Source organism: Cibotium barometz, chromosome 29 (genome assembly GCF_041138505.1).
Source record: "Cibotium barometz isolate CiBa-2024 chromosome 29, ASM4113850v1, whole genome shotgun sequence".
NCBI lineage: Eukaryota > Viridiplantae > Streptophyta > Polypodiopsida > Cyatheales > Cibotiaceae > Cibotium > Cibotium barometz.
Window position 1 is genome coordinate 19730987 of NC_141074.1, and position 72089 is coordinate 19803075.

General features: G+C 43.1%; 1 protein-coding gene across 4 annotated transcripts; it reads right to left on the bottom strand.

Moving 5' to 3' along the window:
* Positions 1-6350: 6350 nt before the first annotated feature.
* Positions 6351-54025, bottom strand: LOC147621944 (uncharacterized). Of its 4 annotated transcripts, none has more exons than XM_086822958.1 (18): positions 53543-54025; positions 53192-53434; positions 52923-53013; positions 52728-52846; positions 10902-10987; positions 10594-10709; positions 10421-10501; positions 10124-10225; positions 9895-10000; positions 9663-9775; positions 9276-9434; positions 9041-9094; positions 8753-8855; positions 8425-8496; positions 7657-8318; positions 7349-7461; positions 7004-7244; positions 6351-6776 (listed from the first exon to the last, which is right to left on the bottom strand). In XM_086822958.1, exons 2-18 carry the CDS (start codon positions 53380-53382, stop codon positions 6672-6674), a joined length of 2514 nt encoding a protein of 837 aa, XP_086679084.1. In that variant the 5' UTR covers positions 53383-53434; positions 53543-54025; the 3' UTR covers positions 6351-6671. The 4 variants fall into 4 exon arrangements, with proteins under 4 accessions (XP_086679084.1, XP_086679083.1, XP_086679086.1 ...); XM_086822957.1 differs by having other exon boundaries at positions 53982-54018; XM_086822960.1 differs by having other exon boundaries at positions 53828-54016.
* Between the last annotated feature and the right edge of the window lie 18064 nt (positions 54026-72089).

A 72089-nucleotide genomic window follows, 5' to 3' on the forward strand; every position in this document is an offset into this window, starting at 1 on the left:
TTTCTAACCACGGGAATCCCTCTTTCATCCCTATGCCTAACCCATAGCTCACATAATAGTTGAACCCTATGATCTCTAATACCACAATAATCACATGTTTGCACCCCTGGTGGGCCCTCTTGACTGCCCTTGTGGTCTTGACCATTATTTGGAACCTCCGAGGTGGTCGATCAAAATTTCTACCGTGATGATCAAGCATGACCTGATTTTCTGCCAAAAATCTAATTTTCTCTCACTAAGGTTGTATCTGAGCTGGAATCCTTCCTCTAAAGCTAGGATTATACCAACATCCCACTGTTTTATGACCTAGCTTTTGGCATGTCACAAAACTTCTCCTTCACATCTGATGCACTAAAGCCCAACGTCTTCAAACTCTGTTTTATTTGCTTTTCCAAAGCAGTTCCCTCCACTTTTGTGGGGGACCTCTTCCTCTTGGTCTTTTTACACTTCCTGGGAGAATGCTGCTTTTTCTTCTTATTTCCCTCATCAGATTTATTCGAACTAGAATCGGTATTTGCTTCTTCCAAACCTAAAATTTCACCCTCTAAATCCTCGTTTGAATCAGACTTTGAATCTGAATCTGAGTGATACTTCTTCTTCTTTTATTTTGACTTTCTTATTCCCAACCTCTTCTCTACTCTGGTGGCTGCCCTAACTAATTCATCTAGACCACCAACAATATCCACATTCGCTACAGCCCCTTTGATTTCCTTTCTCAACCCTTTGAGAAAATACGTGGCTAACATCTCAACTAAAGGTCTCTCAGTTGCATCCAATCTCCTAATAAATAGGCTCCTAAACTTTTGAGCTTAATCTTCCACCAACATACTTTTATGCTTCATCGTTTTCAATTTCCTAAGGATATTAGTAGAGCAAGTTTCTCCTTCCTAAACCTTCCCAAAAGAGCTTTCTTCAACACATCATAAGTGTTGAAATGGGCTAACTCATATTGGCTAAACCAATTTATCGCCCCTCCTTCTATAGTAGCAGTAAACTTTTGTTTCTTCACCTCATCCCCATACAAGGAATCAAAGCCACTCTCTTGCTATCGTGTCTCAAATTGGGCTACGTGGCAATCGCGATCTTCTTTGGACTTTCCCAAAAATTTGGAGGCTCTAACCTTGGGGTTTAGTGGTGGAGGTGCAGGTTGTGCCATAACTAGTTGAGGTGGTAACCTACCCCTTGGATTTCTCGGATTAGGCCTTGATGGAAGTAGATTAAAATTTAATTGTCTTCTTGAAACCTGCCCCAAAGATGGGTAATGCAGCCCCGCCTAACCATCTCTGAATTTTAATACGATTTACCTCTTTTGAAGACGGGGTCTTCTGGGTGATACCAGCGGATCTAGAGACAGTGCGGCACGTGGATTATCCAAAATCCAAATTTCTTGATCTGCGCCTTCGTGAATGACCCCTTGAGGACGACGCCCTTCCACACCAACCCGATCCCGATAAACGTCTTCTTCCCACTCATCATCTCCTTGTGAAGACCCTAACCCTGAATTGGACAAACCTACAACCCCAGCATGCCTTCTTGATCTAGTGACATATAGGTGAGACATACGACGAGGGTAACGCCCAGATAATCACCCAACAATTATAAAACCCACACTCAATCACAAAACTCAGAGCCATACTTCTCAAACACCCAATCCTAAGAACATTGCTACAATAATCAGATCCCTAAGTCACGAACGAGTAGGATCACCATTGTGTACTCTGGTAAAAGCCTAGAACATTAAACCTAATAAGAACAAAATTTTCATAGAAACAATCTCTACTTAAATCATCAAACCCTAACCTGGATTATCCAACACTACACCTTGATCATCCAGGCATAACACAGAGGCATAACACAGAAGACATCACAAACACTCTGAAATCAACAGAATACAGAGAATACGCAAGATGATTGCAAAAGATTAGTTCTCTTCTCAGGATTCACATGCCCTTCATACATCTAGGTTGCATGTCAAACCGCTAGTAACTAAGTACTAGGGTTGGTTCAATACCAACGCTACGCTCCTATAAACAACGGAGGGAGGAGAGCTTTGGATCACCACCTAGCCATAGAGGGAATGGGGATAAGGTTCCCCGCTGCCGAGTATACATGGTGGCCTGCCTGCCCACACATACCTGGTCACCCCACGATACTATGCCCGGGTGCCCTCTCCCCTGAACCCCAGCTCACTCTCTCACCACCCACACTTTGATGGGCGGTCTAAAGTCGGTTGAGCTCCTCGTAGCTGCTATGAGCTATGTAACAAAAGGAGGAACCAATTTAAAGGCCTGTCAACAATCAGGGACTCATGATCAAATGATCATGAATAGAAGATGCATTTGCTCATATGCTCGTATCACAGCAAGACCTCATAAACATTGGATAATGGAGAGGGGTGTGTGTGTGTGTGTGTGTGTGTGTGTGTGTGTGTGTGTGTGTGTGTGTATAGAGGTGGAGCCCTTTTATACACTGCCTTTCTCCATTTCACTCTTACTCCATGCTACATGCCAAAAATAGATTCAGTTTAATTTCTACATAGACACACACAAAGATGTGCCACTGCCATACGCTTGATTGATTGATTGAGAGAGAGAGAGAGAGAGAGAGAGAGAGAGAGAGAGAGAGAGAGAGAGAGAGAGAGAGAGAGAGAGAGAGAGAGAACCACAATTGTTAACATTACTGTGGGCATGTCGATTACACCTTTTTGGCTACATCTTTTTATACTTGGGATGGCAATGCACTTCATGTAACAATTTTGGGATATCATCAAGCTTACGAGTTGTGTAAGCTACCAGTTGATACGGAATTACCAAACTTGTGATGTGTGTAATGTCAATAGCCCAAAAAAATAGCTCATTTTAGTTTTTGAGCCCCTAGACATTACTTGGGAGATGTTCCTAGGTGTGACATATAGCCAAAAAAAAAGAGAAGAATTGGTCAGAAAAACCAATTTCTTGAAATAATTAACCTAGGCAAATACCCCTTTCATGTGCATGCATTTTCTAGAATGCATGGATAGAAAGTGCATTTAACAATGCAAAATCCCACTCTCTAAGGTAGATTCAGCTATACGGAAAGGAGCCATACTGCCCTAGCAATCAAAGAATTGAGCTAAACCTCATCACATGACAAAAGAAGAGCCAAATTAAGAGGCTTCCTAGGAAAGAGGCCAATCAAAGAGGCCAATCATCAAAAAGGCCAAATTAAGAGCCTTCCTAGGAAAGAGGCCAATCATCAAAAAGACTCTTCTAGTTGATGATGGAAGAAAGTACCCCTCTCTCCTTATGTTTATACCCACTCATTATATTCCTACCTTTGTGTAAAACTATAGGCTTTAAGCTAACATTGTAGCCTATGAGGTACGTGTGATAGACCACTCTAGAAAATGACTGAAGAGTGTAGGTCCAGTGTATGTATGATCGTAGTAGCTCATCACTTGAGGGGGAGTGTTGAAATCATAAGTGATGTAGAGAAAGGAGGAGTGATATGTCACCCTCAAACATTTGTAGGAGTTCCGTAAGTCATAGATTGTGGTTCAAAGGGTTAAAGGAATCCCAAATGATGAAGAATAGTGGAATGGATAGCCCATGTGGAGGCCAAAAGTAGGTGCCTAGAAGAAGTGGAAAATATGCCAATTACTTCAAGGGAGATGGTGCTCAAATATAGAAAATATTAGGGGATGCTTAACCAAGCTTATGGGCTATGTCTAGTGGCAAATGGAGTTCTTTTTAGTCATTGGTATAAATCTCTTTCTTACTTTCTAGCATGCTAAGATATTGATTCTAATCCATTTTTACACACCCTAATCAGCTCTAGATGGAAATCTCAAGTTTGACCACCAAGATCATAAGAGCACAGTAATATATGCGTTAAAATTTTTTAATGGGAATATAGAGTAAGAAAGAAATTGTTCTATCTTGAGATAATATTGCAAATCCATCGACAGCTACTCTCAACTAGCATAATATCCGCCCACTTAGTCTAGAAGCTCCTCTTGAGATAACCCCCAAATGCCCTCGATCGATGATCAAGAAGTTCATAGGGGCAACAATCCTCTCCACCTCCTAACACCACTAACCCATCTAATCTTTTAGTACATAATCTCCTCTTGAGAAAACCCCAAAGGCCCTTGAATAAACAAGATCTATCATCAGGAATGTCATAAATGGTGGGTACCCAAGAGCCTACTCAAAGTGTATGGGTATTAGTATAAAGAAAATGGTAACCTATGGATACCCAACAGAGTTATTGAAGTTGTACCCATCACTAAGAGAAGAAATAGGACACCAACATGTCAATGATTTGGCCTCAACCAAAGACGTGGTGGGTAAAGGAGGAACGCTAGAGGCATAGGGTACTACGAAGTGCTAGTGGATCAAGGAGGAAGTGCTACATGCATAGGGTTATTTACGAAGTGCTAGTGTATCTAGGAGGAAGTGCTTCAGGCACAAGGTTATTACATGCTAGTAGGGTGGGTCAAGGAGAAAGTGCTGCAAGCATAAGGTTATTACAAAGGCAACACGCTACTATGGCCCTCTAAGGCCTTGGTTTGCAATCCTCTAACACCGTCCAAAAGGAAACCCCATGGGTAATGCTAACACATGGTAGACACACCAAACCATTTCTTAGGGCACAAGGGTATTTTGAGGAAATTAACCAATTATGAGGGCACACTTGTATTTTGACGGCAACAACCAATTATGGGTACCCAAGTTAGCCACCTCAACCCCCTCTACCTCTCAAACTGCTAGCTCCCACAAAGCAATAAAAGAGGCCAAAAACTCCCTTTAGACCACCACCACCACCACCAAAACCTTTTCCAAAGGCAAAGAGAAGCTTGAAAACACCCATGTTTAGATTCAAGTCTTTTTGTGTAGGATTGTGGGCTTTTTTCCCTTACCTAAAAGTTGGTTTAGCCCAATTTTTTGTAATTTTTATATTTATTGGGCTTGAAGGGGGATGAATAATGATTCTAATTTTAATTAATGATTGTTTCTAGTAATAAAGAGAGACTACTGGAGGCTATAGTAGTAGATCTATGTAGAATTGGAGCACATAGACTTGGGAGTGTTGGTAGAGGCTGGTTCGAACAATAATGTCTGAAATTTTTTCTTTGTGGTCTTATGATTCTTTCTTTTTGGGCTTATGTGACTTCTTCCACTTCCAATTGTGTGTTATAAGAAGTGGTGTTGGTTAGTCAACAAAAAACCAATAATGAATATTGTTATGCCTTGAGTCCTCTAGCTAAAGAGTTGCTACATAATTTGGAGTAGCAAGGCATACAACTGCACTATGAAATTACAAAGGTAAGACATGAAAAAACATTACGATCTACTCATCTTAGTGTTGTAACTAATTAAGCATTTTTTGATGTTTTTTTATAGTTTAGCATGCTTCTACTCTACCAATTGTTCAATGCATGAACAAATTATGAAAAAAAATATGAAATGTATGAATGAAAATTAAAAAATTCACTCTAATTCGACCTAATGGAGCTTAATGTTCGTGTTTTTGGAGTGTATTACGCTCCTAATCACCATTGCTAAGCTGATTCACAATATGAAATGCATGAACCAAAATTGACAATTTTACTCTAATTCGATCTAAAGGAGCTTAATGCTCGTGTTTTCGGAATGGATTTCACTCCTAATTACAATTGCTAAGTAATTCTTGGATCAAAGAAATAAAATCTAATCTGCTTGGGCTCCAATTTTATGCAAATCACCAAAAAAACAAGATTTTACCCTATCACTAGATGAACATAGATTGCTCTAATGTAAAAGAAAATTCAAATAAAAATCACACAAACATGACTCCAAAATTATATGTTTTTTGGAGTGTGACCTCCTAATCAACATCAAGCAATACTGGGTGATCCCAATAACTTGGAATGAATGAAAAAACCGTACTAAGCCCTAAGCCAATCATCGCCAGCAGCGCCAAATATGTTCAAGTCAAGAGCTTACCTTAGCCTTGCCAAAGTTGGGTCTTGCCTTCGAGCTGCAAATGCAACTTCCCATTGATTGCAAACCAATTTTTGTTTGTCTTAAATATTCAAGGATTTAGTGACGCTTTCTAAAAAAGGAAAACTTTCCTACATAGAAGGCATGCAAGTGGTGAATTTTACACTCATTTTATTTGTTCCAAGCAACTATATATTATTGGAAGACAAAAACACCAAAGTAGTCTCTTAAACGGTACCAAGAGGTGCAAGACAGTAAGGTTTCATATGCTACATTTTACACTTCTAGCATGAGTGTGACTTATCGGAGAGGCCCTGCTGGTGGGTACATATCAGCCAGAATAAGGCCAAGTAACAACTCCTACATGCAAAGACCAAGTAACAAGAATAACGGCAACAAAAAAGACTTGAATTATCAGCAAAGCTATCAAAAATATACTACAGATATAGTGTGTGTTTTGCACAACTCTCCAAAGTGGAATGCCCACCATGATAAGAATTTGGAAGAAGGTGCTTTACCCTATAGTCCCTAACCAGCAGACCAACTGCTTTTCACAAGTATATAAAGATAGAGGATGTTAACAAACCCCATTCACACGAGCAGCTCCACAATGCAATGTGCAACTCAAACAATATCTCAACCTGAAGGAACCTTCAAGGGCAATAGAGAGTGGGCAGTATGTCTGTCATGATGTTTGCCTTGCTCAGATCAAGAGCTTAATGCTGAGGAAGGCTCTACCTGTACAAGAGCATTGATCTTTTCTTGTTGTGACAAGTCTGAGACCATTGATGGTTGCTGTAACAAGCTCTCCATCTGTCCATATAAAAAAACTGATCAGTACCTTCATAAAGTTGAAATACATCCAGCCTTACGAATTGATAGAATAATTGCACTTATTCAACAACAGACAGAAAAACACTGCAAGTTTTGCAAAGAAGATGTGAGGCATTCTAGTAAGTACTCTTGATAATGCTTATTAAGAAAGATCATGAGTAGAACCACTCAAATCATTGAGAAAAAGTGACCACAACCCACAGTACCTTTTGGATGAGATCTTGTTGTTGCCGTGATACTTGCTGCTCCTGTAGCACTAATGCTTCAAGCGAAGACATCTGCTGCTCCAGCTCCTGCACAGCCTCAACTACTATCTGCACTTTGACCTGCTCAAGGTGCATAGACTTGTATTTTTCCAAAAGCATGTTCTCCTGGCTTTCATTCACAACAGGATCCTTGGAAGCCTCAATCTTACCAGGTGAAACACCTTGTTCTTCAAGCCAAGGCCTGCAGAAACATCTATCTTTAGTAGGAGCGTAACAATCTCACTTGCACCAACGCAACTGGAAAGTTTTTGTATATTGCAAGAAAAAGTTGGAAGACTTTCTTACTTTATCACTAAGAAGAAGGAAAGAAATGCTGATCCACTAATGCCACTCGAAGACATCAACAGCTTGCCAAGTTCATACGAAGCCTGAGCTGAGCTACTTAATCCTGACAGAACCTGTGAATGACATTCAACACACCATGATTCATAGACGAGCACATGCACATACTCCCGCAAATTGCAATCAGCTGCATGTGCACATATTCACCTAGCCATGCAAGCACATGAAAGACCCACCTAGACATGCAAACGCAAGAATGACAAACTTTGAACATAGAAGAACCAAAGACTAGACTAAGGGGATACTCATACCAGCCATCCTGTGGCCAAGATAAAAGCACTCCTTGCAGCTGCAGGCAACGTTGCTCCAATTGATGAGCTCAGATCAGCATCAGTCCTCTTGGAGCTACTTGGCTTCTGACTCTTCTCCTGCTCTCCAACTGATGGATCGACTTTTGAAGCAGGTCGCGACCTTGCTGCAAAATCTACTTTTCGGTCAACGACATTATCTGGTCTCACATTTAGCACACTGTGGACTGCATGGCTTAATTTCTTCGTCACTGCTGAAGTGGAGGGTAGAATGTGTGAAGAAGATGGCAATGCAAGGTCCACATGCGGGTGCCCACCATCACCAGCCAAATGTTTGCGTCCTATCCTTACCACATTCTGTAAAACACTGTTCTGCTTGTCTAATGTTGCCGTGACAGAGACTGGGACAGAAACCGATGGCAAAGTGGCCACCTTTGCCCTCTTGTCCTTTAGCTGTTGTCTTGATAGGCCAGATATATTACGACTTGTACTTACTACATTCTGGGCAGCAGTTCTCAGCTTCTGAGCCACAACCTCAAAATCTGGTAGAACTTGTAGCACAGGATCTGGTAGCTCCTCTGGAAATAACTTGGGCATAACAAAAGATCCATTGATATACCGATGCTGTAGTGCCACGGAAGCAGACGGGCGGCTATTCCCCAGACCTGCAAGGTTGGCAACTGGATCAAAAACCGGTATAAATTTCTTCAATATCTCTTGCTAAGAGTGCACACACTTCCAGCATCTTGTAGCGTTATACAGCTAACCTACTTGGCCATATGAGATGATCCCTGTCATGCCGAGGCTGCAATAAGGCTGTTGCAAGTTCCCAACCTGCACCATCTGGTTTGCGAAGAGACTAGATAAGTCAACAAGGCAGAAAGCTCATTCAAGAACAATCATGTATAGTAGCTTTTAGGATGCATAGTAGTAAGTTGTTTGGGAACAATTACGGTGAGAATCTCTCCCAGAGAACACATCTTAGCTATTGAGTATTACTGTTAAGACTCTTATTATCTTCTTTGTCCTATCTTACTTAAAGATTCCATCTCTAACGTAAACGTAAATGATAAGGAAACAAAGAAATCTCAAATCTTACTGTCTGCATCCAAAAATGTGAATTCCTCCTTGCTATAGTGACAGTTAGCACGCCATGTGTTTAGGTTATACCCATTGCGCTTGAGTTCGGCATTGAAAGCTTGCTATTAATGCAAAATCAGGCATAAATCAGTTGTACTGAATGGCCTTTCACAAAGGCCATTCAGTACAAATCAGTTGTACTGAATGGCCTTTCACAAAGGCTCTGTATCCTAGTATAAATTTACACGCGACAAAATGCAAATCTGAATCGAGAATGGTGATCGCAGACTCAGAGTTTGTATCATACCAGTCCGGTGTCATGCCGTAAAGGCTTCATACTTAGCTGCATCAATATGAGCCCCTGCAAAAAGAACCAAGTATCCTAGCAAGGAATCATATGCAGAGTAGAGTCTGATTAAAAATAAAATTGCTGTTAACTTACAGAGGAATAAAGATCAAATCGGTATTCAAATGCCAAAATAATGGAGAAACAGGAGAACACAGTGGACCCAGTCTGGAGTATTCAAATGGTGTAAACTCACAGCAGAATAAAGATCAAATCGGTCTGGAGTATTCAAATGCCAAAACACTGGAGAAACAAGGGAACACAGTGGATCCGGTGGTAAGTGGGGAGTGCTCGTTGGCATGACATAATGCTCCGGTGCAGCATATGTAGGATCAATCATGGTTTCATTCGGAACCTATCAACACATTTAAACATGACAGATAAGTAAACACATCATCACAACAATATCTCTAGGACTGGTTACAAAACTCACCTGCCATTCAGCATGGCTGCCAATGGATGTAATCATACCTGTCCAAGTCCCTGCCCATCTTCCCATGGACGGATAAGGTTTTGTAACCAGCCTAACCATCTAACCATATCAAAATCCTCTAAAACCCATTTCCTTTAGAGATTCACTCACATAATTGTAGCCCGAGCGAAGGTCCACACAAGCACCAAAATCGATGAACTTGAACTTGCCACTATCTTGGTCCAATATGAGATTCAGAGGTTTAACATCCCGGTGCACAACTCCTACATGTTGGATCTGTGGGCAATGATCAGTTCAGGTGGACCCAGAAAAGTAGCTTCTTAAGTGAAAAATCTATTTAATTCAGGTATTTACAAGAAAATCAACACTAGAGTATCTTCACCACTTCTATGAAGATCTTGCAGGTTACTCAATATCTGCTTGAAAACCATCCGTATCACGGCTGCATTCCATCTGAAGACTTCCTCTTTTGAAGAGGCTGGCATGTTCTGCAGACACCAATAATGTTGACAGATGTCAAAAAACTGGCTAGATGTGAACCAAGGTAAAGGGCCACTCTGTCACCAACATGCAGAAATTGAAAACAAGCTTCAGTACGCCAAGACACTTACTTTACCAAGGACCATGACACCTATGTTTTCTGGGAAATTTCTCTGCTTGAGATAATAGTCAAGACTGCGGTCGCCTTGAAAATTCCAAACCAGCCACATGCCCTGTAGGCAGCATTTATGAAGCTATACTATGAGTGGATTTCTAACAGACAGGGTGGATTTAAAATTTGCTTTCGTAAGCGTGCTCTAACCATCTCCTAAAGACTGAAGACTTCACCCATACATGAACCTCAGTAGCCTGATGATGGGTTCCATACCTGGAAGAACTACACTGGACAAAAAGGAAAAAGGATTTACCTCAGAAAGCTTCCCATGTGCATGGGATGACTTGACTTTCATAGTACCCAAGAACTCAGCACAAGCTAAAGGTGCCGTCCTCTGTTAAAATCGAAGTACCACTCGAAAGAATTGTTCCATATAATCATAAGCATCAAAATGCTTCATGAAAACGAGGCATTAGGGAATATTACTTGTAAACGATAGTTCATATGAATCTCCGAGTCATGAACTTCTCTCGCTCCTTTGACTTGTGTCTTGGCTTTCTTAAGCACGACGTGTAACTGTTCTGACTTTGCTCCCTTTCTACCTGCTCGGTAATAAAAGCTCAAGGAATTATTGCTACCCAGCTAGGCATAATCCTAGGTATCTTCCTAAATAGGCTGGATATAGAACACATCCAAATGCGGTGGGCAAGATTGCCTGCCCATACCTTATGAAAGGCCTGGATGAGTGTATCCAGAATTATATACATTGAAAATTTAACGATACCATTCCTTACCTCGCCCAAAGAAACCTTCATACACTACACCAAAGGATCCTTCACCAAGTTGCCTACCAATCTCAACGTCATCTGGGGAAAAAGATCTGCCATACATGCATTCTTTTAATTAGCATAATAATCAGTATCGCAATACATGTTTAATAGGACTTTTATTCAAATGCAGGTATACGGCAATTCCAAAGTTCAGTATGGATCAATATGCCACGTCATCATGCCCAATCTTGAGAGGCGTTTCAAGAACATTTTATACATGAATGAAATGATTGAATCACATTTTTTATACAAACAGAAATACGGAGGGAGAGGGAGGACAAGCCAAAAAAAGCCCCTGGCGCCTTCAAAAATGAGAAAACAAATGCAAAAAACCTGCAAATGACTTTGACATGCACAATCAGAACGGCCATGGCATGAAACCTGAAATCCCATTGAGCATAGGCAAGTAAAACCATGATTTACAAACCACTGCAGAGTTTCACACAAAATAGACAAATAGTTAATGACAGTAGGCAACAAACAAACCAGAACTCAAAATTCCAGAATAGGAAACCCTAAACCCTATGAAAACCAAATTGTATAAACTGTGACGCATTTTTTATAAAAAGAAGAGGGGGGGGAGGGGCATCTTCTCATTGAATGAAACATTTCATTCGCGTTTCATTTCATTTCAAATGCAATGAGATGCATCTCAATGCAACACTGGTATGATTCATGCACTTACGCATTAGCTATAGTAAGTATTATATGCTACAGTTGAAAGGTTAATAGCTATAGATGTGTGAATAATTAGCTTTCAATCTGCATGAGTTTCAATGTAACGTGGGCCTATTCTTAGAGTTGATAGAGCATGGACACCAACTTGGCATGCAAATGCCATACAACTCCTAGATTGGTTTGTCTCCTTGTTGATCTGATTTCATGTGCATTTACCCAGTTTGAAGTCTGCTCATTCCGCGTGCGCGGGCACACATGCAACTCTCTCTCTCTCTCATATTACACCCCCATTATGGTACTGGTTGGAGCTAGACAGATCGGCATTGCATTCTTGTATACCCTACGCATATAGGTTGCATACTGAGCCTCTAGCAGTAGTGCTCCATCCATCACACCCCCACTAGCTTAGTACTTTCATAGTTTATTTCATGTTCATTTTGTCCTTTTTTTTCTGGACATCCAGAAGACATTGATAGTTGTACATTGATTTGTCTCACAGGTCGAGTTCGGCCTCTAGTAGACGTTAATACAGCTTTCTTTCTTTCTTTCTTTCTTTCTTTCTCTCTCTCTCTCTCTCTCCATAGGTCATTTTGGCCTTTTGAAGACCTTAATACAACTTTCTTTCTTGCTCCATGCCCCGCTTCAGCCATCCTCTTCAACACTACCAATGTCACCACCCAGGGCCCTATTAAAGCTGCATAACAGTTGGGGTAAGGACCATGAAGACCTTCATGCAAAACACTTCGCAATGTACATAACATCCTAGCCCACATTCTCGCATAACTTTTTAATAGAGCCTTGTATGAAGGTTTCCCCCCTTCTTGAACCACCAACACTGTGAGGACCTCTTAGTCTATTAGTATCTCAGGAGACATGATTAGAGACAATATACTACAGAAAGTAAAGAAACTTAGAGCGGAAAGCTGCGTTGTTTGCATTGAAACCATAGTACACACGAGTGTATTCCCATACATTTATTTATCCTAGCCCTTTAGCACATTTACCACTACCAAATGTTCATGAGTTCTACCAAAACCCCCATGTAGTGATAATGTGGTTCTTATTATTCCGGATTTGCATAGACCTTTTGTGGTTGAGTATGATGCATGTGGAGATTGTTTGGGGGCTATTTTGAACCAAGAGGGACATGCAATGGCTTTTGAAAGCCGCCTGCGGAATTGTATTTGCAGGTTTATGAGAAAGAGTTGTTAGCCGTTATTCATGCCCTTCAAACATGGAAGCTGTAACACGTGGAAGCTCTGGGAGTCTTCTTTCAGCCCTAAACACTACTAGAAACATGCTGATGCAAAACGCAGACATGAAGAGAGAGTAGAGAGAGAGAGAGATATGCTGGAAATTCAGTATATTCATATAGTACAAAAAGGTACTCCTAATCTACATCCATAGGCTGCCTTCATAAAAGGTGGGAAAACACCCAAAATCTGTTCTAATGCTAGACCCAGTCCCTAGAGGAATGAATGATTACAATGATGAGCATGTGCTCCTTTTATAGCCCTTTGGACTCCTTGGAGTGCTGGCCGACCAGCAGTTGGCTAGCCGACTGGTTATATACGTCATAAAAGCTGCGCCATCTGGACATAATCCCTTATAATAAACCGCCTTGTCCTCTGGTTCAGCCAGCGTTATCCTCTGATGCGGCCAACAGTCCCCACTTGCAGCTGACAGCTTTCTCTTCATGTCCTCCATGCCTTGTCCCCACTTGCAGCTGACAGCTTTCTCTTCATGTCCTCCATGCCTCTGCTGCACTCTGTGCTCCATAATCCTGGTTCTATCTGGTTCTTATACTCTTTTCCTGGCTGCCTCTTCTGGTCTGAGAATGTCCATGGCATTTTCATGCACATGACATCCCCCTCTGCTAAACTTGATGACTGATTCCAACTTTTTCCTTGGATGACTGTCATCATCCCACTCTATTCCCGGAGTCCCTCTGTCATCCATCCAACTCTGGCAACCCTTTTTTCTGAAAACCCGGCCCGGTCTCCAAAACCACTCTAACTATGAATAATATTCATGCATCTGTTCCCTCCAGTCCCCAAATCCATTCTTGCCCTGACTCTGAACACTGTCTTGGTCTTCATTCCTGAGAAATGAGTCTCGCACTCTCACATCACCCCTTGGAGGATAATCCTCCCTTGGGACCGTTGCCCGAGAACCTATCTGGCTCACAGGACTGCCATCCCCTCTGGCTTTGTGGAACACCACCAACAAACCTCCTGGGAGCTCTTCCCGATTCTGTGTTCCTTGCCTTGGGCTTCGTATCCGTGTACTTTCCTATACCTTGGACCTGTACACCATCGTATGGGACTGATTCAGTGTTTAGCTTTGCTGAGCCTGATGCTCTGATACCAATGTAACATGCGGAAGCTCTGGGAGTCTTCTTTCAGCCCTAAACACTATTGGAAACATGCTGATGCAAAACGCAGACATGAAGAGAGAGTAGAGAGAGAGAGATATGCTGGAAATTCAGTATATTCATATAGTACAAAAAGGTACTCCTAATCTACAGCCATAGGCTGCCTTCATAAAAGGTGGGAAAACACCCAAAATCTCTCCTAATGCTGGACCCATTCCCTAGAGGAATGAATGATTACAATGATGAGCATGTGCCTCCTTTTATAGCCCCTTGGACTCCCTGGAGTGCTGGCCGACCAGTCGTTATATACATCATAAAAGCTACATCTTCAGCCGCCTTGTCCTCTGGTCCAGCCGACGTCATCCTTTGATGCAGCCGCCAGTCCCCACTTGCAGCTGACAGCTTCCTCTTCATGTCCTCCATGCCTTGCTCCAAGTCCACACTGGCCTCTACTGCACTCTGTGCTCCATAATCCTGGTTCTATCTGGTTCTTATACTCTTTTCCTGGCTGCCTCTTCTGGATGAGCTTCTGAGAATGTCCATGGCATTTTCATGCACATGACAGAAGCTTTTTTTTTTTTTTTGGAAAAACGATCCTTCTATTAGTTAATGAGAAAGCGCCATAAGGCTACAAAGCTCACCTCACAAGGAGGGATAAAAACACACAGTGAACACCTGAGCTCCACCCCCGTGGTGGCTGGCCGCTCTCTGGGGGGGGCTACCTAGTAGTACATGTGGGAGGTGAGAAGAGCCAAACTGGAGGCCTATAGTGCCAAGTGACATCCTCGCCCCTCGCGATGAGGAAAGGGCCAGGCTGCCAAGTGCGGAGGAAAGCCTTGCGGCGACCTCTCATGCGATCCGAGTCGCCCTGTGAAGTTTCCCCCAGTGTCCTCTCAAGGTGTGAATGATGTCCACCCAGAGGGCCTGTATGACCTCCGCCGGTGGAGTCGCCTGGCGGTCAATGGCCTCCCTGCATCGGGCTCTCCATATGTGCCAAGCTGTCATGCTGCTGATCATCTCCCATGCTGTCATGCTGCTGATCATCTCCCATCTGTGCCCGTCCCCCTCCTGGGAGACTGCCGAAGAGAAGTCTGGCGTCGGAACCACCGCCATCGCCCTGTCAGAGACCTGGATGGTCGCACTGCCAGGGACGTCCTCATATCCAAGGGCCGGGCCGCTGTCCGTGGCCCAAGCCACCGCACCCCACGTCACCATCATCTCACCTGGCGAGCCTGCAAAAACCATCCTGACGGCGCGCTGCCAGACCTGCTGTGCCTGTGGGCAATCCCATAAGCAATGCCGCTGCGACTCCTCTGCATGGCCGCACGGAGGGCAGGACGCTCGGTGTCTGCCAAAAGCTAGCCAGGCCCCCACAGCCAGTCCTCTATGCGCTGTAAGCCAGAGAAAAAGCGTCACCTTCCGGGGCCGGAAGTTGGCCCAAAGGCGCTGCCAGAAGTCCCTAAGAAAGGCAGGGGAGAGCCCCTGTCGACGCCAATGCTCGGCCGCCGCCGGGGTGCCCGCTATCCTGTGCCTCTGAATCCGCCGCCCCAGCCTCGCTGTGTACTGAAAAAAGGGGATGCCTGGGCTGGTAGGGGCCGAGTAGGGATCTCGCCAAAACCACTCACCTGGATCCCACTGAAGGCGAATAAGAGGCCTGCTGTCCCAACCCATAATCTCCAAGAACAGTCCTCCCCTATCGAGGCCGGTGAGGGGTCTACATGCCACTGTCTCTGATGAAAGCCGACCACCCGCACCCTCTGAAAAATACAACCCTGGAGCTCATCCAAATCTAGTCGTGTCCTCTGAAGCTGGCCACCCTCTCCCACTTCGAAAGTGAGTGGGGCGACTCTCTCTGCTGTGCCGCAGACCGCTAGAAGGATCTCATGCCGAGTAAAAACGCCCATCCACTGTGGAGGTGGAGGGTCCTGTACTAGGGTCCGCCACTCCCGGGGGATGGCCGCCTCAATGTCCTGTCTCATCAACTCTCTGCCCCTCATCCCGCTGAGTCTCCTCTCCTGAGCCTCTAGAGGCAACTGCTGAAAACATATCCAATCGTCTAGGGACTGGGCTGGGCCGGAGCTCAACGGGCCCCACGACACGTGAGACCGCGATCCAACCATATGACCACTGGGAAGTCGGATCAAGGGGTTCCAGATCAATGGCTGCCTCAGGCGCTCCTCATCGGTGCCCGGGGGAGTCTGGAAGAGTGACGGCCTCAGATGCGCCCAGGCCCTCAGAAGGCTAGCTGCAAAACGCTCCTCCAAGCCAAGGCCCACTCCTCTGGATCGCTGCTCTGAAAAGTTCCACCTGATGCTGGGGGTCGAGGGGCCGCTAAGAGAAGGAGTGCGGCTGAGAATCCTGGAAACAAGAAACTCCTTCCACGGCTCAGCGCCTGGTAAGAGGCCACGAACCACCAACTTGCCAAGCAAAGCTCGGCTTTGGCAAATAGGATCAACAATGCCCAGGCTGCCTCTCTCCCTCGGCTGAGTGATCACAGCCCATGCCACCTTGGCCCTGGCGGGCCGCCCGTCGCCACCGGACCAAAGAAAGTTCCTGATGAGCCTCTGCACCTAGCCAATGCATGCCCGAGAGAAGGCCCAGCAAGAAGTGATGTACCACATGGTAGCAAGCAGAACCTGATTGGCCACAACCACTCGGCCAGCAAGAGATAAACGAGCGGTACTCCAATACAAAAGCTTCTTCCGAATGCTCAGAAGAAGGGGGGCTATCTGCTGCTCCGGAGATATGTCAATGCCCACATAGCATCCCAAATAGCGCACTGTAGTGTCGGGGGGCAGCCACTGAAAACCATCAACTGGCCTCCAAGTCGGGGGGGGCACAGAACTGACCCACAACCCACACGACTTGTGCCAGTTGATCAAAGCGCCCGAAGCGTTGCAAAACCTGTCCATGGCTGAGGCGAAGCGGCGGAGGTTCTCCTCTCCTCCCTGAAGATAGACAGCAGTGTCATCCGCAAACTCCGAGTCTAGGAGCTCCTCCGAGGTGCGGATGGGGAGCTGGAGGCCCCGCAAACCTGTATCCTGTGCCGTCAAAAAAGTGCTCATGGCCTCCGCCACAAAAAGAAAAAGAAAGGGCGCCAAGGGGCACCCCTGCCGCACCGAGCGCGAGAGCTGGAACCTCTCTCCGCGCACGCCCTATATCAGCACCCACCTGGCTATGAGCCGATGTGTAGAGTGCAGAGACCCCACGGATCCACTGAGGGGGGAAGCCCATCCTCTCCATAGTGCCTTCCAAGAAGGCCCAGTCCACCCGATCATAAGCCTTCTTGAAGTCGAGAAGAAGCACTGCCAGATCCTCCTGCCGAAATCTAGCCAAAGCCGTAGCCTCCCAGAAAGAGAAGATGTTATCCAGGATGCTCCTATCCTAGATGAAGCCTGTCTGCGTGGAGTGGATGATGTCCGGAAGGTGAGGCTGAAGCCACCTGCTGATCGCCTTAGCTAGGACCTTGTAGGCCGTGCCTAGCAAGGTGATCGGTCTCCACTGTCTAATCTCCAGTCTGTCTCCTCCCTCTTTGGGGATCAAGTGAATCAACCCCTCTGCCATGCTGTCCGGCATGTCTCCCGACTGCATAATCTCCTGGAATGCCAATCTGAAACCCCTATGTAAGAGACCCCAGTACCTCTGGAAGAAAGCCACTGAGAGACCGTCCTCTCCTGGGCATTTGCCCCGAGGAAGTGCCTGAAGAGCCTCCTCCAGTTCCGTATCCGAGAAGGGGGAGAGAAGGGAGTGCTGCAAATGGGCCGGCACAACCGGTCTCGTGAAGCTCCAGACTGCCTCTCGAGCCTCTCTCACCTTGTCATCTGCTGGCTCAGCAGAGAGTAGATCCCTGTAAAAATCTGTGGCTATCGCCCGAACCCTGGGGGGATCCACCACAACCTGGCCATCAGCCTGCCGAAGGCGCCTGAGACCCTCTCGTCTGAAGCGGGGCCCTGTCGCCTCAAAGAAATCTCGAGTCACTCCAGCCTGTGTCCAAAAAGAAGCCCGAGCATGGAATCGGAACTCCACCCTCCTCTCCTCGATGGATCTGATCTCTGTGCGAGCTGACTCCATCTGCTCTGAGATCCAAGGGCTCGTAGGATCCCTCTCCTGGAGTCTCTGAAGGGACGCTAGACTCCTCCGCAGGCTCCTCTCGTGCTCTCTGAAGGCCTCCAGACGGTCCAGGGCAGCCTGTCTGAGCATCCTACTGATCTCCTGCAAGCCCCTGGCAAGATCGTTGGCTGCCGATCCTCTCCTGAACTGCAGCTCCTGCCAGACCTACTCAACTCTGGTCGCAATCTCGGGCTCCTCTATGAGACAATCTGGAATCCGGACGCTCTGGCCTCGCTCTCCTCTCGTAGGGTCCTCGATTTGGAGAAGCACCGGAAAGTGGTCTGAAAACGAGGAGCCTGCAAGTATGCCCACCGTGCCACCTCTATCACAAGCCCACTCACCAATGTAAAACCTGTCGATGCGGGAAAGGTTAACTCTTGTGGCCCGTCTATCCGAGCGCGAGAAAGATAAACTCCCCTGCAACCTGCCAAACTCCGAGAGAGTCCACGGATCCTGGCCTCTCACCTGCAGCACTAGTTCCTCCCAGGCAGCGAGCTCCGGCCCATGAATGGTCTCCTGGCTGCCCCCCATCCTGTCCTCTGCATCCTCCAGCATGTTGCAATCCCCCCCTAGGCACCAATGGTCTGCCATGGGAAGGGACTGCCTAATGGTGCTCCAGAACTCGGCTCTCCCGGTCGCCCCATTAGGGGCGTAGAAGTTGAGGAAGCCAATGTGGTCTTCCCCAACCCGAAGGATGATCCACTGCGCTCGACCCTGGACCAGAGTGCCAAAATCCACAACCTCGGATAGAAGCTGCTCACTGACTGAGATGCATACTCCACCCTGGTTCCCCTGGGAGCCATATGCCGGTGACCAAAAAGTGTGACTCCTGCCTGGCAAGATCTTCCCGCAGGTGCGGCTACGCATGGCAGAAAGGTGGTGTTCTTGGATGAAAAGGATATCTATGGGTCCTCCAACGAGAGCCCTCTGGATCTCCTGGCGAAGTCTGCCCCGACCAATGTAGCAGCGATGTCCACCGAGACCCTGGATGTTCCATGAGAGGATCCTCATGGATGAGCTATGGCAAGTGAAGCAGCCGCCACTGGCTCACCCCTCTCAGCCGGCCCGGATGATCTGCCCTCCACTCTGTGAGTCTTGGGCGCCGGCTTGGAGGGAGAATAGTCACTGTCTGTCCGGGTGCGGAGTCTCTCCAAAAAAAGGGTGACCTGTCTTTGTGTCCAGCCCCACTCCGCCTTCGCCCTGTCCAGGGCATAGGCGTGAGACCAGTCCTCTGCATATATGTATCTAAAGGTAGGCTGCACCCTCAGGGCGGCATGGAGGAGAATCAGTAGCACCGCCTCAACTGAGGTGTGGACCGGATCCGCCCGCCAATCTCCTATACCAAACAAGCTCATGCGGGCTGAGTGTAATCGGGTCTGCAATAGGTCCGTGAGCCCCAAGTCACTGAAGTGGTGAGAAAACTCCGGTATCTGATCACGCAAAACTTCCTCTACAGAGTTGCAATCCCATGTTGTGTCTGGGGCAACACTGAGAGGAAAGGAGAAGGCCACCATGCTGCTCACCACTGAAGGAGAACGAGAGGGATGGCACACCACGCAAACTCGCAAGGGCGTGACCAGTGTCTCGAACGGGCCAGCATCCAGCTGGAGGCACCTGAAAAAACCGTAATCCACTTGGAGCCCCATCACTCGCGGGGGCCCCCCAGGGGAGGCCGGAGAGAACTCTGTGGCAAGCGAAGCTAGGATCGCCATCTCCACTGGCCCCCCGGAGTGGCGGTGGAACAGCCGCTGGACTGAACTTTGGCCTACCCAGCTGCGCTACCCGGGGGCAGTGGGTGGTCTGGCGAAGTATCCTGGAGAGGCCGAGGGAGGGATGGGGGCTCGCGGAGAGGAGGGGGGAGAGCGAGGAGAGGATGGAGAGGCATCTGCCAGAGGATAGGTGTCAGGGGGGGCCGCCGGGGGAGGCGGGAGGGGGGGGGGGGCTAGGGGGGGGAGAGGGGAGGGTGGAAGGAGTGCTCTCCGGGTGAGGGGAAGAGGAGCCGGGGGTCGCACAGTGCGGCCCGGGATCCTCAGGAATCTGCTCCATGGAGGGGGCGGGGCTCTCTCCGCATCGGACGGCTACCCACTATCTTGCAGACCAAGGAGGAGGCCTCAAGAGCGGATACTGTGGAAACAAACAGCTGATGATCTGCAGCTGTGAACTCCAGACGGAGACCGGAATCGGCAGGGGTAGTCGGAGCGGCTTCCATGGAGTCCTCCAGAGGGAAAAGGCCAGAAACTGGGGTCACCAACGGGAGGGACACAGCCCTACGAGGAAACGGAGGGGCGGAAGGTTAGAGGATAGCGGGGGCGCGGCGGGGGGGGGGGGGGGGGGGGGGGGGGGAGGGGGGAGCTGAGGCGGGGGATAGCGGTGGGGGGAGGGGCGAGACGGAAGGGGAGGAGAGGGAGAAGGCGGGGGGGGAGAGCCGCACAGCGCAGGAGAAGGCGGCGGGGAGGGAAGAGATGGCGGGGGAGAGAAGCGAGGCGGAGGGGAAGGCGTGGGGGGTAGAGAAGGCGGGGGAAGAGATGGCGGGGGGAGGAAGAGATGGCGGGGGAAGGAAGCGAAGGCGTGGGGGGAAGGAAGAGAAGGCGAGGGGGGAAGAGATGGCGGGGGAAGGAGGCGAGGAAGGAGGCGGGGGGGGGGGGGGGGGGGGAGAAATGGCGGGGGAGGAAACGAGGAAGGAGGCGGAGGAGGAGAAGGCGGGGGGGGAGAGAAGGCGGGGGAGGGTGCGAGGAAGGAGGCGGGGGAAGATGCGAGGAAGAAAGCGGAGCGATGGCGGGGGAGGATGCGAGGCAGAAGGCAGGGGAGAGAAGGCGAGGAAGGGTGCGAGGAAGGAGGCGGGGGAGAGGACGGAGGCGGGGGACACGCGGGGGGGAGAGGGGGGCGCGACGACGAGAAGCAGCGGGAGGGGGAGAGGCGGAGCTCGCAGGCGCAGTCTCTTCGGTCTACTTGCAGCAACATGACAGAAGCATTATCTTTTGGGGGACTAAATTTATGGTAAAAATAGATCACTAGAGTTTACGGTACTTTCTTACACAGCCTGAACTCTCGGAAAAGCATCTAAGGTGGGCAAACTTCTTGTCCATGTTCCATTTTCAGATTTTGCATACCCTGGGCAAGAAGAATTTGGTGGCGTATGTTTTTTCACGCAGGCCTCAAGTGCATGCCGTAACTACCGCCTATCATCAGGACTTATTAGAGATGCGAGATATGTATACTTTGGACACAGATTTTCAGCTTATTTGGGCTGATTTGAATAATGGTACTGCTGTCCCATCTTATTCGATTAAAGATGGGCTTCTAATGATGCAGAATCGTATTTGTGTAGTGCGTGAATTACGCCAAAAAGTTATGAAAGAGTGTCATGCTCTGCCATATGCTCGTCATCGTGGTATTCTGGCTACTTCTTTTGGCCACCTCTACGCAGGGATATTGAAGCGTATGTGCGAGAGTGCATAGTATGTCAGAAAGTCAAGTTTGAGAGACACAAGACACCTAGTTTACTTCAACCCTTACCCATTCCCCACGAACAATGGGAAAGCATTGCTATGGATTTCATTATGGATTTGCCAAAATCGGCACATGAAAATGATGTATTATAGATCGTTTTAGCAAATAGGCACACTTTATTCCTGTGAGGAAAACAATCAAGCCAGAGCATATGGCAAAGTTGTTCTTAGCTCAGATTTTCAAACATCATGGCATGCCCAAGTCTATTGTGGGGGATAGAGATCCTCGGACTACCAATTTTGGCAGGCATTGTTTGATAATATGGGCACAAAGCTGAGCTTTTCATTAGCCTATCATCCTCAAAAGAATGGTTAGAGTGAAATTGCAAATTCAGTTATACTTGACTTGCTCAAGTGTTATGTATCGGAGCAGAAGTTAGATTGGGAAAAGTATTTGCCATTGGTTGAGTTTACATACAATAACACGGTGCATTCTTCAACAAATAAGGCTCCGTTTGAGATAGTCTATGGCAAGGTGGTGCTTCCACCTATCTTATGAACAAAAGATGAAATCTTTGCAGTAGACATAGTTCATAACATTCGCGCTTGCTTCATGAAGCAAATGTTTGTAACATACACGTTTGAAACTCGTCTTTCATACTTGCTTTTTTTTTTATATACTTTTCTAAAGTTTTACATTTTTTGAAAGTTGCTACATTTTTTTAATCCAAAATCGGTCCACGCAATGAGCATTTATGTAACTTGTAAGTTGTAACTTTGTAAATTTTTATAATGGAACTTGGAGAGCTTGAGTTGACAATGTATATTTGTATCTACTTGTCTAAATCTCGTCCTTTCTATGAGGTATTATATTTGTCACGTATGTTACTCGGCCCAGGACTGAAACATACTCGAAACATTCTTGCATACCCGAATGCGTATGCGTTTGCTAAACGTATGTTACGTGTAACATACCCATCTTCACTAATAAAGAAATGTCCATGTAATAGATAAATTTATGAGTTTTTATGGTATAAAAATCAATGATTTTATTAAATGAGTCATTTCTACTTAGAATCTTCAAATTCTGAGCCCAAATTTGGAATCTGCGCGCAATTTTACCCTAATATAGGATTTTACAGCATTCAAAACGGACACCGGATCAAGCTTATACGCAAATTTCAGTCATTTTTAGTTAAAAAGCGACGACCTTTAAACCTTAATAAATGCACGACCGGGCGTCTGATTGACGAACGGTCTGCACCCCAATGACCAAGAGAACATCCCAGACCAAAAAAAAAAAATCACCCCCCGGGACGATCTAGCACGCAAATCAAGGCTGGCCGCCCCAAATTTAGGGATCCCGTCCCAAAATTTGGACCGTACACACTTACCAGGGTGCCAGTACGATGGCCGCACAAGAACCAAAGGACGGCTGCCCACTGTGTGGTCCACACGTACCGCTACGTGGACACCCATGCTGCCCTTGACCAGATAAGGTACATGCGTACCACTCCTTTCCCTGTTTAACCGACACTACCTTTCCCCTAAGCCATGCAGGCCACTGATCTACAGCCTTTGCTGGTACACCGTCCTTGCTTTGCGCAGCGTCCGTACCCGTACCCGTATCCCACAGTTATATAAACCCCCGGGGTGCTCCATGAGCAACACGCATTTCTGCATAGCCTATGCTCTGTTGTGCCGCCGTCCGTACCGCCGTCTGTCCCTATGCAGTGTACTTGCTGTAGTACAGCTGTCCCTTGCAGCCACCCCTCTCCACACCCCCTCATTTGCCACTTTTCAGATAAGGCAATTTTCCTCCATCCCCCTCTTGCTAGGAGGCAGTGACCTTAACTCTTTCCCCCTCCCCCCCCCCCCCCCCCCCCATTCATATCCACCATATAAGTGCTAAGCACTATGAAGTATTCGCCCTTCTGAACTGCTCATATGCTACCATAGGCTTTCAAGATGCACATGAACACATTAACCCACTAGTGTCTCAACTCAAACAACTAACAAAAAAGACACTAAGCCTACTACCTATAGCATAAGAGTAAAAGTAGGTCTTCAAAAATCATAATGTTTTGAATCCGAACATCCCAATTTACTATACTACCATGTGCAATCTGCAACATATCAACTAGCTCCTCCAGACCATGCATCAAATTCTCCTTGTCCAGCAACTTTAAATCAAATTCTCGACACACAGGTTTCATAAACACAGCCTGTAAATTTGAGTAAGCACTAGAAATCCAAGGAATTCCCTTGATACCCTTCAATTTTGTAAGGTAATTGACATCTGAAGAAAGACTGTGTAGTAAAGAGGTAAAAAACAAGGAATCTCACAATGGCAAAGACTTATACATGAAAGCAGATTACAATTTTATGGGGCAAAAGTTCACAGCCCACCAAGAAACCCAGTCCTTCAATTCATCATACGACAATTTTCCTGCAAGTTCCAATGCTCTCTGCCAAGCTTCTGCCCCTTCCAACAACTGTTTCCATAAAGAATTTATCTTAGTAGGCTCTAACGTTAAACACCCTGATCCTGATTTTCCAGTGAACTGTCGCATCTGATAAGACAAACGTTCATGAGAAAAGAGATATAGAGATAAAGACTTCCTTGAAACAGAGCCATTTCTCCAACTTTACAAGCAAAATCCCAGTCGATTAGCATCAAAAACCTGTCACAACAAGCAGTATATTTCCCATCTCACATCCCTATAGACAATGTGCCTGTGATGTGCTTCTTTCAATGTATCAATAATTCCAGTTAAATTTATGCTAGCTTCTGTTGACACTGATTTCTTAAACCTTTTTTCGACTGGAGAGAGCAAGAGTAGCTTTAAGTCCTTGGCAACTCCCTTGAATATAGGAACACCCTGCACTCCTCCTGGCAATTTTAGAATCTCCATCTCATTATGGACAAAAAACCCCTTTTTGTACAATTTCGCAGCCACACTGTCACCAAGATGACTAGCCTTATAGACACTGCTTGTTGCTCTAGAACCCAAGAATTCAACAAACTCAATTGTAGAACCATTGACACTGTACTTCTTTGACAGGTCACAATACAGGTGAGCTGGATCAGCCAAGAAGATGGCAGCTAAAGACCTTTTAGTTGCATCAATTTATGGGGTTTGAGCATAGAGATAAGGACCCCGAGGATCCGCATCAATTTATGGGGTTTGAGCATAGAGATAAGGACCCCGAGGATCCGCATCATCTTCTGAACCTGGCTTCTCAACTGTGTACCACTGAACACATCGCAAATTCGTAACACAAACTACTATTTTTGACCTTGAAGGCCCTGCACTATTCAAAATGGTAGTTGCTCGTCTGATCGCATGCCCAACATGGGCCTTACAATTGTACTTATCATTTGGAACTTCTTACCAAGATCTGGCAAAGAAAACAAGCTCAAAATTGCTGTAACATTTGACGGAAGACGTTCTTTACCTTTGACATAAATGGTGTAATCCAACTGCTTTTGCTCACATAATTCTTCCCTTTCATGTCCTGTAAACGACATCTTCTGTAAACACATATCCCAGTTGACTTTCTCCAGCATTTTGTTGAAATCCTCTTCAAGGATTCAATACTTCGAATCCTTGGATAGTTGCTCCCACATATTGCACCTACCCCAAATGCGGTTTGCTATAGCCTCGTCCACAGGCTGGGGGACACAATTGTCCTTTACATTTGCCTTCTCCTTGACGTCAGATCCAAGTTCAGCCGGTGTCTGACTCAAATAGGTACTCTTTCCAGCATCCTTGAGCATCTTAAACATTGATGCTCTTAGATCTTCCATAGTCTGATGCAAGATAGTTACCTGCTCCCCCACCGTTTTGCGCACTGATTCATCCATCGATTTGCGCACTGATTGGCCCATTGCTTCAACTATCGATTCATGCATCTTCCTTTCCAAATTTTTTTCTATTTTGTCAGTGATCTCCTTCAACATTTCCTCGTTCACGACAGAAACAAACGGCTGTATGGCTTAAGAACAGACCGAAATTTCATAATCACTACACATGCGTACCTATCTATGGCTTATAAACTAGACAGAAATTTCATGATATACATGTTCAGGTAACATAGGGAATGTTACCTTCTAAGTGTTGACGTTTCTTCCTCCTGCGTTTGTAACGCGCACTCCTCTCTTGACGCTCCTCCATCACTGGGGCTTTGCCCTTCCTCTTCTCTCGATCTTCCATCACTGGGGCTTTGCCCTTCCTCTTCTCTTTGCAATTCCTCTTCTCCCTCGATATAGACATCATAGAGTGAATGAGACTAGGCACCCTAGAGAGGGAGAGTGAATTGAGACTAGGCACACTAGAGAGAGGGCGTTTGAAAGGCAAGTTCGCATGTTGGACTGGCGGAAAGGAGTTGGAGATGTATATGCGTTCCCAGTCACGCGGTCTCATGGGGATGTATATGCATCGAGTAGGGGAAGGACTTGTCCGATTTTTTATAATGTGTGAGAGAGAGAGAAGGAGACGGACCTCCCTCTCTTCCTTTCTGAGCTCTCTCCCTCTCTCAGAGAGGGAGAGAGGGAGAGGGACCTCCTGAAGCACTTTTTGTGCTTTCTGACGTACGCCACATTTGGCATCCATGTCAACAAAGTCATTACAAAGCACGATGTGTTCTTTCACGAGCTCCTGACCCACATTATCATCATCAACTCTTTTGCGAGTGACATGATTTGGCTGGAGCTAAAGAAAAAAGTTGACTATTGGTAGAGGATATGTGTACATCCAAGTTATAAGGCACAACCAAGTATATGGGCACATCCAAATGACTATCGTGTGTGCCCAATGGCTTGGATATGCCTAGTGGCCTGGATCCCAATGTATTAAGTTTGAAATAACATTTCTTGTTTGTCAAATTTACAACCTTCTTATCACATTGGCCATTGGGCATACATCCAAGCCATCAAGCACACCCAAGACAGCGGGTACATCCAAGTTAGTTGGTACATCCAAGCCACTTGATGCATGTGGGTTATGCTCAACAAGGTCAGTGCCAAGAAGCCCTAGCCACTATAGCAGATGCAAAGCACAAGGACATCATGTTAAGATGCAATCAATGACTGCCTACTGTTAAGGAGAGGTTGAGATAGAAACATAAACTCAAGTCATAGTAACATGGGATGCCATTTTTTGGCTTTTCCGTCCCCACTACTCCCATCCCATCCCTCTTTTCTACACTAAAATCCCCTCTGAGCCCTATCCCCCGTCCCTCCTATTGGGGATGCGTGCCTATTTACTATGACTCAGGTTGCCATGTGAGGGCAACGCTCTAGATGCAATCACCCACACTCGCATATGGAAGACATGTGACACTAAACAAGATGTTGATATAGGCAGATAAATTCACAGTGTTATTTTCAATGAGAGACTATTGAAAAAGACTTCATGCTTTGGACCACCTTAGTTCATGTGTATGAAGACTCTCCACAACGTCATGATGTCTAGGAATGCACTGAATGGAGGATTTGCTAAATAGGGGTAGGGCTAGGAAGCTTTGAGCTCTCTTCAATGGATGCATACATGGACATTGCTCTAGATGCAATTTGCAAATGCTTGCATCTTGAAGGCATGCCGTACTAAGTCCAGGGACATAAGGGCGGCAGTCGGCTTCTCCAATCACACCTAGCGATGCAAGCATTTGCAAATTGCATCTAGAGCAATGTCCATGTATGCATCCATTGAAGAGAGCTCAAAGCTTCCTAGCCCTACCCCTATTTAGCAAATCCTCCATTCAGTGCATTCCTAGAGATGACGTCCATGGAGAGTCTTACCACTTTTGGCATACACATGAACTAAGGTGGTCCAAAGCATGAAGTCTTTTTCAATAGTCTCTCACTGAAAATAACACTCTGAATTTATCTGCCCATATCAGCACCTTGTTTAGTGTCACATGTCTTCCATATGCGAGTGTGGGTGATTGCATCTAGAGCGGTGCCCTCACATGGCAACCTGAGTCATAGTAAATAGGCACGCATCCCCAATAGGAGGGACATGGAGATAGGGCTCAGAGGGGATTTTAGTGTAGAAAAGAGGGATGGGATGGGAGTAGTGGGGACGGAAAAGCCAAAAAATGGCATCCCATGTTACTATGACTCGAGTTTATGTTTCTACCTCAACCTCTCCTTAACAGTAGGCAGTCATTGATTGCATCTTAACATGATACCCTTGTGCTTTGCATCTGCTACAGTGGCTAGGGCTTCTTGGCACTGACCTTGTTGAGCATAACCCACATGCATCAAGTGGCTTGGATGTACCAACTAACTTGGATGTACCCACTGTCTTGGGTGTGCTTGATGGCTTGGATGTATGCCCAATGGCCAATGTGATGAGAAGGTTGTAAATTTGACAAACAAGAAATGTTATTTCAAACTTAATACATTGGGATCCAGGCCACTAGGCATATCCAAGCCATTGGACACACACGATAGTCATTTGGATGTGCCCATATACTTGGTTGTGCCTTATAACTTGGATGTACACATATCCTCTACCAATAGTCAACTTTTTTCTTTAGCTCCAGCCAAATCATGTCACTCGCAAAAGAGTTGATGATGATAATGTGGGTCAGGAGCTCGTGAAAGAACACATCGTGCTTTGTAATGACTTTGTTGACATGGATGCCAAATGTGGTGTACATCAGAAAGCACAAAAAGTGCTTCAAGAGGTCCCTCTGAGAGGGAGAGAGCTCAGAAAGGAAGAGAGGGAGGTCCGTCTCCTTCTCTCTCTCTCACACATTATAAAAAATCGGACAAGTCCTTCCCCTACTCGATGCATATACATCCCCATGAGACCGCGTGACTGGGAACGCATATACATCTCCAACTCCTTTCCGCCAGTCCAACATGCGAACTTGCCTTTCAAACGCCCTCTCTCTAGTGTGCCTAGTCTCAATTCACTCTCCCTCTCTAGGGTGCCTAGTCTCATTCACTCTATGATGTCTATATCGAGGGAGAAGAGGAATTGCAAAGAGAAGAGGAAGGGCAAAGCCCCAGTGATGGAAGATCGAGAGAAGAGGAAGGGCAAAGCCCCAGTGATGGAGGAGCGTCAAGAGAGGAGTGCGCGTTACAAACGCAGGAGGAAGAAACGTCAACACTTAGAAGGTAACATTCCCTATGTTACCTGAACATGTATATCATGAAATTTCTGTCTAGTTTATAAGCCATAGATAGGTACGCATGTGTAGTGATTATGAAATTTCGGTCTGTTCTTAAGCCATACAGCCGTTTGTTTCTGTCGTGAACGAGGAAATGTTGAAGGAGATCACTGACAAAATAGAAAAAAATTTGGAAAGGAAGATGCATGAATCGATAGTTGAAGCAATGGGCCAATCAGTGCGCAAATCGATGGATGAATCAGTGCGCAAAACGGTGGGGGAGCAGGTAACTATCTTGCATCAGACTATGGAAGATCTAAGAGCATCAATGTTTAAGATGCTCAAGGATGCTGGAAAGAGTACCTATTTGAGTCAGACACCGGCTGAACTTGGATCTGACGTCAAGGAGTAGGCAAATGTAAAGGACAACTGGACGAGGCTACAGCAAACCGCATTTGGAGTAGGTGCAATATGTGGGAGCAACTATGCAAGGATTCGAAGTATCGAATCCTTGAAGAGGATTTCAACAAAATGCTGGAGAAAGTCAACTGGGATATGTGTTTATAGAAGATGTCCTTTACAGGGCATGAAAGGGAAGAATTATCTAAGCAAAAGCAGTTGGATTACACCGTTTATGTCAAAGGTAAAGAACGTCTTCCGTCAAATGTTACAGCAGTTTTGAGCTTGTTTTCTTTGCCAGATCCTGGTAAGAAGTCCAAACAAGGTAATAAGTACAATTGTAAGGCCCATGTTGGGCATGCGATCAGACGAGCAACTACCATTTTGAATAGTGCAGGACCTTCAAGGTCAAAAATAGTAGTTGGTGTTACAAATTTGCGATGTGTTCAGTGGTACACAGTTGGGAAGCCAGGTTCAGAAGATGATGCGGATCCTCGGGGTCCTTATCTCTATGCTCAAACCCCATAAATTGATGCAACTAAAAGGTCTTTAGCTGCCATCTTCTTGGCTGATCCAGCTCACCTGTATTGTGACCTGTCAAAGGAGTACAATGTCAATGGTTCTACAGTTGAGTTTGTTGAATTCTTGGGTTCTGGAGCAACAAGCAGTGTCTATAAGGCTAGTCATCTTGGTGACAGTGTGGCTGCGAAATTGTGCAAAAAGGGGTTTTTTTCCCATAATGAGATGGAGATTCTAAAATTGCTAGGAGGAGTGCAGGGTGTTCCTATATTCAAGGGAGTTGCTAAGGACTTAAAGCTACTCTTGCTCTCTCCAGTCGGAAAAAGGTTGAAGAAATCAATGCCAACAGAAGCTAGCATAAATTTAACTGGAACTATTGATACATTGAAAGAAGCACATCACAGGCACATTGTCCATAGGGATGTGAGAATGGGAAATATACTGCTTGTTGACAAGTCTTTTATGCTAATCGACTGGGGTTTTGCTTGTAAAGTTGGAGAAATGCCTCAGTTTCAAGGAAGTCTTTTGACAGCATCATCAAGAGTGTTAGAATACCATGGCTACCCTATAGAGTACATGCCATAGGATGATTTGATTTCTTTTGTAAAATCTCTATATCTCTTTTCTCATGAACGTTTGTCTTATCAGATGCGACAGTTCACTGGAAAATCAGGATCAGGGTGTTTAACGTTAGAGCCTACTAAGATAAATTCTTTATGGAAATAATTGTTGGAAGGGGCAGAAGCTTGGCAGAGAGCATTGGAACTTGCAGGAAAATTGTCGTATGATGAATTGAAGGACTGGGTTTCTTGGTGGGCTGTGAACTTTTGCCCCATAAAATTGTAATCTGCTTTCATGTATAAGTCTTTGCCATTGTGAGATTTCTTGTTTTTTACCTCTTTACTACACAGTCTTTCTTCAGATGTCAATTACCTTACAAAATTGAAGGGTATCAAGGGAATTCCTTGGATTTCTAGTGCTTACTCAAATTTACAGGTTGTGTTTATGAAACCTGTGTGTCGAGAATTTGATTTAAAGCTGCTGGACAAGGAGAATTTGATGCATGGTCTAGAGGAGCTAGTTGATATGTTGCAGATTGCACATGGTAGTATAGTAAATTGGGATCTTTGGATTCAAAACATTATGATTTTTGAAGACTTGCTTTAACTCTCATGCTATAGGTAGTAGGCTTAGTGTCTTTTTTATTGGTTGTTTGAGTTGAGACACTGGTGGGTTAATGTGTTCATCTCCATCTTGAAAGCCTATGGTAGCATATGAGCAGTTCAGAAGGGCGAATACTTCATAGTACTTGGCACTTATATGGTGGATATAAATGTGGTGTGAAGAGACTAACAGCAGCCCTTCTCCCCTTCAACAAAACGTTTTCATGTTAAGGACATCTCACAATCCCCCCTCCCCCTCCCCAATTTGCGTGGACTTTAGTAAGAGGTTTTAGCCTTAAGAGAGGGTTCATGCGCTATGGTCTTTTGCTCATATGGTGAGCAAACGATCTCAGAATTGAGATCTAACTAGAGCGTTTCGACCGCGACAGCGAGCCCTACAAGACGACGTCCAAGATGGCCCCTTCCCGAAAACGTCACAATATTGCCTCAGGAGGAGCGCGCAACAACAAGATTAGAGGAGATGCTCCGATGCGGCTCCAACCCTCCCTTTACAAGCTCCTCAAGAAAATGGTGGCCAGGTTAGCTTGGTCATCTTTTAAAGAAGAGTTTTTTTTAAATATTAGTGTTAATAAATGTGTATCTTTTCCTTTTAAAATAATGACATAAAATTGTATGAAGTTACGAATTAAGTGATAATGTATTCAATGAATTGCATTGAAATTGTTATCTTAAAGAGTGCAAGTTTTTCCTTTTAAAATAATGACATAAAATTGTATGAAGTTACGAATTAAGTGATAATGTATTCAATGAATTGCATTGAAATTGTTATCTTAAAGAGTGCAAGTTTTTCCTAGCTTCGACGCTAACTCCGTTCCGTGCTTATGTAGCCGAGTAGCGTTGTTAGCAAAGCCCAGGAAGGGTCCAAGGTATCCCTCATACCATTGGGAGAATAAGGTTCGCCGATTAAGGCGAGAGATTATGATGCTGTCTAGTTCTGAGGGCCAAGTCTCGTGCGGTGAATAAGCCCACCCTAGTGCGTAGACATCCCTCTGAGAGACGGGAGGATCGAGCGACGGAGCATGAGAGGGCGACAGGCCGGCTTGAGTCCTCGCCAGCGCGGTCGACGATGAGGTGTATGGTCCCGTAGGGTTTTGCGCAACATGTAGAGGCTGAAAGGCCGAATTCTAGATCATCGGCACTATAAAGGAAAAGAATAAGAGAGCCGGTTTGACTTGTATGGAATTGATTCATGTATAAACTTTTATATATATCTTGTCTTTGGCATTATTGTATTGTGGAAAAAGACTGTTTTAACAAACCTTGTGAAAAGGGTCTTAATTAAGGAACATGTTTATTTATGTCAAACAGTATGGTAGGATTAATTAGAAAACAAATTGACGCGTGAGTAGGGTGGAAAGTGGGAGGATGGAATGCCCTGACGGCACCATTCTACGGACAGGTGGACCCGATTAGTCGGGTAGCTTTCCAACAGATTAAGTGAAAGCCCTACGCTAGATAAATAGGTTCTTGGACAACTCTATTCTAAAAGACTAGGCCAGCACATGTGCCTTGCATGGATGAGGAAAAAAGCGTTGCCTCTAGAAATCAAGTCTAGTAGTTGCTCAATTTATGATCAATTACCCTACGGGTGATTTGATTTTTAGAAGATCACGCGGATAGGACTAGGTCTTACCTATGAATCGTATCCTTGAATCTCTACATGGTCAAGGTGTCAATAAATAGGAAATTTTTTCCAAGTTAAGACTTAGTGGACTATCTTAAGTGTTTTCCCTATTTTAGAAAGGGGGAACCTTACAATTGGTATCAGAGCCGATCTTAGCTCCTAGGATTTGCCATTTAAGGACTGTTTTGCAATGTATATTTTACCTAACATAATGCTAATTAATAAAAACATCCTACTAAAAAAAACAAGTTGAATTGATGTTTGAATGATTGTAGGACGAGGAAGATGCCTACTCGAAGTTTCTAGTTTTCCAATGCATCTTCGAGACTGCTAGTCACTCCTCAAATTTCGAGTTCCGTGACACCATGGTACAGATACTAGAGAAGATGTCTCTCCCTCATTTCTCTCGTATTGAAAGAGAATGGGGTAGAGATTTCTGGAGTGGTGGGCCGAGATATTTCTTCATCCGAGCACATCGAATTGGAAACCTTACCACCGACCTAAAGCGGATTCGTTGGATTGAAAAGTTGAAGATGATTCGTTTATTTTGGTTCGTCGGTACCCCTAGGGCCGACACCTCTGTGACTATAGATGGGATTCGCATACCTCAGGATCGCTGGGTGTATGACCAAGTGACACTTACAGGTCTTACCTGCTGACAGAGTAGCTGTGTTGGGATCTACCCCAATCTAGAGTCTACCACCCTTACCATCAGTTTTTAGAGTCTTAGAAACTACAGCGGAACCCCTTGGGATGGATTGGTTAATTGCAAACAAAGCTAGCATTCATTGTAACCAAGAAAGTATCACTTTTGATAAATGTGTATCTTTTCCTTTTAAAATAATGACATAAAATTGTATGAAGTTACGAATTAAGTGATGATGTATTCAATGAATTGCATTGAAATTGTTATCTTAAAGAGTGCAAGTTTTTCCTGGCTTCGACGCTAACTCCGTTCCGTGCTTGTGTAGCCGTGCGGTGTCGTTAGCAAAGCCCGAGAATGGTCCAAGATATTCCTCATACCATTAGGAGAATAAGGTTCGTCGATTGATGCGAGAGATTATAATGCTGTGCCCATGCTAGTGCGGTGAATAAGCCCACCCTAGTGGTGTAGACATCCCTCTAAGAGGGGCGGGAGAATCGAGCGACGGAGCTTAAGAGGGCGACAGGCCGGCTTGAGACGATGAGGTGTATCGTCCCGTAGGGTTTTGCCCAGCATGTAGAGGCTGGAAGGCCGAATTCTAGATCATCGGCAGTATAAAGGAAAAGAATAAGAGAGCCGGTTTGGCTTGTATGGAATTAATTCATGTATAAACTTTTTATATATATCTTGTCTTTGGCATTATTGTATTGTGGAAAAAGACTGTTTTAACAAACCTTGTGAAAAGGATCTTAATTGAGGAACATGTTTATTTATGTCAAACAGTGTGTTAGGATTAATTGAAAAAGAAATTGACGCGTGAGTAGGGTGGAAAGTGGGAGGATGGAATGCCCCCACGGCACCATCCTACAAACGGGTGGACTCGATTAGTCAGGTAGCTTTCCAACAAATTAAGTGAAAGCCCTACGCTAGATAAATAGGTTCTTGGGCAACTCTATTCTAGAAGACTAGGCCAGCGGTTGTGCCTTGCATGGATGAGGAAAAAAGCGTTGCCTCTAGAAATCAAGTCTAGTAGTTGCCCAATTTATGATCAACTACCCTATGGCTGATTTGATTTTTAGAAGATCACGCTCCCCCTGCGGGATAGGACTAGGTCTTACCTATGAATCGTATCCTTGAATCTCTACATGGTCAAGGTGTCGATAAACAGAAAATTTTCTCCAAGTTAAGACTTAGTGGACTATCTTAAGTGTTTCCCCTATTTTAGAAGGGGGGAACCTTATATTATGAACTATGGCAGCAGATGAGCATGTCCGTGATTTGGATACTACGTTTGCACAGGTTTGGATAGCCATAGAAAGATCTCAAGCTAAGCAGAAAAAGGCAGCTGACAAACACAGGCGAGCGGTGGTTTTCAAGGAAGGTGATTGGGTATTACTTAAGTTTGAGAAAGCACGTCTTCAAAAGCAACCAGGTAAAGAAGGTCGGTCTTTCAAACAGGTATTACGGGCCATTCCGAATCTTGCTTAAAATAAATGAAGTGGCATATAGATTGGTATTGCCCGATCATCACTCGAAAATACACAATGCCTTTCATGTCAATTTCGTGAGGCCTTATGTGGGAACACCTCCTATGGAACCAATTTTGAAAGATCCACCAAACGTGGATGAAATTGAGGAGGTATTAGATAGTTTTTCATAAAGAGCACAAGCATGCAAGTGGCAAGCTAGTGAACACATATCTTGTGAAGTTTAAAAACTTATTCGGCTATGGATACAAAATGGATGGACGAGGATTACTTTGCAGATTATCCGGAGCTTCTGAAGGCCTACTTGGAAGCTTTTCAATTGCGGTCAACTGCTTGGGGGGGAATGTCACAAAATTCCTTACCGCTTCTATTTTTCTACTGTTCATGTGTGGCATGTGAAGCCTGACATGACATACATGCATGGTTGGTGTAGCCTGACATGGTGTGTCTGTGTGGCATATGGAGCCTGACATAACCGTACATGTATGGCAAGTGTAGCCTAACATGATAGTACATGTATGGCTGGTGTAGCCTGACATGATAGTACATGTGTGGCTTGTGGGGCCTAACATGGTGTACGTGTATGGCTCATGGAGCCTGACATGATGAAATTCTCTGGGACTAGCTATCTTGGAGATCTTTTGCATTTATGTTCTGGAAAGGTTCAGAAGGATCATAAGGCCTGGACATTTTATCGGATACAACTGAGCAGATGGGTGTTTCTTCCAGTCTAGCTGCACTCATGTGTGTGCATGACTTTGATTTTATCTTTGGATGACTTGTATTGTTTGCCTGGACAATGCTTGAGATTTCTACCTGTGTTATCCATGGGGCGGGGGATGCCGGGCACCCTGTGGACGTGTATGTGCACACTTGTTTGGGACTGACAGGTAGTCTACATGGGTGAGTGTACCCAAAAATCCAATTTACAACTTTATGGTTTCATATGATGTCACCAGCTTGGACATTTCCCAGTATGAAAGGGGTCTGGTGGACTCCAGGATGTCTAAATATTTGGAAAGTACAAGCTTTGGGAATGGGGGATTATCCTAGAATACAAAGGACTACACTCCTAAATTTAGGAGAGTTGCTATTTTTCGCCCAACTCCAATGGAAGTTCTGTTCGCGTCATTACATCTGGAATTGAGCAGATACCAAGAGTCGGCAACTCCGATAAAAATTCTGTTCACGTCATTACATCTGGAATTGAGCAGATACCAAGAGTTGGCAAAGTGCCTATGACAGAATGTCTACTAGTTGGGATATTTTTAAAGGTAAGGTTTATGGAAAGACCCATCTCTTAGATTGTTACATGTGGCAAGAAAGTGGACCAAAGTGAGACAAGTGGCCTGACACTGGTTAGAAAGTGGATCAAAGTGAGACAAGTGGCCTCACACTTGTCACTTCAACTTTTGTGTGGCTCTCCACTTGTCATCATAGCCTTCTCTTTCCATTTTCACTCATGGGAGCCCCAAATCTATAAATTGGAGCCCTCTCTCTTCGTTAAAAGAGGCTCTCTTGCTACACACTATCCTCTACCACCGTTACAAGCTTCCCTAATGATGGCTACTCTCTTTCTCTCTCTCTTAAAGGCTGCCCACGAAGAATACCGGCTGTTGGGGACTGTTTTGGAGGCTTCCATCACGAAGAAATACTGAAGGCAAGGGTATTTAATCATTTATTATGATTTCTAGCTATTGTACTTGTTGTACCAGCCCTTGTATCTGCTGTACCAACCATTGTACTTGCTGTACCAATCCTTGTACTTGTTGTACCTACTATACCAACCATTGTATCGGTTGTACCAGCCATTATACTTGTTGTACCAACTTTTGTACTTGATGTACCAACCATTGTACCAACTGTACCAGCCACTGTACCTATTAGACCAACCATTGTACTTGTTGTGCTGGCTGAATGGAGAGTTGTACTTGCTGTACCAGCTCTATTGCATGAAGACCCGTGGTTTTTGGGGAAGAATCAGTACCCACACGGAGGTATATGGATTATATTGTTGGCTCGGCATTTCTACAGCCTATTTTCCGGCTTGGTAGCCTCGTGACTAGATACTATATCGAGGAGTACCTTCATTGGTTTCCCTTCAACCAAACCATTCATTACAGCTGTCTAAACCGACCAGCTCAAAAAGGACAAGGGAGACGATCAGCCACAGTGTACTGCTGTACGGATACTGAGCAGATGCTGAACAGCCAGCAAACCACTGTCAGGCCAGCGCTGAAGAGAATAGAAACCAGCAGTAGTCGGCTATGTATGACCAGAGAGAAGGGCCACCAACTGTATCTGCTGGCGCCTGCTGTACGGCCAGCGCAAGGGAAAGAGTATCACCCAACTGATGTACGGCCAGCGCTATAAGAGAGAGAAGAAAAATTGCTGACGACCACACAAAGAGGGCGCCTGCTGATGATCCAAATAGAAGCCCCACTCAGCTTTTTATAAAGTCGACCAGTCTATTTTTTGATGTGCTTTTCTCTTTTTGCTAAAAGTAGTTGAACTTGCCCAAAATATCAGCTTTTGTGCTTTTCCCAAGCTTGTAGCCCAAGTTTTCCCTAGGCACTCCTTTTGTCCACCTATCCATGCCCAAAATAGTAATATGTCCAGCCCTTCATAAAGATATGTGAACACACTCACTTATTAAGCATTATAAGTCACTTTGATGAATAAAATCCCATGTTGCTCATTCTCTGTAGCCATCTTTCAGACCAAACTTTGCCAGTAAATGCCCCAGCTTTCTTCTATGGAAAATTCCCGTTCCCACCTTGGTTCTGCTCAGTGTGTGAAACACTAATCAAGACTCGTGAAGGGACGAAATAGTGGCATCCCCTCCGTCTTATAAAAGAGTTGACCGCAACTGTATAAGCCTGATACCACTCAAATATCCTTCAAGTATAGCAGATGCACTGCCAATCAGAAATAATTCATAATTCCAAGCATTAAAGCCATAAATTGAGATCCACGATCCAAAGTCAGATACAAGCACAAGAGCCAACCGTATCAAGAAAGAAAATTTATCCATATCCCAAGTCAACAACTCTGATAATAACCAGACAAAGGCACAGGAGCCAACTATGTCCCAAATATCCATAATTCCACAAGTAGCTTTGAGTACCTACAAAAAGAAAAAAATAAGCAGAATACATAGCCACGAAATATCTTGCCATACCACTGGATTGCATAAGAGCAACACTCCTATGATCATTACGGATGCTCAAGCCAAACATGCTTCACATGTCCATATTCACCAAGGCAACGACCCTTCCATGAAACCATAGATGCTCGCCAAGGTTTCCCCTTTCCTTGAGACTTCACTCACTAGGGTCACCAACCCTTCCATGAGTTCCGATACTCACCAGGGTCACCAACCCTTTCATGAGTCGAGATACTAACTCACTAGAGTCACCACCTCTTGCATGAGTTCACAAGGTCACCAACCCAAAGTTACTCATTGAGTCACTAGGGTCACCAACCCTTCCATGAGTTCAAGAAATACTCACTGGACAGAGTCACCAACCCTTCCACGAGTTCATGAAATACTCATTGGACAGAGTCACCAAGTCTTCCATGATCCCATGAGATACAGATAGTGAGAAATCAGAGTCACCAACTCCTCTCACTAAACAGAGTCACCAATTCTTCTCACTGGACAGAGTCACCAACTCTTCCATGAGTTCAAATACTCACTCACTAGAGTCACCAACTCTTTCATGAGTGCATCCATCCACAGTTGGTGTAGACACAATCCCCTACCAACGAGATGTTAGAAGACATGACCCTTAGTGTAGACATAAGTCCCCTGCCAACAAGGCATCATGTCCACTCTACAACATGCACTTCGTGTCGGTACTCAAAGCATACACTTTGGAGGAGGGGTGGCCTCAAGTTCACTCTACCATATACACTCCGTGTTGGTACTCTGATCTCACGGAGAGGTGAGCTCAAGTTCACTCTACCACATGCACTCTGTGGTGGTATTCTGATCACAGACATGGAAGGAGAGGTGAGCTCAAGTGTAGAACATAAGATGAGAATGAGTCACACGCATAAATATCCTGGTGCTCCATAAACATTTCTGCTGCATATAGTTTTACACGCATTTCGGCCACCAATAGTTTTATAGGCATTTCGAACCCCAATAGGAATCCATAGAAAAATCCTCGATCCATAAGATATCCAGAAATCCACTGCATCCCAAATAAAAGGGAGCCAAAAACATACTCCATCCCAGTAAAGAGAGATCCATAGAGTTGTATATAAAGACCAAGAATCACCGAGCCAATAATAACCGTATAGATGCGCTAAACCATCATATATGTATAAATCCTTGAGTAAAGATATGCCAAAAACTTAATCCATAGTCGTTGAACATATCCGTATGAAAAACCATATAAACCAAGCTTTTCAACCATAAATATTGTTTACCTGAAACAATTCAAGGCAAACAACACACAATTCTCCTTGTATGGGCATACAAGGGTTAAGTATCCAAAAACACTTACAATAATTTGCAAAAAGCATCAACTTTGCAAAACTTGAAGTATACTTAGCTTTTCTTTGCCAGGATCAACATGAAGCCAAAAGAAATATCTCCTCAACATACACATAAGATATCTTGAGATATAGCTCCATATAGCTTGCTTGTAAGCTCGATTTTTAATCCACAATAATCTATATGGAAAGAGTGTTGTACACGGGCATATAAAACCAACTCCAGAATAAAATATGTGAATCCATAAATCCTTAAACCAAGCTATCTACTGCTCATGCTCTTGACACATGACTTCTTTTATAAGCTCAATGGCAAAACTGTTGATTGTCCCCACTTCTAATCTTTTCTCTTTTTGATTGTTGGAAGAAAGCCTCTTGCTTCCGAGAAAGCCTATGCTCTGAAACCACTGTAACCGATACGTGGAGACCCGGACCAATAGACAGACTCTTCAAATACCATACAGAGTTTAGAAACACAATGGAAGAACCATAAATAATATACAAACACAGCACTGAGCCGAAACAGTTGGCCCCCCTAGGAACTTCTTTATTCAGATAGAAGCTTTTTACAAGAAACCAAGGTGCGGGTGCACACAACACCGGATTTTCCACAAAGCAACAGCAAGGCTCATGACCATGTCTCTTTCTAGATGCAAAGGCAAAACAACCCTGGAAACTCTCCCCAAAACAGTTCCATGTTGCTCATGCTCTGTAGCCATCTTTCAAGCCAAACTTTGCCAGTAAATGCCCTAGCTTTCTTCTCTGGAAAATCGTCGTTCACACCTTGGTTCTGCTCAGTGTGTGAAACACTAGTCAAGACTCATGAAGGGACCAAATGGTGACACTGACCAAGGATCTAACCATGTACAAGCATTCAACAACCTTTTTGTACCATATTAAATACAGAAAACCCTGACACCATGTCTCTCTCTCTTCTCCTCTCTCCTCTGTCGTCTTAATTAGGTTTAATCAACATGTTCTTCTTAATCAAGCTTAGGGCTATGGATCAATACAGCAAGCTTAGGGCTATGGATCAAGCTTAATCAAGCTTAGGGCTATGGATCAATACAGCAACGCGTCCGCACATACAACATTGGTATCAGAGCATTCAGGCTCGGCCACTAATGTTATGTGAGTGAACTTTCTTGAGAATTTAATTATATTTATTCAATAAAAATTATAGTTAGAGATAAAGGAATATGAATATCTCTAAACAATTAGAAAAATATAAGAAAATAAATTTGTGATAAAAATAGCATCTTTATGATAGAGATCCCCAAAAGTAGGTCGGCTTTTGCATGCAACCGAATTTAGCAAAACGGCCCGCGTTAAGTTGTAGACCACACCTATTCACCTCTTCTCTTTTCTCCTTTGATGAGAAAATGTATTGATTGTATCAAATTACTTCATATCTTAATAAATCATTGAAATACTCATATGTGAGATTGCGGGTCTTACATGTGGGGGGACAGATTGGACCCAATGCTTTTGTCTTGTGTTCATATATATTTTTCCATTTAAGTTTTCCGTTCAATTCTTCTTCTAAGATTGATGTATTAACTTGTAGTTAACTTATTTAAGTAATTTGTAAAATATTGAAAGCTTGTACTTGGAAAAAAGCTCCTGTAATAACTAAGCAAGTCCCAAGGAGGATCATCGAGTCATTCATCATTACAATAGAAGAAGTCAGCATTAGTCATCCACAAAAGGGACCAGAGGTCACCCTTTAGGGCTGACCAAGAGCCTAACCATGTACAAGCATTCAGTAACCTTTTTGTACCATATTAAATGTAGAAAACCCTGACACCAACTATCTCTCTCTTCTTCTCTCCCCTCTGTCTTAATCATGTTTAATTAGCATCTTGTTCTTAATCAAGCTTAGGATTGTGGATCGATACAGCAAGGCTACCACGCATGCCGCACTTCTTTGAACCCTAAACACCTTTCTTGGAACATGCTTGATGCAAAACGTAAGTAGAAGATGGAGAGAAGAGCTCTAGAGAGATAGTTGAGTTTCAATATATTCAATATAATGAAAGCATAAGTTGAGAGAAAAAACAATAGCAAGCGGAGGACCGCCTAGCTCCCCGAACCCTGACCTGCGCCCCTCCGCCTCTGTGGCTGCTTCGCCCCCTCCTTCCTCCGCCTCCCTTCCTTCCTCCATCGCTGTGCCCCTCCGCCTCTGTGCCTGCTTCGCCCCCATCCACACTCCGCCTCTCCCATCCTTCCTCCATCGCCATTCGCCCCTGCCTCTGCTGCCTTTCTTCGCCTCATCCTTCCCCACTGTTCGCCCCTGCCTCTGCCCGCCCTTCTTCGCCCTCCAGTTTGCGATGTTTCACCTCCCCTCCTCTCCCCGCCTCCCCTCCTTCCTCCGCCTCTTCCCTCTGCGCAGCCCTGTTGTGCTACCCTTCCCCCGCCCTTCTTCGCCTTTGCGTCCAACCATCTCCCCCTTGCTTCCCTTTCTTTTTTTGCTTTTCCCTCCCTTCCTTTCCTCCGCCTCCTTGCTTACCTCTTCCCCTTGGTTCAAATTGCTCCTCATCCGGGTTCAAGTCGGCCTTTTTCTTCGATTAGCATCATGGCTAATCATTCTCCCTCGGCCGAGCGAACCATTGTTTTTTCCGAAGCAGAGCTTGCGGTCCTCTATGCCGAAATAGAGAAAGACTCCAAAATGACCCTCATTGCCAGAATCTTTGGATCTCACCCGTCCCGTCTCCAGGCTCGGGATTGGGTCCTGGCGGCTCTGCCCTCCGACCTCGCTCCACACTTTCGAGATGTCAGGTTGCTTGGAAGAGGTTTCTTCCAAGTGGATTTTGATTATGAGGACGCTGCCTCAGAGGTTTTGAAGGGCAGCCCTTTGCCATTGGGCCCGAGGAAGATATTCTTTCTTCCCTACTCCAGCTGTTTTGACCCTGTTGAGGAAGACCAGAACCGTTTCCCGATTACTCTCAGATTCCCAGGTCTTCCTCGCGCATATTGGCCTATGTTAGAGGCCATCGGGTCTGCCTTTGGGCTGGTTCTTCAAGTGCCCCCACTTCACACCTTGCCGACATCTTCTGCCCAGGTGGTCACTGCCTCGGCGGATGCTATCCCCAGGGTCATGGTTCTTGCCCATGACATTGAGCTCTTTGAGGACTATGTTTTGCTTCTGGGCCCTTGTGGCACTTTGAAGCAACGTATGGAGATTGCAGGTAAACCCGATCAGTGCCGGGTTTGTCACCAACAGGGTCACTTTGCTCGAGATCGCAGGAGGCCTCGTAAGCGTGCTTCTCAGTCCCCACCTCCCTTGGTTCCTTCCCGTCCTTCAGTCCGCCAGGTGTGGCGAGCTCTCTCACGCCCGCCCCCCTGGTGCGATTGATGGGAAGGCCTCCTTGGATCATGTACAGATAGATGATATTTCTGGTCAGAGGGATGTGTCAGCTGATGCATCTTTGCAGACAGATGATATCTCAGATATCAGGATGATTTTATTGAGTCCTCTCTACTCGGAGGGGACGATATGCAGGATGTTCAGCACAGTGGGGATCATGTATTGCAGGATTTTCAGCATGATGTCATTGCCCTTGATGCCCTGTAGGGCGAACAGGTTTCTCGTACATATGCAGGTACTGTGCAGGGCCTCGGACAAGGACATGTCAATGGACTTTGCCCCATGGATTTTCCCGTCCTCCAGCATTATGAGAGGCGTCCTCAAGCTGCCCATCGTCTTCTTAGATCGGGGGTCAAACCCTCTTCTCTTCCATGAGAATCGTCTCATGGAATGTTCAGGGCCTTGGAGGGCTTCCCACCCGTGGTAGGAAGCACCTTCTGAAGGACCAGCTTCACCCTGCTGTTACAGGAGGGTCTATGGATGTGCTTTTGTTGCAGGAACACAAATTGGATAGATCTCAGTGTGGCAAAACTGGTAAGATGCTTTCTGGCCACACCTTCTGGTCCTCCGCAGTTGGGACTAGAGGGGGTGTTTGTATTTCAGTGGCAGCATCTATTATACCTCATGTTATTGGGCACGGTGTTATCATCCCTGCTAGAGCGCAGTGTATCTTATCATGCATGAGGGTCAAAAATTGGGAATCTTGAATATCTATGCACCTAACGTGAGAGGTGAAAGGGTGGCCTTTTGGGACACCATTACAAATGTCATTCCCTAGGTTGATCATTGGATAGTGGGAGGAGATTTTAATATGGTTGAGCAACCTTCTGACAAGAAGGGTGGACGCGAAAGGGGTTTACACCCTTTGGAGTGAACCTCATGGGAGATGTTCACGCTTTCCTTTTTGGGCAAGGATTGCTGGACTGAGGATGATTTCCAAAGAAGGCCAAATTCCTTATCTTTCTCTTGGCATAACCGCAGCAGCGGGGATCAGAACATCTTTGCACGTCTGGACAGGTTTTATGTGGATGATTGGTCCTTGGACAGAGGAGGCGCCATTGCTATTATGCCTAGCACCACCAAATCCGATCATTGCCCTGTCGTTTTGTGTCTCAGGGAGCCTGGGGCTCGCTCGGCCTCTCCCCGTGTCCGTATCCCTGAATCTCTTTATCTTGATGCTGACATTTCCCTTAAGATCAGAGAGAGATGGAGATCTTGTGACAGTCCTGATCCTCGTCATAATATTGCGCTAGCTCTTGAGAGGACCAGCCATCATTATCATAGCACTACCTTGTCTAAGAAGGAGGAGGCTCTGGACAAGGAGAGAGCTATTAGGCATTGGATTGCTACTCTTCAGAGGGAACATGAAAAGCATCTTCTTTATGGGAAGCTGTCGAGTGGGCAAAGTCTAGTCAGCAGCCTCTTGCCATTCTTTTGCTTGATTTTGAAAAAGCTTATGACAGGGTGGATTGGGATTTTTTGGAGGGCACTATGGCACACATGGGGTTTTCCCAAAATTGGATCAGAGGGGTGTCTTCGGTGAGCGTTTTCAGATTTCCCGTTCAGTGAGGTAGGGCTGTCCCCTCGCCCCTTTACTGTACCTCATTGTAGCTGAGGCTCTGAGCAGGTTTCTTCGGGCTGCCCCTGTGTTGTGGGTCTCAGGCTGCCTTTATGCACGGAGGAAGAGTTTTTGGACTCTGAGTTAGCAAATAATACGGCGTTGTTTCTTGAGGCTTCACATGCTTGTTTATGTTCTTTCCGGGCAGCCTTGGAGGCCTTTTGTTTGGCAGCAGGAGCTACTATCAGTTGGCATCAGTCAGTTGGTTTTTGGATCAGTGATTCTCCTCTTGCAGATTGGGGTACAGATGTTGGTTTTACTTGGATTGAGAGAGGATGCTCTGCCACATACCTTGGTTGTCAGGTGGGTGTCGACATCTCCCCTGCACAACACTTTGCCCCAGTGCTCTTAAGCATTAAAAGCAAACTTCATCACTGGATTAGGAGGAAGCTCAACTTGGCCTCTAGAGCTTTGGTGGTTAGCAAGTTTTGCTAGCCACAACTTGGTTTATCGCTTCATGCTGGATTTTTCATAAGGGCTGCATTGGCCAGCTTCGTCGCCTTATTCGAAACTTTCTTTGGTCAGGGCTTGATGGAAATGCACACACCAGGGCTAGAGTTGCTTGGGAAACCATTATCAGGCCTAAGCAGGAAGGGGGATTGAATATCATTGACCCTGAGGTGCAATGTAAGGCTTTGCTTTGTAAGCTGGTTGTTAGGGGCTTTCTTCCAGGCACTGAGCCGTGGAAGGACTTTCTCATGCAGCAGATCGCGAAGTGTGTCCCTGTTCGCGGAGGTGACTGGATTCTCATCTCACGCTTTATTTTTTCGGATGCAGTACACTACTCCCCTTCGTCCCCCCTGGTTAGATCCCTCCTACGGGCCTGGGACTGCCTGAGGAGTTTTTTGGTACACATCCCCCCCCATTCAGCAGAGGAAGTTAACTGGCAACCCATTGTGTGGAATGATTTGATCTTAGATGTGCATGGTAGGCCTCTTGGGGCAGCTATGCATATTCTTTGGGCTAGTTGGGAGACCCTATGCCCCACAGTGCTGGCTTGGAAGAGGTTTCAGAGCCTCACCGAGGTACAGAGATTGGATTTCACACAGCATTTGAGAGGCTCTAGCCGGAGGATTGCACAGATTGATGCAGCCATTCCCAACCACTAGATTACTGGATCTTTCTTGGAAGGCCGTCATCATTCTTGGTTTGGGGTTTTTTCTGGGACAGTGTTCCTCTTCACGTTATGGGTCTTCCCTTGCCTAGGGAGGATGATGTACCGGTCTTTTTTTCTGTACAGGATGGATGGCAGCTAGGATGGATGGCAGCTGGAGAGATGTGACGTGCAGGACCTTATTGAGGGCCCCCCGATTCGTCCAGTCAGAGTTGTTGGCAAGTTTGGGAAGCACGTCTTTGTTGACCCCCCCTCCCCCCCCCCCCCCCCCCCCCCCGGGGATGATCACAGAGAGTGTTAGCCTTTGGTTGTATGGTGGCTACCCTATCAGAAGACATTTGCATCGGGACCCCGGTGAGTGGGAGTGGAAGGATGCTTGTAACCCTTTGAAAAGCATGCCTTTTTTCAGTTATACGGTGCGGAATGCCAGACATCTTATCTTGGGACACATTCAGAGTGTCCCTACTCTTAGACCCCATTGGGAATCTTACGGCATTTCGACTAACATTCAGAGGGTTTTTTGACGGAGATTGTGGCATTCTTATAGGAAGCCACAGATTTCCTCCTTTATCTGGGTTTCTCTTCATGGTGGTCTGGCCACCAATCAGTGGAGGTCTGTTACTGGTGCTTGCCCAGCATGCCCTAGATGTGCAGGAGTTTCGGAGTCAATTTACCATTGTTTATGGGAATGCACGGAAGCACAGAGGGTTTGGTCTGCGATTGCACACCTCCTTGGTAGAATTAAGAGGGATGCTATCATTTCTTTTGGTTCTATCATTTGGTTGACACAGTCTAGGCCTCAGCTGAGATTCGAGCATTATGGTTAGGCAAGGAGTTGCTCGGTAGTGTTGTTTTCAGGATTTGCCACTTTCACACTTTGTTCCTCCGGCACATAGGTTTGGTAGGATTAAGAGGGATGCTATCATTTCTTTTGGTTCTATCATTTGGTTGACACAGTCTGGACCTCAGCTGAGATTCGAGGGGACTGACATGAGCTTGGCCATTATGGTTAGGCAAGGAGTTGCTCGGTAGTGTTGTTTTCAGGATTTGCCACTTTCACACTTTGTCCCTCCGGCACAAAGGTTAGACAGCTCTTGGGAGATTATTGCTAGCATCTCAGCCTGGAATATCTGGAAGGCTAGATGCACCGAGGCCATTGAGGGTACTCCCGTTCTTGTTTCTCAGTGTCTTTGCAGGATTTGGAGTGATATTATTCACACCATCATGGCTACCTAGGCTAGAATCCAGGGATCTTGCAGAGAGGAAGCGTGGCCAATTTATGAGAGAGTGTGACATTGGTATCTTTTTCACGTCCTCTCATTCGGGACCCTATTGGCAGCACAGGGCTCCTGATTGGTTGAGATCTCCACCTTACTTGGTGTGAAATCTCCATTTTGTAAAATTTTTTCATACTTAATAGAAGTCTCCTTTCTGAAAATATATATATATATATATATATATATATATATATATATATATATAGTACAAAAAGTTTTTAACATTCTTGGCAAGCCTTAGGCTACCCCATAAAAGATTGAAAGACCTAATCTATGACTCAATTCCCAAAGGAACTGAATGAGTCTAATGAATCTTGGCTGAGCATATTTATAGGCTGTGGGACCCCACTATAGGCTAGCCGACTGCTCTCGGACATGAGAAAATACACACAGTAATATGCCTACTGCCGACCAGTCCAATAAGCCCCTTCAATGCCCAGTCGGCCAGATCCTGCATTCTCAGAATGCTCTTCTTGGGATTCCCGTGTGCCTTGCTCATGCCCAAGCTACTCTGTTTATCTGCTACCTATCAGAATTAGCAAAGAGATTAGCAGGTACATGTCATGCACATGACATCCCCTTTTGCTAAACTTGATGACGGGATTCCAACTTCTGACCCTGGATGACTGTCATCGTCCCCTTGTCTCCTCATGGACTTCCAAGCTTGTCATCCTTCCCTTCCTCACAACTTTTTCACTAACAACCCTGCCCAATCTCCAATTCTACTCCAAATCTGATGAAGATCTGTGCATATGTTCCACTTTGTCACCTTGCCTTCTTGCCCTGTCCCTAAACACTATCCTTGGTCTTCTTTTCCTGAGTATTGAGTCTAGCACTCTCACTCCACCCCTTGGAGGATCACCCTCCCTTGGAACCGTTGCCTGAAAGCCTTTCTTGGTATGCCCCAAGTGGCATCCGACTCACAAGACTGCCATTCCCCTTGGGTCTTGTGGAACACCACAAACCAACCTACACCATCAGTGTTTAGCCTTGCTGAGCCTAACAGCTGTCGGCCAACAGAAAATACACATAATAATATGCCCGCTGTCGACTAGTCCAATAAGCCCTTCAATGCCCTGTCGGCCAGGTCCTACATCCTTAGAGTGCTCTTCTTGGGATTCCCCCGTGTCCTGCTCATGACTTAGCTACTATGTTTATCTGCTGCCTATCAAAGATTAGCAGGTACATGTCATGCACATGACACCATGGATGCCTTCACGCTAAGCAACAAATCAGTGAGTTGTGAATCCATGACAAATATCAAGTGATCAAGGACTAGGTGAGGGATTTCAACCTTGTGGCATGAGGTAAGGGTTTGATGGGGCAAGGAAGCACAATATAGCCCAATTAATCCAGGTGCAATGAAGAAACTTTCCCCAAACCCGAACTTGTGCGGTCTTGGAATCTAAGTACTCTATCCTATCCAAGAAGTCAATGCAAATGGGTGCCAGAAAAAAAAATATTCGAAGGTTCCCTAAGCTTTGATACCAATTGTAGAACACTTGTGCCTATGTGCTACGATTTTCCAAAAATAGAAAGGAGAGTGCGGCCGAACCACACATAAAACACACATGAGTCCTAAACTACTAATCTGTATGATGTACAAGAAAGAAGTAACACAACTACTTCAAGATGTGGCCGAGAATGAAGACATCAAATCACAGCCCTGTGACCTACTACTATACACTCCTAATTAGCACTTCACCTAGAGAGAGACACTATGTGAAGTCCAACACTAAGGGATTTGGCTACCCATGTCACTCCCACCATGTCATCCCTACCATGCGGCAGTGCCACGTGTCACCTGCACTATCCGACTCTGCTTGTCAGTTGATATCTAATGCCCAGTTGTTCCCTTTATACTTGTAGTGTGTCACAAATAATGTGATATGTACAACTGTAGAAGCAACAGATCAAACTTCAAAATACAGTACACCACACTACGCTCTCCTTCATGTAACCTCTCTCTCACAGAGTGGTAGTAAACCTCTATGTGCTTGGGTTCTAGCATGAAAAACTGGATTTCATGCTATAACCATAGAACTCTGACTATCAAAAAAGGACGAGAGTCACAATATGTTGACTCACACACAAGTATCATAAGCTGTCTGAGCCAAATACATTCAAATGCCACAGTGAAAGTTGCTATGTACTTAGCTTCACACAACAAGGTAGCGACAGTTGGCTGCTTTTTACTTGGCCAGTGCAAAGGCCCCAAATCTAGCATGTCAAAAGAAGACTTCAATTCAGCCTTGAAGGCTGAAATTTTCACTTCTTGTGTCCCTGTACAGAAGCATGTCATCAACATACAAAATGACGATAAGAACGTCAGCACCCTCTTTCTTGGCGTAGGGTGTGCTCTTAGTCCGACTGTTCTGAAAACCCTAGCTCACAAGGTAAGCATGTTTTGTCGTATCAAGCTTGAGGGGCTTGCTTTAAAACATACAATGCCTTCTTTAATCTGCACGCTTTGTGCTCTTCGCTAAGCACAACAAAACCAATGGGCTGATTTACATACACCACTTGCAAATCCCCATTGAGAAACACTAACCTATATGTGCAGCCAATGCTATCACTAAACGTATAATGGTCATCCTGGACGAGGGAGCAAAGGTCTCATCATAGGCGATTCCCTTTTGCCATGAATAACTTTGGCTGCAAATCTGGGGCCTGTACCTTTCAATGGTACAATCAAACTTTCTCTTGACTTTGTATACCTACTTCTTCCAGATTACATTCTTCCTAGCAGGCAAGTCCACCAAATTCCATGTGTTATTCTTCTGAATAGAAGAAATCTCGTCATGCATGGCTTGCATCCATTGTTCATTCACTCTTGCTTCTTCAAAACAAGCAAGTTCTTTTGCATCAAAGAGACTACTCATACATGCAAAATTAGCATGTTGAGAAATCAAAGCATGGCTAGAACCAGCCTGTGTTCCACCCATATAAGGAAAGCAGAAAGCTTATTGTCAGTCTTCAACAACCATCTTGGCACAGTTTCAGCTTCTTTGATGGCTGTTTTGTAGCACGCGGAAGCTCTAGGGGTCTTCTTTCAGCCCTAAACACTACTGAGAACATGCTGATGCAAAAACGCAGACAGAAGGGCGAGTAGAGAGAGAGAGAGATGCTGGAAATTCAGTATATTCATATGGTACAAAAAGGTACCCTAATCTACAGCCATAGGCTGCCTTACATAAAAGGTGGAATACACCAAAATCTGTCCTACTCTAAGGACCCAACTCAAAGGAGTTGAATGATTCTCACAATGAGCATACATACCTATTTATAGGCCCTTGAACAAACGAAGTGCTGGCCGACTGCTGGTCGGCCAGCCGACTGGGCATAATCACCATCATTGACTGCGCCGCCTGGTCTTCTTGCAGCTGACACAGTTCCCTGCTCTCGACAGCAACCAACGCAGCCGACAAATCCTTCTTCTCTTCCATGTCCTGCCCCTTGGCCAAAACTGCACCTCATGCTCATAACTTCCTAGTTCTACTCTGTTTTTTTGGTTGCCCTTTTAGGATTAGCTCTAGGATTTGTCCATGGACAGACATGCACATGGCATCCCCCTCTGCTAAACTTGATGACGGGATTCCAACCAGTTCTTGGATGACTGTCATCATCCCACTCTTTTCCCGGAGTCCCTCTGTCATCCATCCAACTCTGGCAACCGTTTTCTCTGAAAACCCAGCCCGGTCTCCAAAACCACTGTCTCAGATTAAGATCTATGCATCTGTTCCATCTAGTCCACAATCCATTCCTGCCCTAACTCCGAACATTGTCTTGGTCTTCATTCCTGAGAAATGAGTCTGGCACTCTCACATCACCCCTTGGAGGATAATCCTCCCTTGGGACCGTTGCCCGAGAACCTATCTAGCTCACAGGACTACCATCCCCTCTGGCTTTGTGGAACACCACCAACAAACCTCCTAGGAGCTCTTCCCGATTCTGTGTTCCTTGCCTTGGGCTTCGTATCCGTGTACTTTCCTGTACCTTGGACCTGTATGCCATCATATGGAACTAATTCAGTGTTTGCTTTGCTGAGCCTGCTGCTCTGATACCAATGTAACACGTGGAAGCTCTTGGGGTCTTCTTTCAGCCCTAAACACTACTGAGAACATGTTGATGCAAAAACGCAGACAGAAGGAAGAGTAGAGAGAGAGAGAGAGAGAGAGAGAGATGCTGGAAATTCAGTATATTCATATGGTACAAAAAGGTACCTAACTCTACAGCCATAGGCTGCCTTCATACAAAAGGTGATAGACACCAAAATCTATCCTACTCTAAGGACCCAACTCAAAGGAGTTGAATGATTCTCATAGTGGGCATACATGCCTATTTATAGGCCCTTGAACAAACAAAGTGCTGGCCAACCAGCAGTGCTAGCCGACTGCTGGTCGGCCAGCCGACTGGGCATAATCACCATCATTGGCTGCACCGCCTGGTCTTCTTGCAGCCGACACAGTTCCCTGCTCCCGACAGCAACCAACGCAGCCGACAAAGCCTTCTCTTCTCTCATGTCCTGCCCCTTGGCCAAAACTGCACCTCATGTTCATAACTTCCTAGTTCTACTCTGTTTTTCTGGTTGCCCTTTTAGGATTAGCTCTAGGATTTGTCCATGGGCAGACATGCACATGACATGTTTACTCCTCTCTAACAGCTTCCTCTAGATCTTAAAGAGAAGGAGGCTCTTCCAATGGCTGTTCCAGGGGTCTTGTTTCCTGTGTTTCCGGAGGCATAACATGCTCAGGAGCTGGCTGAACAGATATGGGCAGCAGCCCATCAAACATGTCATGTGGCAAGAAGGATGATCTTATTATTGGACGAGGCATGCACTCCTCCCGCCCCACTATGCTGGCACCTTGTATTGGCTACATGACTACTTGTACTACCATTTCATCGACACATGTCATAGTATAGGTAGCTAGTTTCTTTTTCAGTTTTCAATTTTTCCATGGCTCAGTATTTTCAGCTATTGTATTACTCTTTGGTCTCATAGCCCCTTGGGTCTTTTGAAGATGTTAATCTCTCTCTCTATCTCTCTCTCTCTCTCTCTCTCTCTCTCTCTCTCTCTCTCAAAAAGACACACACACACTTATTTAAAATATTTTGATTGAGTGAGTTACATTTTGGTTTTAGGCAACATTGCATCTACAACTGCGGCCAGCAGGCACTAAACCCAGACACTCACCTGAAAGCAAAAACCCTTACCAACTGGACTCCAAATCAACTACACTGCTAGGACACACACATTTACAATTAAATATGTAGGATTTCCATTACGAAAGCCGTGTTGATGCAACTATGACAACAATTCTTCTCTGATAGCTCAGAAAGCTTCAAATGCACTACTAATCATGTCATGCTGCAGAACCAGCCTTACGATTTAACTCTAGCCTCCCAAACACGTACTCAAAACAGGTGTGACTTGATTGTTTTTTTTAAGATTGGAAGGTTTAAATTGTGTACTAAGATTGTCCAAGAGCCTGTACACTGGTGGTGAAGAGTTTCGCCACCACCATCATTCCCCCAAGTTCCCCCAACTACAAATTCCATAGTTATGGGCCAATCAGATAAAAATACATGCTATAGATTCAACCTGGGGATTTGAAGCTCTGACATCATTGACATTGGTGCTACAATCATATTGCAAGAACAATCAGGCATGATAACTGAACAGGCTCAGCTTCCCGCCTTGTTCCAGAGGCCGTGGGTGGATTTCCTACTCCATGACTGACTTGGTTTTTCGCGGACAATTCACAAAAAAATATTCATATATCTTTTTGTTGATGCTAAGAAAAGGTTTCATCTCTTGATTGTGGACAACAGAATCTTACCAAACAGGCAGTTCTACCGATAATAATGTGAGTGTTTCCTATTGCACCCTTTGAGGACTCAGATGAAGATGCTGTAAAAGGCAAAAATGTAGCGCTCTACAAGATGATGATGTCACATGCTTCATATATGATATCAAAAAATAGACACAATAATTTAAAAGAGACGCATGTAAAAGAGGGGATCCAAATGCAGTAACTTTCTATCATGACCATAGTTATCAAAACGCTTGAACGGATCAATATGCCACATCATCATCATGAAGAAACCAATGCAATACAGTGAATCAATAATAAATTGCAGAATTGTAGGTCATTTTGTGTATAATATGATCAATACGTTAACAACGGCAATACGCAAGAAGGTAACACCTATGCAAACGTTAAAAACTAGTTTTCATTATGAAAACACTGTTTTCATGCAACTATGATCATGACCTCAGATCACCAAGGATGTTTTCATCACCTAAAATGACACTCACCTGAAGGAATGTGCATGAATGGGTGCGTAGACGAAGTCTGTCAGGCCAGCGACAGTTCCCGGAGTCACAAATAGATAGGATAGCACTGCCGGCGCGACAATGGCCCACCACCAACTTGTCTGCACGGCAGAGACAAGATCACAAATGGCTGAACCAAAAGATCAGTTGGAAACAAACAAAGGATCAAAAGCTTACAGCTTCTTGTGAGGGAACAGGAAGCTGACTTGCCCCTTGAAGAAGAAGATCATAAAGCTTAATCATGCTTTCTTGGGCGTCTACACCCAATCTGTAGCCAAATTATAAAGTAATTAGAGCCTGATTAAGCTAATTACAAGGATCATCTAGACCTGACCTTAGCCAAGTTATGAAGCAATTGGAATCTGATTTACTTAATCACAAGTGACAAAACCGAAAAAAGAAAAAAGAAAAAAAAAACACCATCTGGTGCTAAATGATCGACATACCCATTGTATAGAGATTCTGCACTATTTGGCAATCCATTCTGAACCACACATTTCTTCCGGAAACCCGGGAAACTTGAACTGCTGTATGGAAATTTGGCAGAAAAACGCAAGGGATGAAGAAAAGATGACCCCGAGCGATCTATGTGGAAGTGATCAACTACAATGCGAGGCGTTGAAAAGCAGTGCGCCATAGCCGAAAGCTTCTGCCCCCAGCAATAGGTGGGCAGATAAGAGTTCTTAAACCTGCTGAAAAGAAGACAATCAGCAAAGGAAAATGGAAGCTCTATGGACTTGGGGACCTTCAACCAGATATGGGAGCTAACCCTAATTCACAGAGACTCAAAAACTTACGCAAAATAAGATCAAGCAAATATCTCCATCTAATGCTGGCAAAGAGAGCAAGCAATGAAGAGGAGCGATGTTCACTCAAACCCTCATAATCGTAGCCTAAAATCAGAGGTTCAGCGGACCCTAATTCACAGGATTACTCAAACACAAACCCAAAATCTAACATCAAAGCACCATAATCTGACAGAGAAGGCGTGTAGCAGAGGTTGAAATGAAACCCTGACAAAAGAGATGAGAGATACAGAAGAGAGTCCTGAGCCAGAAGCAACGCAAGTTGAGAGTGGTTGCCTGCAACGTGTCCTGCTGAGAAAAATCTATGGCCAGAGAATTTCTGGGTTTCTTGAATCTTCTTTTATTTTGTACAATTTAGAAATTTGCACCACACATTCTGCTGTCGGATCACAATCTCTGAAGCATGGATGCCTTGGAAGTTGGCCCTTACCTAGTACCAGTAACCAAAGTACTACGCATGAGATGGGCCCCCCAAGTTTCAACTGATTTTTTCCAAATATAAATAAACAATTAGTTTTTTTAAGTACGTGCCAGATTCTCACATTTTTTGTCACAAGGTCGATTAGAGCGAGTGGGGCGCCTCCGGGCAAGTTAACACCCCCTCTATTGGGTGGAGAACAGGGTTCGAGAAACATTTTTGAGTCAAGCTGACATGATTCCTTCTCACCATGGTTTGTACGGAAAAAGGCAATTCCGAACAAGCATTTTCTTCATAATTTCCTCTACTGTTTTTTGAAGAGGGCCTTCACCAAGGCCAAAAAATTGAAGGCCCCCTTCGCCTTACAGTGGTCAAAATCCAGCACCTCTCTTGCTAAGTACCTGGTCATTACCCTGGCGAAATGTGGTAGGCTTGAAGATGGTCTCTACATGTTTCACATGACCTTCTCCTCCCAAGAGGAGGCGGAATTTTAAAAAAGTTGAGCAGGCTCCAAGATAAATCTTTTCTCAAACCCTGGGCAGTACTTAAATAAGAGCTCCACACTAACCAGCATGCTAGTACAAAAGGAGTGTAAGATTCTTCCCTCCAGATTTTGAGGTGTGCAGGTGTAAGTACCTCCCCTTCCGATCTTATAATTATTCCCCTCTCAGAAATAAAAGAAAGATCCTGTTTTGGCCTGGAGAGAAAAAATGTCTAAAGGGAGGTAATTCAAAATTGAGATATTTTTGAATTACCTCCCTTCCGATCTTATAATTATTCCCCTCTCAGAAATAAAAGAAAGATCCTGTTTTGGCCTGGAGAGAAAAAATGTCTAAAGGGAGGTAATTCAAAATTGAGATATTTTTGGATATAAAAATCCTCCTAGTGTCTAAAATGATTTTCCCTGAAACAGAAATTCAAAAAGAACTTTCCAATGTGCAATTGGAATTAATTAAAAATAGGTATAAAGAACCTTAGTCTAAGGGTCCATATTTTCAGAAATTTTTAAATTATGCTAAAAATTAAGAGATATTTAGAGGAAATGATGCATTTTTGACATCTTAGTGTGGGGATCTCCCCTCATGAAGGAGGCACCTATTTCACATGTGTGGAGGAGTTTTAAACTCAAAAATAATGAGATATTTTCATCTCTCCTCTCTCTTGTTTCAACTAGATCCAAAAAGTAAGCTAAACTGACCCAAAAATGGTCAAAAATTGACCAAACTGATCTGAAAAATTCTAGAATCAGTTTGCTTGGTTAGAGGCTCACTTTTTCCTATAAATAAAAGCCTCCCCCTTTGTAAAAGCTTAATGGTGTTTATGCACTGTTACTCTACTCCTGCCCTGAGCCATTTACATTGAATTTCTTGATAATTCAATTGTTTTTGGCCTAATCCTCTCCAAAGTAATTGGTGGCCACTTTTGATTCAAACAAGAGTAGAACCCTCAATCCCTCAAGCCAAAGAAAAGCTTACAACTCCATGTAAGCTAAATTTTCTTACTTTTTTAATTTTAAATCTATGGTTTTCTTGATTTACTTGTTTTACAGTTACTTGAATTAAATTCAAATACTATGTCTTGATGAAAAAGGCCACCCCCTTCTCTTCTTTTGCGATTCAGCCTTTCTTAATCCTAGAAATATTAGTTAAATGATTAATTAAACTTTTCTTATTGTTTACTCTCTTGAATTCTGAAAATTGAGTAGATTACAGTCCTATACATCTAGATTGGGTTAATTTAAGTTGAAATTAGAATGATAAAAATGAGAAATGGTCAGCCATACAAAGGAGGTTATGGCAAAATTTTCCATAATTTTATGGAAAAGAAAGTTTGTTTTTATGTTATTCCAAAAGAGTAATTCCTACCGTTTGTGCATTCTAAAGGAAATATTCTAATTACTCCATGTACATATTCACCTATGAATATGCATGGATATCACTGATATTAATTATTAAAATTGATTTCTATGCATAGAAAGATGTATAATGGAAATTGTTTTATTATAAAAGTTTTATTTTTATTAAATTTAGTTTCTATGCATAGAAAGATGCATAATGGAAATTTTTTGTTAAAAAAGTGTTATTCTCATTAAAATTGATTTTATGCATAGAAAGATGCATAAAGGATTTATTTTTATTTCAAAAGTGTTATTCTCATTAAAATTGATTTTATGCATAGAAAGATGCATAAAGGATTTATTTTTATTTCAAAAGTGTTATTCTCATTAAAGTTGATTTTTATGCATAAATAGATGCATAAAAGGATTTTTATAAAAGAGTTATTCCCACTGAAGTTGATTTTTATGCATAAATAGATGCGTAAAGAATCTTTATATCAAAATTAGAATTCTCTTACATTCTATGTTTAAATTCTATGAAATAGATGTGAATGGATGGATGGATGGATGTGATGTGAATAGAGGTGATGAGATGTGAGGTGAATAGATGTGATGAGATGTGATGCGAATTAGATAGATGTGAATGGATGGATGGATGTGATGTGATGTGAATAGAGGTGATGAGATGTGAATAGAGGTGATGTGATGTGAGGTGAATAGAGGTGATGTGATGTGAGGTGAATAGATGTGATGAGATGTGATGTGAATCAGATTAGATGTGAATGGATGGATGGATGGATGTGAATCAGATTAGATGTGAATGGATGGATGGATGGATGTGATGTGAATAGAGGTGATGAGATGTGAGGTGAATAGATGTGATGTGAATGAGATAGATGTGAATGAATGGATGAATGGATGTGATGTGAATAGAGGTGATGTGATGTGAGGTGAATAGATGTGATGAGATGTGATGTGAATCACATGTGAGATGTGATGTGAGGTGAATAGATGTGATGAGATGTGATGTGAATCAGATTAGATGTGAATGAATGGATGGATGGAGGTGAATAGATGTGATGAGATGTGATGTGAATCAGATTAGATGTGAATGAATGGATGGATGTGATGTGAATCAGATTAGATGTGAATGGATGGATGGATGGATGTGATGTGAATAGAGGTGATGAGATGTGATGTCATGTGAAAGGATGTGATGAGATGTGAGGTGAATAGATAAGATGTGAATGAATGGATGGATGAGATGTGAATGAATGGATGAGATGTGATGTCATGTGAATCAGGATGTAAATGAAGGATATGGGATATGAGTGGATATATGTAAAATAATGGATGTGAATGTGTATGGATGAGATGTGAATGAAGGATGTGATGAGATGTGAGGTGAATAGATAAGATGTGAATGAATGGATGGATGAGATGTGAATGAATGGATGAGATGTGATGTCATGTGAATGAATGAATGGATGAGATGTGATGTCATGTGAATCAGGATGTAAATGAAGGATATGGGATATGAGTGGATATATGTAAAATAATGGATGTGAATGTGTATGTGAAGAATGGATGTGAATGAGTATGTGAAAGAATAGATGTGAATGTATGTGATGAAAATGGATGTGAATGTGTATGTGAAGAATGGATGTGAATGAGTATGTGAAGAATGGATGTGTATGTGAAGAATGAATGTGGATATGTATGTGAAAGAATGTGATGTGATAAAAAAAGAGGTGATGTGAAGAATGGATGTGTATGTGAAGAATGAATGTGGATATGTATGTGAAAGAATGTGATGTGATAAAAAAAGAGGTGATGTGACATGAATATATGTGGATGTGAAGTGATAAATACGAATGTATGAATAGATGTGGGCAGTCGTACAAGTGAACGATTGGATGGATGTGTATGAATAAGATATGATATAAGATATGATGTGGATAGAAGTGATGTGATATAATGTGGATAGAATGTATGTGATGGGATGGTTATGAGAATGTATATGGTGGATATAAATGAATGTATGTGATGGGATGGTTATGAGAATGTATATGGTGGATATAAATGAATGAATGTAATGGATATGAATGAATGTGATGTGATGGATGTAAATGAATGTGATGGACATGAATAGATGTGATGGATGTAAATGGTTGTGATGTAAATGAATGTGATGGACGTGAATAGATGTGATGTGATGTAAATGGTTGTGATGTAAATGAATGTGATGGACGTGAATAGATGTGATGTGATGTGAATCGGGATGTGAATGAATGTGATGTGAATCGGGATGCGAATGAATGAGATGTGATGTAAATTGGGATAAATGTGATATGTGATGTGAATGATTATGATGTGATGAGAATGATTATGATGTGATGAGAATGGGAATGTAGATGAAATAAATGAGGATTGATGTGGAACAATATGGAAAGACGAGAGTTCGTTATAGAAACTGTATTTATGACATGTTTTTAAATGACTATTTTATATCAAGAATGCTGGGGAAGCATTTTGACCATCTTGTGTGAATAAGGTCGTGGAGACCTAATCTGATAAAGTTGCAACAGCTAACGGAGAGTCAATGAAGGACGTCTCGCGTAACAAGGTCGGCTGAGCCTCGGTTTGATTTAAATGGTGAGCTTCCCAGTACGGTGGATGAGGGACCAAGGAAGTGGCCCATGAATGAAGCACTAAGTGACCTACGAAGGATCCTAGAGAGTGCTGACTATACGTACTCGGGCAGTGGATCACCGAAGATACCCACACGTGCGTCGTGGAAGATATTGGAGCAAGGAGTAAGAGTTATTTTTTGAATTTGGGCATGGCTCTAGTTGATTGACCTTGTTGGTTCTCAACGGATGAGTTCATGGTTCTTTTATATAGATCTGTTGGTTGACCTTGCTGATCTTCAACGGGGATTCCATTTTGATTTTTATAAGTGAAAATATTGCCGGTTACTGTGGGCTATGGAAAAATATTGTCGATTACTACAGGCTAGGAACTATCGAAAAGGCCCCTGAGTGGATGCCAATGATGCCATAGGTACACCGATGAAGGAAAAATTAGAAATTAGGATTCAATTGGATATTTTGGAAGTTTATGGCCAGTGATACTATAGTTTCATTAAAAAGATTGTTTTAAAGACAACTGAATTTGTGAAAAAGGCAATTTCATATTGGGTGTGTAAGTGGTGTGACTAGTTCTAAGTTTGCATGAATATCCGGCTAGGGGGCCTGGGAACTCTTTTCCTTGGTACCCGGGACAAAACCTAACCAAATTCTTAATTGGATCTCATCACTACAGTGGTTGGGCAGTTGGCTAACCCACGGGACTGGATGGGGTTGCTGGACTGATGGATCCCTAAAAAAAAAAGGGACTCAATTCTGTTGGTACGATAGATGAAGTAAATCCCGGATAAAAATTGTTCTATGAAAAATAATCAACGGCTGTGCCTCGCAATGAGAAAAAAAGCGTTGGTCTCTATGATCCAAATGCTTGCAAGTCTTTTCCTTGATCTGATTATGTGACTTACAGGTTCGGTCAAATCAGTTCAGTTAGTTAAGGCTTTTGACTACGTTAGAGTAAAATTATATTGGAGAAATCGCCCGTGCTTTCCGAGCAAGGGGAGTTTTTCTTGGTTCAGTTTTGGAAAAACCGAGGGATTAGACTCTTGTCCGGATATCCGTGGGCGAGGCCCCGAGTGAGGGACCCTGCCCCGCGCAAGAAGTGCTACTTCTGCTCCCCCCTGAATTCGTTGCACGGTGGGGACAGGGATCTTTCAGCTGGTATCAGAGCCAATTGGCTAAAGAGGAACAACCGAGAAACCAAAAATGTCCAAATTTTATGTAGCAGTAAAAGGTTGTAAGTGTGTGATGAAATTCATACAAATTGATATTCAGAATGAAGATTCATAAATAGGTAATTGGGTCTTCAAATGAAAGTACCGCAATTGTATAGAATCCCTGACTTGCTTGAGGCCTAGACATGATGATATTTACCTTAAAATTCCAAGGACCGTGACTACCCACATATACCGAGGGTATAACTGCAGCTCTTTACTGGCAGTATATACGAGTAAATCTAAGACCTTGAAATTATAAGCATAAATGCTATCCAGATGATGAATTCGAATGTGGTTGATATGATTTTAAAATTCTGGTTGAGAATTGATGAGTTGAATTGGATTCTGATTGAAAAATGATGATTCCTGAGTTTTGGTTGAAAAGCAATAAGCTGAGCAAAACCACAATGAGGATGAATGGAACGAGTTCCTGTGATGATGTTTGTAATAACTGGAATGACGATAATGACTTCAGCAAATCACTATGAGATTAGTTGATTGTGCTGACAGATTGCTACTGTTAACACTTGACCCAGTGGATCAAGTTAACGGATGTCAAATTGAAAATCTGTATAATTGAAATTCCCATGGAGAACTGTTCAGATGGAAAATTCGGTTTAATGGACCATTATTGTGATAAAGATATGAATGTTATGATCTGAAAGAATTGTTATCTGATGATGAGTTCTATATAAGGGATCTTTATCCCAGGATTCTGTTGGGTTGACCAAACTATATGGAACCCCATAATCAGTTGGATCTTAAGGGAAAGAATTGTTATCTGATGATAAGTTCTATATAAGGGATCTTTATCCCAGGATTCTGTTGGGTTGACCAGACTATATGGAACCCCATAATCAGTTGGATCTTAAGGGAAAGAATTGTCCTCTAGTTTGCAAGATCAGGACATCTCGCGTTTTTTAAGTGGGGTAGGATGTAAGATTCCTCCCTCCATCTTTTGAGATGTGCAGGTGTAAGTACCTCCCCTTCTGATCTTATAATTATTCCCCTCTCAGAAATAAAAGAAAGATCCTGTTTTACCTTGTTTTGGCCTGGAGAGAAAAAATGTCTAGAGGAAGGTAATTCAAAATTGAGATATTTTTGGATATAAAAATCCTCCTAGTGTCTAAAATGATTTTTCCTGAAACAGAAATTCAAAAAGGACTTTCCAATGTACAATTGGAATTAATTAAAAATAGGTAAAAAGGACCTTAGCCTAAGGGTCCAGATTTTCAAAAAAAATTGAATTATGCTCCAATTAAGGTTCCCATGGACCAATAAGATTAATCCAAATGTAGGGAGGAGATAAATTGAAGAATTAAAAAAACCCCAAAAAATGAGTATAAGTGCTCGCATAAGATGAAGAGTTGAGTACAAGGTTTATTAGTTAAATAAGAGATATTTAGAGGAAATGATGCATTTTCGACACCTCAGTGTGGGGATCTCCCCTCATGAAGGAGGCGCCTATTTTACATGTGTGGAGGAGTTTTAAACTCAAAAATAATGATATATTTTCATCTCTTCTCTCTCCTGTTTTAACTAGATCCAAAAAGTAAGCTAAAGTGACCCAAAAATGGTCAAAAATTGACCAAAATGATCTGAAAATTTCTATAATCAGTTTGCTTCGTTAGAGGCTCACTTTTTCCTATAAATAGAAGCCTTCCCCTTTGTAAAAGCTTAATGGTGTTTATGCACTGTTACTCTACTTCTGTCTTGAGCCATTTACATTGAATTTCTTGATAATTCAATTGTTTTTAGCCTAATCCTCTCTCCAAAGTAATTGGTGGCCACTCTTGATTCAAACAAGAGTAGAACCCTAAATCCCTCAAGCCAAAGGAAAGCTTACAACTCCATGTAAGTTAAATTTTCTTACTTTTTTAATTTTAAATCTATGGTTTTCTTGATTTACTTGTTATACAGTTGCTTCAAATGCTCTGCCTTGATGAAAAAGGCCACCCCCTTCTCTTCTTTACAATTCAGTCTTTCTTAATCCTAGAAAGATTAGTTAAATGATTAATTAAACTTTTCTTATTGTTTACTCTCTTGAATTCTGAAAATTGAGTAGATTACAGTCCTATACATCTAGATTGGGTTAATTTAAGTAGATTACAGCCCTATATATCTAATTTAAGTTGAAATTAGAATGATAAAAATGAGAAATGGTTAGCCATACAAAGGAGGTTATGGTAAAATTTTCCAGAATTTTGTGAAAAAGAAAGTTTATTTTTATGTTCTTTCAAAAGAGTAATTCCCACCGTTTGTGCATTCTAAAAGAAATATTCTAATTACTCCATGTACATATTCACCTATGAATATGCATGGATATCACTGATATTAATTATTAAAATTGATTTCTATGCATAGAAAGATGCATAATGGAAATTGTTTTATTATAAAAGTGTTATTTTCATTAAATTTAACTTCTATGTATAGAAAGATGCATAATGGAAATTTTATATTAAAAAAGTAGTATTCTCATTAAAATTGATTTTATGCATAGAAAGATGCATAAAGGATTTATTTTTATTTCAAAAGTGTTATTCTCATTAAAATTAATTTTTTGCATAGAAAGATGCATAAAGGATTTATTTTTATTTCAAAAGTGTTATTCGCATTAAAGTTTATTTTTATGCATAAATAGATGCATAAAAGGATTTTTTTTTAAGTGTTATTCCCACTGAAGTTAATTTTTATGCATAAATAGATGCGTAAAGAATCTTTATATCAAAATTAGAATTCTCTTAAATTCTATGTTTAAATTCTATGAAATAGATGTGAATGAATGGAGGGATGGATGTGATGTGAATAGAGGTGATGAGATGTGATGAGATAATGTGAATTAGATGGATGGACGGATGTGATGTGAATAGAGGTGATGTGATGTGAGGTGAATAGATGAGATGAGATGTGATGTGAATCAGATTAGATGTGAATGGATGGATGGATGGATGTGATGTGAATAGAGGGGATGAGATGTGAGGTGAATAGATGTGATGCTATGTGATGTGAATTAGATAGATGTGAATGAATGGATGGATAGATGTGATGTAAATAGAGATGATGTGATGTGAATAGAGGTGATGTGATGTGAGGTGAATAGTAGATGTGATGAGATGTGATGTGATGTGAATCAGATTAGATGTGAATGAATGGATGGATGGATGTGATGTGAATAGAGATGATGAGATGTAAGGTGAATAGATGTGATGAGATGTGATGTGAATCAAATCATGTGAATGAATGGATGGTTGGATGTGATGTGAATAGAGGTGAATAGATGTGATATGTGATGTGAATCAGATAGATGTGAATGAATGGATGAAATGTGATGTCATGTGAATCAGGATATAAATGAATGATATGGGATGTGAGTGGATGTATGTGAAATAATGGATGTGAATGTGTATGTGAAGAATGGATGTGAAAGAATAGATATGAATGTATGTGATGAAAATGGATGTGAATGTGTATGTGAAAGAATGTGATGTGGATGTGTATGTGAAAGAATGTGATGTGATGAAAAGAGATGTGATGTGACATGAATATATGTGGATGTGAAGTGATAGATATGAATGTATGAATAGATGTGGGTAGTCGTACAGGTGAACGATTGGATGGATGTGAAGTGATAGATATGAATGTATGAATAGATGTGGGTAGTCGTACAGGTGAATGATTGGGGATGGATGTTTATGAATGAGATATGATGTGGATAGAAGTGATGTGATTTAATGTGGATAGAATGTATGTGATGGGATGGTTATGAGAATGTATGTGGTGGATATGAATGAATGAATGTGATGGATATGAATGAATGTGATGTGATGGATGTAAATGGATGTGATGGATGTGAATAGATGTGATGGATGTAAATGGATGTGATGTAAATGAATGTGATGGACTTGAATAGATGTGATGTGATGTGAATGAATGATATGTGATATGTGAATCGGGATGTGAATGAATGTGATGTGAATCGGGATGTGAATAAATGAGATGTGATGTAAATTAGGATAGATGTGAATAAATGAGATGTGAATGAATGTGATGTGAATCGGGATGTGAATAAATGAGATGTGATGTAAATTAGGATAGATGTGATATGTGATGTGAATGATTATGATGTGATGAGAATGGGAATGCAAATGAAATAAATGAGGATTGATGTGGAACAATATGGAAAGACGAGAGTTCGTTATAGAAACTGTATTTATGATGTGATGAGAATGGGAATGCAAATGAAATAAATGAGGATTGATGTGGAACAATATGGAAAGACGAGAGTTCGTTATAGAAACTGTATTTATGACATGTTTTTAAATGACTGTTTTATGTCAAGAATGACTGTTTTTAAATGACTGTTTTATGACTGTTTTATGTCAAGAATGCTGGGAAGTATATTGACTGTCTTGTGAATAAGGTCGAGGAGACCTAATATGATAAAGTTGCAATAGCTGATGGAGAGTCAATGGAGAACGTCTCATGTAGCAAAGTCGTCCGCCGAGATCTTGACCAGCCTCAGTTCGATTTAAATGGTGAGCTTCCGGTATGATGGATGAGGGACCAAGGAAGCAGTCTATGAGTGAAGCACTAGGTGACCTGGAAAGGATCCTAGAATGTGCTGACCATACGGTGCTTGGGCTCTGGGTCACCAAAGATACTCACACGTGCATCGTGGAAGATATTGTAACAAGGAGTAAGAGTTGTTTTCTGAATTCGGGTATGGATCTGGTTGATTGACCTTGCTGGTCCTCCTCAACGGATGAGTCCATGGTTCTTTTATATGGATGACCTTGCTGGTCCTCCTCAACGGCGGATGAGTCCATGGTTCTTTTATATGGATCTGTTGGTCGATCTTGTTGTTCTTCAACAGCGATTCCATTTTGATTTTTATAAGTGAAAATATTACCGGTTACGATGGGCTAGGAACTATCTAAAAGGCCCCTGAGTGGATAGGTGGTGAGCGTTCTGGTTTCCAATGATGCCATAGGTACACCGATGAAAGGAAAATTGAAAATTAGGATTCAACCAGATATTTTGGAAGTTTATGACCAGTGATACTATAGTTTCATTAAAGACAACTGAATCTGTGAAAAAGGCAATTTCATATTGGGTGTGTAAGTGGTGTGGCTAGTTCTAAGTTTGCACTAATATCCGGCTAGGGGGCCAGGGAACTCTTTTCCCTGGTACTCGGGACAAAACCTAACCAAATTCTTAATTGGATCCCATCACTATAGTGGGTGGACAGTTGGCTAACCCACGGGGCTGGATTGATGGATCCCTAAAAAAAAAGAGACTCAATTCTGTTGGTACGATAGATGAAGTGAATCCCGGATAAAAATTGTTCTATGAAAAGAATCAACGGCTGTGCCTCTCAATGAGGAAAAAAGCATTGGTCTCTATCCAAGTGCAAGTCTTTTCCTTGCTCTGATTATGTGACTTAGGGGTTCAGTCAGATCAGTTCAGTTAGTTAAGGCTTTTGACTACGTTAGAGTAAAATTATATTGGAGGAATCGCCCGTGCTTTCCGAGCGAGGGGAGTTTTTCCGGGTTCAATTTTGGAAGAACTGAGGGATTAGACTCTTGTCCGGATATCCGTGGTGGGCGAGGCCCCGAGTGAGGGACTCTGCCCCGCACAAGAAGTGCTACTTCTGCTGCTAGCACCCCTGAATTCGTTGCGCAGTGGGGATAGGGATCTTTCAAGGAGAAAACGAGCGTGCTACCCCAAGTTTTCATGGCTCCTCACCTGGATAGCAACCAAAATCCACAAGCAAATTACGGGCATCTTCCAATGCAGGGTAAAAATTCTTCCCCCCTCCCCAACCCACTCCACCACTCTTATGCACACTAAACCTGCTTCAATTGCATGGGGCAAAGAGGCACGGGCATGGAGGCTACTTGGATGAAAAGAAAAGCAAGGCATGTGTGCCTCAAATGATTAGCTTGCAACCTCCTCTTATGCTTGTAGTTGGCCTACACTGAGGCTCTTATAGAGTACAAGTCCCACCAAACTCTCCAACATCGTGCAGGTCCTACGAAAAGGATGGTAGGATTTTCATTACTTTCTTTTTAAAATTGTGGAAATGGGAACATGCACAAACTCAAACTTGGCATCCATGATTTTTCTTGTGTTTTGCCTCTGATTTATACAGTAAAGCATGTCTTCAAATCAAACAATGCTATAAATTTTTTATAAAAAGTAAAGGTAGAGGGAATTGCTTGAAACTCTCTCTCTCTCTCTCTCTCTCTCTCTCTCTCTCTCTCTCTCTCTCTATGTCTCTATAGGCTATTATCCATAGCCACAAGATGAGAGCTAATTGCATGCAAGAAGCTCCCTTGGAGTAGGGAAAGGACCTAAGCTCAAGTCCTTTTTATTCCATCAAGGATTGGGGGAGTCAAATAACGACTCAATGGTTCAAGGCAACATCAGCCTCAAAAATGGATTCCAAAGGTGATGGAGATAGGGACATCTCATGTTCAGCCATAGCAACGTTAATTGTTTAAGGTTGCTAAGCCCTCCTAGAGTGACTTTAGCATGCCATAGAAGGGGGTGAAGTGTAACCTTGCTAAAGAAGGGCAAGTAAAAGAAATTTCCCTTCACATTGAAAGGGGGTAATTGAAGCATGCCTTTATAGAAAGGACACTTGTATGATTAATTTATATACACATACATACACATTGTGTGTGTGTGTGTGTGTGTATACATACATACATACATATTGTTGAGAAATGTGGTGCCATTGAGCACATGAGTTGGTACGGAGTGAGTATGAGTAGTCCAAATGAAGTTCAAGCCTAGCAACAAGCAGCCACATGAGCAAAGGTTGAATTATCCCACATGAGCTAGCAAAGCCAATGTTGTACCCAGCCATATAAAAAGGGGTCATTTCAAGCAATGGAAGATGAAGCAAAGCCAATGTTATATCCACCCATATAAAAAGGGGTCATTTCAAGCAACGGAAGATAAAGCAAGCTCTCAAGATTCTTTATGAGTACAAGTCTCAATCTTGTAACCTGATTGTGCTTAAGTCAAAGTTTAATTAGTTTAGCAATTAATCATCATGTTTATGCTTAGGCGTCACCCACCTTAGATTAACTTAATAACCATATTAATGTAAGATTAGCACTAATCACCATAGCCATGCACTTGCACATAGTACCCATGTTTCTCAACATGGTATGAGAGCCTTCTCTTGCCCCTTGAGCCTCTTCATTAGGTGCACATTAGTTTATCACTTATGCATTTACACTAAATCTATCATTAACCTCACTAATCACAACCTCATCCCTTCATTCTTCTTATGGCCCAAACTCGTTGAGATCCATTCTCTCATAGCACCATTACCCAAACCCTTTTAGCCACAAGCCAAGCTCATCTAGGCAACCTCACACATTCAAGGAAGCTCCCGTTTTTCACTGTACAGCCAAAAAATGATGAACTTAACATGATTGGTCTTCTTGTCCATTCTCTATATGTGCATCAAATTAGGGAAAACCCTCTTAAGAATGTATTACCCATAACACAAGCAACCCATAGCTTGAATCTCAAGGCATTTCAACAACTACGCGAGGCAGGAGCATTAAAAAACCAGTTACTGCACAAGGTGCAAATCCGCTTGGTTTTAGGGATTTTGAGATGATTTCTCTACATCCTTATCAAGGGGAACAAGCTTGTGCAAAAAGCCCCTTCAATGCTTGCACACACATGCTCAATTTGATCCTCCAAGTTTTGCTTTTGTTAATCACTATTTTTAAGCCTTAATCACCATCATTAAGAAAAAAAATTACACAAATTGGCCCAAATTAATGTCAAAATTAAAAAATTAGGGTATGAATCTAGTGTGGGAAGCTCTCTCTTGCATCAAAACCCATCTCAGGCATTTACATTTCTCAATTTAAGCATTTTTCCTCACTACATTTAGTGTATTTTTAGCCCATAATTCATTTGTATTAACTTGAAATCAATCATTGTATGAAAATTCAAAATTCATAATTCATTACCAATCTTGTTTGAGATTAAACATTGCTAGTGAAGCAAAACACAAGCTCATTGTTGGTAAGACCTTCTCAAATGGTAAGTATTTTACATCTTATGAAATTACATGGGGAAGGGATGCATCCTTGGGTCAACAAAAATGGGTACACACATGTGCATAAGCATCAAAAGCAAAGAAAAGATGCAGTAAATACTATCCTAATCATGTTAAAAGCAAAAATGCATGGAGTGATCACATCACAAAGCATGGCACTCACACATAAAGCATCAAAGGAAGCACCATAGCAACAAGCAAAAGCATCGAACACAAGAAATAGAGACAAAGTCTACACCAAAGGCACAATGAAGAAAACAACGCTAAAAGGTGGACATGAGTGAAGATAAGCAAAGGACAAGTAGGTAAAGGCCAAGACTCAAGCCAAAGAACAAAGACCAAGAGCCAAGAAGCATCCAATAATATGACAAAGAAGAAGAAGGACACGACGTCAACATGAAGCATGGAGTCAGCGCAAACAAGGGATCTTCATCAAGCAAGCAAGTAGCAGCATTGAACAACAAAAGAGCTACCAACCACTAACCTAATCAATTCATATGTTGTAAGCCACCAAATGAGTAGGCAAATCTATTTGTTTGTAAGCACACTTCACCACCTAAGAGTAGCCACAAAGCACCGAAGGGAAGTGATGCTAATGTAAACACTCGTGACCACCTGAGAGTAGCTAATCAAGCACCTAGGGGGGGAGATGTCCCACGTCCAAGTCCAAATGTCAATCCGCATACCACCTACATTAAGGGGGGGTAAAGTATTTGTAAACCTTGCATCTAACAACCTTGCAGTAGCTTAAGAAAATGGCACCAAGGGGGGGTATTGAGAAATGTGGTGCCATTAAGCATAGGAGTTGGTAGGGAGTGAGTACGAGCAGTCCAAATGAAGTACAAGCCTAGCAAGTAGCCACATGAGCAAAGGTGGAATTATCCCACATGAGCTAGCAAAGCCAATGTTGTACTCAGACATATAAAAAGGGGTCATTTCAAGCAATGGAAGATGAAGCAATCTCTCAAGCCTCTTTATGAGTACAAGTCTCAAACTTGTTACTGAATTGTGCTTAATTCTAAGCTTAATTAGTTTAGCAATTAATCATCATGTTTATGGTTAGGCCACCTTATATTAGCTTAATTACCAAATTAATATAAGATGAGCACTAATCACCATAGCCTTGCACTTGCACATAGGACCCATGTTTCTCAACACATACATCATGATTTTAGTTGTTTTTTAAGGTACAATAGCATGAAAATTATTTGTTTAATTTTGAAATCTATGGTATTATATTTATGTTTGTTGGAAAAACTATAAAATGTCACTAAAAGGTAACAATTGCATTAGCCCATATATTGAAGCATAAATTTAAAATTTTACCCTTATAGAAGGTCAAATTCCCAATAGATCTTCCTACAAAATTTACCCTTCTAGAAGGTCTAGATCTTTCTATAAAACAATGGACCCCACTTGCAAAAATAAACATTGCCTTCTTAGAGATAAGGATAGGTTATTGTAGGAGATTGTGACTAGTCAGAACTACAAAATTCAATAAACTTAACGGTAGCGTGCATGTAAATTTACTAATTAAACTTTTTTTATCATGTCTTTGACGACACCACCTGCCCATCCTTGATCAAGGGAGGGGGTGAGGGCTATTGATGATGTGGCAATTCATAAGGTGGCACCTTTCATTTTAAGAATACTAGAAGATTATATTAAAGAAAAAGAGGGGGGTATTACATTAAGCTTAACTTCAACTCTAAACAAGGTCGAAAGATTATAAATACTATGGCTATTTTTAGCTTATAGCTCATTCTCTCTAACACTGATAGAGATGCTTTCCTTTTTCTTTACTTCAATCACCTTCTTTGATTCACTAGCTTCGTTCGTGAGGTTGATCAAATCAATTTCTATCTTGGCCATTTGGTTAGTTTCCAAGTCATCAATATCTATAGCTTGATTTTCCTTTTTTCTTCTAAAGCCCCTCATTTGCATAGCCAAAGAGTTGCTAAGACCAGTCTGTTTATTATGAAAAACATACATATTTATGCTCTTCCATACATTCCATAAATAAGTAGATCTAGTTGCATTTCAAAGACAAGTGGAGATTCCATTAGCTTCTCCTCTTAAAAGTTCCTTCCACATCAACTTTTTAGTGTGACTTAGATCAATGCACAAATTGACCAACTGGCAGAGCTTCCTTTTTCCTGACACATGTGATGAAAAGGTGAGGAATAGTCTCCATACAATTTTTACATCTAGGATAAAGTCCATTTCGTATACCTATTTAGTGAGCCCTTTCATTAGTTTATGGAGATTTGGGTAAGATAAGCCACATGATACATGAGACTTTATGAGGGATAATATTGGACCATATGCGGGTAAACCTATGCTCTCATTGCCTCCTATCCCAGCTTAAGTTTTACCTTATATTTAGTTTGACATGGATGGGAGGCTCTATAACTTTAAAGTGTGCGACATGAAGGAGACTATCCATCCTTTTCCACACTATTACTCTGAGATTCATACATCCCTTAATTTGAATAAAGCCTTCCATATCTCTCTCCTATATGGATAATCTTCAAATTAATTGATTGAGGTCATCCTCATTAATCCTAAAGGCTTCTTTAATCTCGACTCAGGTTCTCCACTTTTTGCCCGATAGTTCTACACATCAACCCTCATAGCAATTCCCTTTTTTGAAAGTTTGCAGGGTAGAGAAGGGAGGTCACTTTGGATGAAATCTTAGCATACCAGACATTACCATATAGAGCGTGAATGATACATTCATACTTTAAATGTGAGCATGTTAGTGAAAGTAAGATTACTTTTAAATTTTTCCCAAGATTTCCATATGCCTGTGATCAGCACACTACCTTTAGGCTTAATCTGAACTTTACAGAAGTACAGAGTTGGAAATGGCAAATTCCTCCAACGAGGCAATTCCTGTATAGCAAAGGTGTGGGTATCTTTCTATAGAAGCTGAGACCAATCCTCATAAGGGACATAGAGGCTCCTAATCATCCACTTCACTTCAATCTACTAGCTCATATATGTCAGGGAGACCAAGACCCCCCCTTATATAGAAGCTGAGACCAATCCTCATAAGGGACATAGAGGCTCCTAATCATCCACTTCACTTCAATCTACTAGCTCATATATGTCAGGGAGACCAAGACCCCCCCCCCTTTTTTTGGCAAAGTACAATATTTCCAAGCCAATTTGGGAAGCTTAAAGGCTTTAAATCCCTTCCCCAAAGAAAATTCTTGCACATTGCTTTGAGACTTTTCAGGTCACTATTGGAAGGCTTCCAATAGGAGAGGAAGTAGATGCTAGATGAGATTAGCATATGCTTGAGCCTACAGGTAAATCTCTGCTACAATCCTTTCCATAGTTCACCCATAACCACTTTTGGTGTAAACTAACTCCAAATCCCAACACAATTCCTAGTGATTGATCTACAAGCCTAAAGCAAGATAGAAAACTTGAAGGCATTCCTAAAAGGAATGAATAGATTGGGGATCATTATGTGCAGGAGGCTATTAGTGTCATCAACAAACTCTTGCAAGCGCATTTATTTATGAAAATATGGATAAGATTAGACCTTCCAGCTTTTTTTTCAGCATTAAATCTCAACAAGCCATCCCAAAACATCAGTTGCAATCGTATACATAAGAGGAGCCAAGGGGTAACCTTGGCTTTTCTAAAGATAAAAGAGTATGCCAATTGTCCATTGACTGCACCCCTTGCTCTTGTATTCCAAAAGGTGTTGTGGATAGTTTTGATGAATTTTGGGCAGCCCATCCCTAAAACATGCAAAGACCACATAATGAAATCCCATTCCATCCCTTTATCAAAATCAGAATCTTGAAAAATAAATTCGTGATTAGATTGCCGAGCATACTCAAAGCCCTACCATAGACCAACAATGGCATCCAGGATGTACTTGCCCTTTATTAACCATTCCTATTCTTTTCTGATCCAAACATCTAGGTGAGCTTTAGCAAAAAAAATGTATGGAGTGGATAACATGGTAATGGGTCTCCAATTTCCCAAATCCTCTTTGGCATCCCTTTTGTGAATCAATTGTATGACACCTCCATTAATCAACATAGGAAGGCCTTGTATTTTCAGGACTCTTCCCACACCAGTAAAAGGGAAGGGGGGACCAGGCATTTATTAACATTTTTAGAATTCACTCGACATGCCATCCAGCCTCAGGCATTTACCATTTTTCAAGGACTCAATAGTTTCTTCAATTTCCTTCTTAATTAGGTCACTTTCAAGAGCATATGAAAGAGAAAGAGAGACAATTATTTTCCTATAAGAAGCAATTATAACACAAGCTTCTTGTCTATTTCTAGAAATAGGGAAAGGGGCACT

What these genes read in the sequence shown, in the direction of transcription:
- LOC147621944 (XM_086822957.1), bottom strand. Translation starts at nt 54,010, where the DNA reads ATGCGTAGTACTTTGGTTACTGGTACTAG. An exon ending in ATTCATGCACATTCCTTCAG is followed by an intron (nt 10,988 to 52,727) that starts GTGAGTGTCATT and finishes CATGTATGGCAG; the next exon opens with ATCTTTTTCCCCAGATGACG. An exon ending in TACGGCATGACACCGGACTG is followed by an intron (nt 8,856 to 9,040) that starts GTATGATACAAA and finishes TTGCATTAATAG; the next exon opens with CAAGCTTTCAATGCCGAACT.